Genomic DNA, 65832 nt, shown 5'->3' on the forward strand with positions numbered 1-65832 from the left:
CGACCTCATATTTATAGGAGTACAGAAAGTTTTATCGTAAAAAAATCAACAGTAAAACATTCGCCAAATAAAAAACAGTCCCTTGCCCGTTCAGATGCAGTTGTATTTTGTTCCACTAGTATACTACTAGTCGCGATGCTAGTGAAGATACCATGACTCTGTTTATATGGCCTCGGTATGATAATTGATATAACAATTTTGAGCATGGATCCTTTATTTTAAATTATTTCAAGAAACACAATGTATAGAATAGTTAACTGCTTTGATAAAAGTTACTGTTTTTGCATTTTTATTGCTGTAAAGAAACTTTGCTTTGAACAATTCCCCCATTTACAAAAAAATCCCTCTCCTCAGGGCTGCGGAACCCTTCCCCCAAAGGTTTTCAATTGTCGTGAGCTGAAAAACACAAAAAATGCATGTACAGGAACACAAGTCAAAATAGACATTCTAATGTTTAGCAATATACCCTTTCAGTTATTCGCATTTACTAGTGTATGAGTTGTGTCCCTTAGCGGGATGTGAGGTAATGAAATGATAGGGTCAACCAAATTGCTAGTTTCACTAGTCCTCCCTATTTTTTACTGACCCCGGGTCAATGGACCACCGTTAGTGTCGAGCCCTGATTTGAGCGCTATCCACTTGGGAACATGACCTTTACCATTGAAAATGGGAATTGAAGTGTCAATTCACCTCACCTGCAAAGTTTAGACTCTGCCCACTGGTTGGCAAAAAGAGGTGGAATTCATGTAAGCGCACAAAGGGAAGGCTGACAAAATCATCGTTGTGATGAAAATCATGCAACATATCAAATAAAATTTTACTAGTTATGTCTGAAAAAAACATTTGCATGCAAGGAAATGCATTTTTGAAACGATTATATTGTTGTTATTATTTGTTTTTACTAACAACGAACTCAGGACTAGAACACAATGTAAGAGCTCGGTATGTGGTTATAACAAAAATCTTCATAATTGGCACTTATTCGCGACCATTTTTTGTTAAAAAATTCTTATCAATTGAACGTATTTCAGAATAAATTAAATTTAACGAACCAAAACAAATAATGATGAAAACAAACAACAAATAGGTCGATTTTATGTATGCAACATATTGTACCTGATTTGAAACTTTATTTTCTGAAAAAAACTTACCTTGTTACACATAAAATAAATTCTCTTGAATAATGTTATTGTTTGATTTAATTGTTCACACCAATGTTGACACTCTTTGTTGCAGCATTTTTATCCCGGTGTTTTATTGCACATTTGTTCATCATAACCCGATTATCTCGTTATGATGGGATACTGCCCAGACAATTACAAAGAAAACAAGGTGTCATAAACCCAGGGACCTATACTTGGGGTCCCTGCATAAACCACATGTTGCAGCCTAGTGTCTGGTAATTAAACACAATTTATGATACCCCCATGTCATCCCCCCTTGGCATATTAAGCAGTCGTTTTAGCCAAATTTAAAAGCCAAAATACTGAACATTTGCTTCAATAAAATATTTTAACATTAAAACAAATGTATGATCGGGAATGGATTTACAGGAACAAGTGTATATATATTAGCCAGTTTAATCATAATAATTCAGTGTTTAATAATTATAAATAAATTTAAAATATTGTGCAATTTAACTGCTATGCAACTGAGGTATTTAACAAATGTAAACTCCGCGTGTATAGATTTCAAGTACGTTATTGCAGTGTACGAAACACCATCATGAAAACAAGCAATCACAATAGGGTAAACAATACTTCCGTTAAATAAATTAAATATATAGATTAATTTATCATACAATGCAGCTGAATGCTACCCTTGTCAAAAAATAACCCACTTTCATACCAAAACACACTTAAACCAACATAAAACTGTGTTTTTTCTGAGTTTTTCTCAGCGGAAGTTGGTTTTTGCTATTAAAAGCGAGTTTTATGTGCGCTAAACTGTGCTTAACTGAGTTTAAAGTTGGTTATTTTAAGAAGATGTGTGTTTAAGCGAGTTTTTTTCTGTAAGGAGTCAGTTTTTTTGTGTCAAAAGTGAGCCTTTTTATTTATGAGTTGGTTTATGTGTGTTTAAGTGTGTCTTTTTGTTTTATAAGCGAGTCTTTTACAACAGAAGTTGATCCTTTTTAAACAGAAGTGGGTTTAAGCGAGTTTAAATTGGTCTTTTTGTAAATAATTTGAGAGCTGAAACCAGGCTAAAAGACTCACTTAAACACACTTTTCAATAAGTTGGTCTTTTGTTTATAAATAATACTCATCAATAAAACAAGAATTCTTCAAATAGGTCTTTGTTTCATGTTTATAGCCATTATATAATACAAGTCAATTGTAAAGGGGCTTTTTTACAGCTTGTTTGCCATTGTCCCTATTGTAAATGTGTGTGCTCCCCATAATTTTTTAGTGAATATTGGATGAAAATGGCTCTTTCAGAACATCACAGGTTCACAGATGGACAACAAGTATCACTGCCAAAAACTATAAAAATGATAAAACTTAGTTTTATACCTGAAAATGAAAGAGTTTGTGTTTCGCTTTGATTTTTTTTCTTTATATTTGTTTTTATTATAAACAATATCTTATGATTGTTTTATGTCTTAAAATTATTATTTATTTTTTTTAAACAATCTTATATGATTGTTTATATTTGTTTAAAACAGTATTTACTTGTTAAATCTGCATATTTAAAAAATTATGGTATTGGAAACATTATTTTGGAAAAAATCTATTAATTTGTGTACATAAGTTATGCAAGATTTTGATATTTTCATATGATACCATTGTATCCATTTTCTTAATTTGTAATAAAATAATAAGATGCCAAACATGACCTGTGTTACATAAACAGTCAACAAAATAACAAGACAATACCTAAAAACACCCCTTTTCACACCACTAACAATAAACAGATAACAATCTGTCAGGCATTCAGAGCTAAACAGGGTACTGATTATCAGGGGCAGATAAGGCTACTGATAGGGTTTGCCCAGACATAAGGCTGGAATGAGGTATAAGACTTTTGATTGGTTCAAATTTTTGCACAGGAAATTATTTGAAAACAACAACTTTTGAAAAACAAGCTGGTTTCAGCAATTGAATTGAGCTAAATTAAATTAACATTAAGACTTATAATTGTTCTGTAAAATGTATTGAAATACTGTCAGCATGAAGTATTGTGTGATGAAAACAATGTGTATTTTACTACAATTTGGAAATCAACAATAAGTTTGTTGGAAAAGAAGTTCAACTGTTTTTTTTTGGAATACTGAAGAACAGTTTTAACAGGTTTGTATTGTCATTTCTTCATCCTTTTTTATTTAGTTTACTGAATTAATTATGATCATTATTATATTTATGTATTGTCACTGGGAAATGTAAATTGATAAGTTAATGTATTGCAACTTAAAGGAAAAAAAAACACAATTTGAAGCAAAAATAGATGAACATACACATGACAAAGTGTAAATGTTGGGTACAGTGAATTATTGTGGTTGTGTTTTATGATTATTGTCATCTTTATTGTTATTTATAGATATTTCTGGTTACTACTGAACAGATTTCTTTTCCTCATATTTTAATTTTGAAGGTTAAACTCTTGCCCCAAGAGCAAAAGGGGTAATCATACTACCTGATGTATGGACTTTTACACCAGGCTTTTACCCTGCACGAGCTGGCCAACTTGAGGGGAACTGAAGTTGGCAAACCTCGCCCTGTCGTTGAACAAGAAAGCTGGATTTGTTGAGAGGTAAAACTATACAGGTTATTGAATTTTAAAAGCGTCACAATCCTGACCAATGTGACAAAGATTTTTAGAGTTTGAAATGTGATGAAAGTAAATTACAAGCTTTGGAAAATGACCAATTGTAAATATTTTGTCAAAACTCCTTTTCTTTTTTTGGTTCCAGAGTATCATTTAAGCTGAAATCCAGCATGAAACCAGGGATGTGATGGCCATCGCACAGGCCATGTGCCGACTATTCACTTTCCACCAGCTTGTGACTTGCTCCATGAAGGGAGCAACAACTACAAAGGGGTCACCAAGACCAAGCCTCCCCGCTGCTGAGAGAAATGCAATCATTGGTACTTTTTCTTCATCATAAAAATTTGAAGTACCAATCATCCATATAGAAATTCAATACACATTCTACAAATATTTTTCAGATCACTTACTGTTTACAGTCGCATAAATATCATTTTATTACATCATTTGTGAAAAAGGGGAGTTTTTATAATCCAAGTGACAGTTAACAATAGTTGTTTTTTTTATTCATGAAGACAGGGATTGAAAAACTTTGTCTGTGTCTCTAGTCACTGTCTCCAGGACAATCAGTAATAAACTCATTTGTGTTGACTTCCTTAATATGCAAATATTTAACCTCTTTTTCTGGCTAGAGTATTTTCTATTTAAGAACAGATTTTGTTGTTTTTTTTGCATGTTTTTAAAATGAATAGTCTATCATATTTTTTCAGATGTCATAGCCAAAACCTTTGACAAGCCTTCGGTTGATGTTGAAGAAAAGATGAGAGGTTGTTTAAGGCATCTGCGGCTGATGCACAAGTAGACTGAAGTCTTTGTAAATAAAATGTGCTGTTAAAATGATTATTTAACCATTGTTTTCACTTTGTTATATAGATTTGCACCTGTTTCAACAACATTAACTTATTTTTATGCTCCCGGTAGGGTCTCATATAGCAGTTGAACTGTCCGCCTGCCTGTCTGTCTATCCGTCCGAAAACTTTAGCATTGGTCATAACTTTTGCAATATTGAAGAAAGCAACTTGATATTTAGCATGCATGTGTATCTCATTGAGCTGCACATTTTGAGTGGTGCAAGGTCAAGGTCATCCTTCAAGGTCAGAGGTCAAAATCCAATGGAAGAAATAAGCAAAGAGAGATAATTTCTATACCTGCCAAATGATAAATAGAAATTTTATTTCAAAGCGGTGCAGTAGGGGGCATTGTGTTTCTGACGAACACATCCACATCTCTTGTTTGTATTTATTCCATACAATCTTACTTTTTTCAGTTCTTTCTTTGTGTTCAATGTTATGTTATAACACTATTATATTTTATTATAACAATGCCATGTCTGTCAAAATAGTTTTATCATGCTGTGTATATGGATATATATGTAAAGTTTTATGTTTTATCGTTTAAAAAAAAGTAATTAGAATTTAATTTATGATATTTTTGTTCTTATCATAAAAAAGTTTTTCAGTTTTCAAGTGGGTGAAAAGTGGGTTTTTACTGAGCATTTAACAGGTTTTAAAGCTAGTTTTAACTGCGTTTAATCTGTGAAAAGCACACATTTAGCTCACTTAATGCTCAAATAAAAACCCACTTTTAACTCGCTTAAGAACAGGAAAAACCGACTTGATGTGTAGAAGCGGGTGTAAAAGCCAACATAAAGAAGGAGAACACACTAACTTTTAACCAACTTAAGTTGGTAAAACTCGGATTTAAAGCGTGTTTTAACTGCGTTTAATCTGAGTTAAGCACACATTTAGCTCACTTAACACTCAAACAAAAACCCACTTTTAACTCGCTTAAGAACAGGAAAAACCGACTTGATGTGTAGAAGCGGGTTTAAAAGCCAACATAGAGAAGGAAAACACACTCACTTTTAACCCACTTAAGTGGGTTTAAGTTAGTTTTAGTTGGTTTAAGTTGGTATAAGAAGGTATAAGCGTGTTGGTTTATGTGAGTGAAATCCAGGTTTTACCTACAAAAAACCAAGTCGGTAAGCAAAAAGTGTGTTTAAAAGACACGCTTTAACCCGGTGCCAATACCGCAGGGTTTAACACGGTTTTAACACGGATTAAAACCGGGTTTTGCCCACTTTTTTTACAAGGGTAGATTTTTATCACTCCTTATCATTAGTAAAGAGAGTTCAATATTCATGCAAAGACAGTTCAATTTGCATATTATGCAGAGTTCTTTTCCGTATGTATGCTAACATTTATTAATATTGTCATTCGATGTTAACGAAACGAAAATCCATTCAATGGAAACAATTGGTATGTATTCCAATTTGTTAGGGCTTTGTTTTACAATTGATTAAATGCATCTCTTACATGTTCGATCGCTGATGAACAACAACAATATCCCTACAACTTATAATTGTGATCAAATAAATATATGTTTCATTATTTTTTAAACATCATTTACAAAAAGTTTTACTATAAGAAAGAATACGGCTTATTTAGTTGTTTTGTTTTGTGGGATTTTCAGTATTTAGTCTTCCGATCACGTTCTCTGATGAACAATAACGCTGCTTTATCAGCAGTATAAACCGAATATAAAAATTTCATTAGAAAATAATACATTATTAACAATTTGGTAAGTACAAATCTTTTCGTGCATATGTTCAGTCCATTTACATCGTTGAAAACAACATTTTCTAACAAGATTTTTGTTATCGTTTACAATCGATACACTCGATAATCATCGCATGACGTCACACAAGGGAGATAATTAAAAACCAGCAATAACTGAAAGGGTATATTGCAAGGAATAAATAAGTTTGGCGGGTTCAGTAAATTCAGTTTGAGCCTCTTGCAAATTTTGGTAAGCAGAAGTTTTTCAAGGCAAATTGAATTTAAATATATTAAAATGGTAATTTTGAAATAAACTTGTGCTACAATATACATGTAGCCTTCAGAAGATTATTTTTTATAGAGAATCAGAATATAAGGTTAAGAATTATTTCACCTATTTTTTAAAAATCCTCTTATCTAACTAGATGCAAGCTTTAACATACAGACATATTCTGACGGATTATCTTACAATTTTTATGCCCCCCCCCGCCCCCGAAGGAGGGCATATAGTAATCGCACTGTCCGTCCGTATGTCTGTCACTTTGCGTTTAGGTTTCGAAAAATGCTATGTTGCTTCAGATGTAACATTCATATTTGGTATGCATGTGTATATGGACAAGGCCTTTCCATACGCACAATAAATTTTGACCCCCTTGACCTTGAAGTTAGGGTCCGCGTTTAGGTTTCGAAATATGCGTTTAGGATAACAGGATTCAAAAAATGCTGATAACTTCTATCAAAGCGTTTATCGGGAGCATATATCATCCTGTTGAGACAGCACTTAATGTTTGTAAATGTTTCAACAGACTTTGCAAACAGATGCCATAAGAGCTATCCAGGCCCTTGTGTGCATCTTGTTTTTTGCGATTTGCTAAAAGGAAATTAGTCCTGAGCCACCAAATAGTTTAACTTGCATTTGCATATTTACATTTGTCATTTATGTCACCGAGCTTATGCAATCACAAAAAACTGGACATCGATTAAATACAGTAAAGGATTAAATAAGTATAATCATTTGCATTTGTATTTTTATTGTTTCTGAGATTCAGTTGAAATGGACAATTCATCTGATGAGGAACTTTTGGGTTGATTGAAAAGCTATGAAGACAGCATTAAAGGTAAATATGCTTTTTAAAGAGGCTGTAGGTTTATCAACTGTCCAGGTAAAAACTTTATCATATCTTTATTTTACCTTGACAACAGTATGACCTTCAGAATGCAAAAAATTGAATTGGTCACAAATCCTTTTTTTATGCCCCCGCAGGAGGGCATATAGTGATCAGACCGTCCGTCTGTCTGTTTTTCCGTCACACTTTGCGTTTAGGTTTAGAAAAATGCTTATAACTTCGATGTCCCTTCAGATAGCAACTTGATATTTGGCATGCGTGTCAGGCCTTGAAGAATTTTTCCAGAGCAACTCGCCCTCCTGGGCGAGTAGGTCTGACAATCCACTCGCCCTTCACTTTAATCTACTCGTCCTGCATGAAAAAAATATATATCTATATTTATAGTTATGATCAACCAGAACCTTTTAACCTACGTAACATAGTGACACTAAACTGCAAACAAATTAACTACATTATCTGATGGATTTTATTTGCTTTCCTTACGTTTTCTGCACCTGTTTCCTTTTCTCAATACTTTTTGCTTCTCTTTTTGATGACCTTTCTCTCTGTTCCCTGTCTCCACCACCTTGCAGATATTTTAAAATAGAACCCTTTTCCATGCTGAGTTTTAATATTTCAGACGAACTTTTACTGAAAGACACACTTGATTGACAAATGATTACACTATGGTAAATTTTGGCTAAGGCTTCTGATCACGAATTATTCTGTTTATTAATAATTATTTTTCTGTTTATTTTTAATTAAATATAAGAAGTATTGTAATTAACCAGTTATGTATTTTTTTTTTATTGATATTTACATTAAAATGAAATTTTATTTTTCACGGAATGACCAATATATTAAACTGTTTTTTTCACTTTTAATCAATTAGCTAAGAGCACTGACACCTACGAAAAGAGCGCAGCCGATTACGAGAATTATTTTTAATGTGACCGTGACATCATTTTTCATTGTCAAAACGAAAGTGCAGTTTCTTTGTGTACTAAATCTATTTTTTGTTCGTTTGAAAAATTGTTCGCAATTTGTATCGATGTGGCAGGAGTTCTGGAACTGAATTTATATTTCTCAACTTGAAAAACAGCACTCGCCCGGTCAGTCGAGTATTTAACAAACTTTACTCGCCCGACCGTCAACTTCACTCGCATATGCTAGCGGTCGAGTGGATTCTTCAAGGCCTGCGTGTGTATCTCATGGAGCTGCACATTTTCAGTGGTGAAAGGTCAAGGTCATCCTTCAAGGTCAAAGGTCAAAAAAACAAATCCAAGGGAAGTAATAAGCGTCAAAGGTGTGTTATTTTCCGATTGTCATGAAACTTGGTCAGAAGATTTGTCCCAATGATATCTTGGATGAGTTCGCAAATGGTTTTGGTTTCTTTAAAAACATGGCCACCAGGGGGCGGGGTATTTTTTCCTTATAAGGCTATATATGGCTATAGTAAAACCTTGTTAACACTCTAGAGGCCACATTTATTGTCCAATCTTCATGAAATTTGGTCTCAATGATATCTTGGATGAGGCCGAAAATAATTATGTTTGCTTGCAAAACATGGCTTCCAAGGGGTGGGGCATTTTTCCTTATATGGCTATAGTAAAGTCTTGTTAACAATCTAGAGGCCACATTTACTATCCGATCTTCATGAAACTTTGTCAGAAGATTCATCCCGATAATATCTTGGACAAGTTCAAAAATGATTCCGGTTGGTCGAAAAACATGGCTGCCAGGGGGCGGGGCATTTTTCCTTATATGGCTATAGTAAAATCTTGTTAACACTGTAGAGGCCACATTTATTTTCCGATCTTCATGAAACTTGGTCAGAAGATTTGTCCCAAAAATATCTTGTTATCTCAGGTGGGCGACTTTGGGCCTTTCAGGCCCTCTTGTTATGCCCCCGGTAGGGTGGCATATAGCAGTTGAACTGTCCGTCAGTATGTCAGTCTGTCCGTCCGTCCGAAAAAAACTTTAACATTGGCCATAATTTTTTCACTATTGAAGATAGCAACTTGATACATGTATTTAGCATGCATGTGCATCTCACGGAGCTGCACATTTTGAGTGGTGAAAGGTGAAGGTCAAGGTCATCCTTCAAGGTCAAATGTCTAATATATGGCGTCTGTCCGTCCGTCTGAAAACTTTAAAATTGGCCATAACTTTTTCAATATTGAAGATAGCAACTTGATATTTGGCATGCATGTGTTTCTCATGGAGCTGCACATTTTGAGTGGTGGAAGTTCAAGGTCAAAGTCATCATTCAAGGTCAAGGGTCAAAAAAAAAAAAATCTAAGCGGCATTCTCATGAAGCTGCACATTTTGAGTGGTGGAAGTTCAAGGTCAAGGTCATCCTTCAAGGTAAAAGGTAAAAAAAAAAATATTTTTTTTTCAAAGCGGCGTTCTAATGAAGCTGCACATTTTGAGTAGTGGAAGTTCAAGGTCAAGGTCATACTTCAAGGTCAAAGGTAAAAAACAAAAAACAATTATTTTTTTTCAAGTGGAGCAATAGGGGGCATTGTGTTTCTGAAGAACACATCTCTTGTTTGTTGATATGGTTTCAAAGTCATGCTTAAAATGATTGGACACAGGTATAGGATTAATGCATGTACACTTTGTACTTTGTCATGTTTATGTGTATGTTGTTGCTTCTTTTTCTTTTATTAGCTTTCTCACAAATTGGGCTTCTTCACATATCAAAATAATTTCTTACATTTTATTGATATTATAATATATTGAATACTTAAATAATTGAAATAATATGAAACAATTGAAAGATAAGACCAATATCTGTTAACCATTTCAGAATTTAGAAAAACAATGTTCTTAATAATATTTGTTTTGATACTCTAATATAGGTTATACTATACTTTGATAACCTAATTTTTAGCATTCTTCAGACTTATTCACTTCAGTTTGACAACAGTCTTCAATATGGTTCTTCTTAACTCTTTACCAAACGACACATTGTCCCAAATTGAAAGAGGTTTCAGACGAAAATTAACATTCTAATAGAGAATGAAAATATTTCTTTTGTGAGGTAGAAATTATTTTGATAAAAACAGAAATGGCTAATTTGAGCAATTTCTCCTTTCATCTCGATGATTTATAGAGTCGTCTGCAACAACCTGTAAAATTGTGTTATGGTTTGGTAATGGGTTAAAGCAGATATTTCTTCATTTTTATGTGATTTAATTTATATATCAATCCAACCAGGGATTCTCCATGGCCGAGTGGTTAAGGCGCCTGACTCTTCCCTAGCCTAGTACTGGTTTGCAACCCAGGGACCATGATTAAGTAAATTGTCGCCGCAAAATAACAGAAACATTGGTGAAAACAGCGTAAAACTCCAAACCAAAAAACAAACAAGCCAACCGATTCATCAAAACATAAATAATCTTCTAGATGCCCCAATATGCCTGGTTTGTGGTTTGAGCATAGTTTCACTCTTTGCTTCAGCATCTAGTAATGAAACTCAGAGACAGGATGAAGAAGGCATTCTGGAACCAAAACCAGACCATTCTTCAGTTTCAGACCTTCAGCAGCCAACATCGTCTGGTAAGTGGATAATACGTAATTAATATTACTCGTTACTTTTATTTGCTTCTAAGACTTAATACATCAACAAATTCTAGCAATGACAGCTACTAAGACTGCGGCTATTTAGACTTAGACTACTACTAAGATTACAGCAACTACTTAGACTATTACTAAGACCATTACAACTATTAAGACTATGGTAACTACTGAGACACTGACTATTACTAACATGATGACTACTACTAAGACTACAACAACTACTTAGACTATTACTAAGACCATTACAACTATTAAGACTATGGTAACTACTGAGACACTGACTATTACTAACATGATGACTACTACTAAGACTACAACAACTACTTAGACTATTACTAAGACCATTACAACTATTAAGACTATGGTAACTACTGAGACACTGACTATTACTAACATGATGACTACTACTAAGACTACAACAACTACTATGACTACTACTACTACTATTGGACAGATATCGAAGGACTCCAATATATGCATAATGAACACTGCCTATGCACCACTGTGCCTTCTTAATAACATTACTGCGTTCATGGTATTAAATCACTGTTATGATATTTTTCTTTTGACTTGCAGAGTTTGATGAATTTGGCTATACTGTAACCTTACCAAAATTCTAGTATCATTATGCTATCATTTCCAGTTTTCTGCAGTCTGGTTTGCAGAAAAAACATATTGTGTTACAATTTCTCAGATGCGAGCACCTTTTTGTACATTATTGTAATTTTGTGACACAAATTGGAAATAATGTGTCCGTACTTTTACATATGTGTGACAAGTAAGGCTCAACACATGGTGTATGCTATAAATCGAAGATGCAAATCATATGGCTGACATTAATTTCAATCAAAATGCATGATGAGTTTTGCTGTAGATGTGATGTGGTTAAATAAGTCTAAATAAAAGTAATAATGAATCAATGTTTTTCTTATGATTTCAGTGGACGATATACCATTGACAAAGAAATGGAAAAAGACACTTCCAGCCGTAGACCAAGGCTGGATTTCAAAAACGTTCTTCGTCTATGGAGCCAGAGGTCCCCAGTTTGATTTTGACAGGGTGAAGAAGTTATGGTATGATCCTCCTCAGCCAAGCCTATCAAGAGGTATAACCTTGATCCCTTCTTTTATCCCCCCCCCTCACGAAAGATAAGTTTGGGGGCATATAGTTTTCAGACTATCCATAACTCCAATTTGAATAATTCTGGAGTTATGGCTCTTTATTATTTTTATGTCCCCCACTATAGTAGTGGGGGACATATTGTTTTTGCCCTGTCTGTCTGTTGGTCTGTTGGTCTGTCTGTTGGTCTGTTTGCGCCAACTTTAACATTTTGCAATAACTTTTGCTATATTGAAGATAGCAACTTCATATTTGGCATGCATGTGTATCTCATGAAGCTGCACATTTTGAGTGGTGAAGGGTCAAGGTCAAGGTCATCCTTCAAGGTCAGATGTCAAATATATGTGGCCAAAATCGCTCATTTTATGAATACTTTTGCAATATTGAAGATAGCAACTTGATATTTGGCATGCATGTGTATCTCATGGAGCTGCACATTTTGAGTGGTGAAAGGGCAAGGTCAAGGTCATTCTTCAAGGTCAGAGGTCAAATATATGTGGCCCAAATCGCTTATTTTATAAATACTTTTGCAATATTGAAGATAGCAACTTGATATTTGGCATGCATGTGCATCTCATGGAGCTGCACATTTTGAGTGGTGAAAGGTCAAGGTCAAGGTCATCCTTCAAGGTCAGAGGTCAAATATATGTGGCCAAAATCGCTTATTTTATGAATACTTTTGCAATATTGAAGATAGCAACTTGATATTTGGCATGCATGTGTATCTCATGGAGCTGCACATTTTGAGTGGTGAAAGGTCAAGGTCATCCTTCACAAGGTCAAGGTCATCCTACAAGGTCAAACATCATATAGGGGGACATTGTGTTTCACAAACACATCTTGTTAATACTTTAATTTTGTATGGAGCATAACACAAAAACTATAAGAGATATCAACAACATACTTCTGCATTCCCTTCCCTTTTTACTGCCAATAATTTCTCATGATTAGCAACTTCCCCTTTTCTCACTTTTTTTTTAAATTGGCATCTGCTGCAAGATGCAAAAAATCCTTTTCAGGAGAGGACATAGAGTTAATTTGACAAAAACAAAACTGTCCATAAGTTTTTTCATAATTTAGGACAAATGTCCTGAAAAGATTTGACCATTTCGGGCACCTGTCCTGAGGAAAGTGTGACCAATCTGAATCACTTTCATTGCAAAAATGGCGACTGAGTGTTGGGGGAAATATAACATTAAGTGTAACTGTTATAAAGTGTGGATACATTTCCTTCTTTGATTGCTTTTCAATATGCTCCAAGGGTCGTATTGTGTTTTGGCATGTCTATCCTTCCGTCCATCTGTTGGTTTGCAAATTATTGTACGCGCTAGATCTCATAAACTATACAACTCATTACTGAATTTAACCAAACCTCACAGCTTCCTCACACAAACGATAACCATGATATGTAGTTGTGCTTGAAGTTATGTGCCCTTGGCTACAACATACCATGCACATTAAGTACATAGTTTGTGTCCGCTAGATCTCCCATGCTATACGATGGATTTTAACCAAATCTCACACAAATTATAAACTTGATATGTAGTTGTGCGTAAAATAATCAATATACAGATCGGATTTGACTGAAAATACCATGCATTCTGGCCTTCTGGCGTATATTGTGCGGCTCTACACCACTGTTTTACAATGATGCGATACATCACTTGTTGTGACAAGCAGTTGTGTTAGGTATTAATCATACTCAGTGATTGCTCTAGTGTTTATGACATCAGTACAACAAATGCCATAATTCATCTGGGGATGAAAATTTATGTTGGTGATATATACATGCTATACTTTTATTTTACGGATATTGAACAAACCAGAATGCTTCTTTGGCCATAAACTCTTCCTCTGGATGCCTAGGCACTTGTTTCAATACCAGTTTGTCTGCATCTACGAGGGGTGTCAAGGGGCCTTGACGAACATTGGGGTTCATCAGAAGACCCGAATGGTGTTGGACGTATCTGATTTCTATGTGATGGCTCGAGAAGATTATAATTGCAACAAGTGCAAGAGACATGTACGTAAATTTTGTTAATTATTTTATGAACAGCTTCTCTTTTTCTTGACTTAATTTTAAGGACAATTTAATAGGATGAAAAGTTAGATATGTTTCATAGAGACAAAAACATTGTATATTTCTTAAGCTTTTACCAATCAACAAAAAGATTTTATGAGTTTGTTGCGGACAACATTAGAAATAATTGAGATTAAGAAAAATTGCTCAATTTGAGCACTGTCTTTGAGCATGATGTCTCATTATATCACACTACCCTACAAGTTATATTGTTTTTATGCCCCCGGTAGGGTGGCATATAGCAGTTGGACTGTCCGTCAGTATGTAAGTATGTGTGTATGTGTGCAGTCTGTCCATCCGTCCTAAAAAAACACTTTAACGTTGGCCATAATTTTCGCATTACTGAAGATAGAAACTTGATATTTGGCATGCATGTGTATCTCATGAAGCTTTACATTTTGAGTGGTGGAAGGTCAAGGTCATCCTTCAAGGTCAAAGGTAAAAAAAATAAAAAATTCAAAGGGGCGTTCTCATGAAGCTGCACATTTTGAGTGGTGGAAGTTCAAGGTCAAGGTCATGTGAAATAAAATTTAATTGTAATTATATACACTTAAAATTGAAAAGTGAATAACATTCGCTCCACAATTTGCGATAGGATTGCAAGACTGTACAAATGTAACATAACACTTTTTTTTTCAGGTTATCAGCTGGAGGCAGGGAATCTTACAGCAATTCGATCACAGCGAGCGAAGCAAATTTCCTTGCATTCTAACGAAATGATACGCCTGTGATTTAACAGTTGCAAGATTAATGCGACAGCGAACCCTGAAGAACAGCAGCAGCCTTGCCTGCAAACAGATACATGTATATCCATTAACTTGATACTTATACTTAAGATTTAGTTTGAGGATATTTCATACTGTCAACATTTAGCTTGAGTATACTCCAGAGGCTTCAATTTTACACAATCATCATAAAACTATTTCAATATTTGGCTTGAGTAAATTTAGGACAAGTACAAAGATGAGTCATCTTGGTCTTTAAAGTAGGTTGCTTGGACAATTGTTTTAATGTACCTGATGTGCAATATAGAGGGAACATTTTCAGCTGATTATCATAAATATTATATTTTTTGACATCACATTAGCATCATGTTATTTATATAGTGAGACCTGGCTCATTAGTGACAAATGAAGTCACCATTTACTGAATTGCCAATTACAAAAATATTATTATTATATTATTATGCCCCCCTTCGAAGAAGAGGGGTATATTGCTTTGCTCATGTCGGTCTGTCTGTCGGTCTGTCGGTCCGTCCACCAGGTGGTTGTCAGACGATAACTCAAGAACGCTTGGGCCTAGGATCATGAAACTAAATAGGTACATTGATCATGACTCGCAGATGACCCCTATTGATTTTGGTCACTAGGTCAAAGGTCAAGGTCACGGTGACCCGAAATAGTAAAATGGTTTTTGGATGATTACTCAAGAACGCTTATGCCTAGGATCATGAAACTTGATAGGTATATTTATCATGACTAGCAGATGACCTCTATTGATTTTCAGGTCACTAGGTCAAAGGTCAAGGTCACGGTGACCCGAAATAGTTAAATGGTTTCCTGATGATAACTCAAGAAAGCTTATGGCTAGGATCATGAAACTTAATAGGTACATTGATCATGACTCGCAGATGACCCCTATTGATTTTCAGGTCACTAGGTCAAAGGTCAAGGTCACAGTGACAAAAAACATATTTACAAAATGGCTGTCACTACAACTGAGAGCCCATATGGGGGGCATGCATGTTTTACAAACAGCCCATGTTATAAATTGAATTTCTCATTATACATCAAATTAATATTGTGATAAATGTTGACTGGACATGAATGCTGTTCAGAAAGAAAGGCGTTAATAAACATAATAGTAAACATTCTCAAAAACAGTTAACCATATTTATATTTTAAAAAGCAAGTAAATAGTGCTATATAAAGTAGTTTTGCACAGTCCAGTCAACTCTGGTATAGCCAAGAAGTAACCACAACCACATGTAATGTGTTTTTTTCACAGATTGCTGAGAATCATGGCGAGTCGTATTTGAAGAAATGCCGCCCGTATGCGGATAACTATCTGGCCTTCAAGCAAGCTGCAGCCAGGGGCTTGGTAACCATTCCAGCGTTTGTTGAACCACCAGCGCTTTAGAACTTGCCCATTCATTGCTGGTTTATGAAGGTCTACCAGGTGGATATGATTTCAAGGCTTGACTTTGAGCTCGCAGAGTTAACATCAACTTTTGGGGAGATCCTCAAAATTGATTCAACTAAGAAGATCACTAACAAACTTGCAGGTAGTATTCTACTATGGCTGTCACTTTCTGCCTTAAGGATTCTTATATCAAGTTCATATTTCATTCCAGTCTATTGATTATTTGCGATATTCTGAGCCCTACACATAGACATATTTAAAATTAAAAGTTTCCCAGACTTTTTTCCCAAGTGAAGTCTCTCAGTTTTTAGTGCTTCGTCATGAACCAAATATATAGACATGATACATATACTCTATAGAAGTGGAAGTTATTGCTTGCACATGCATCATACCATTACTTTCATAGTTTTGTGCCCTTGAACAAGGATTTTGTCATAATGCACGAGCATTATGACATTCTGTAATACTCTGTCAATCTCTTTAGGAGATCTTTTTCCTCTTTTGTATATTGATAATCCTTCATTAAAAAGGAGCAAATTGTCCACAGAAAGGTATTGTTTAAGGGTAAAACGATTAATCGCAATGCAAATTGAATTGCAATTTTATGATTCGATCTCATTTTTGATTCGATTATTATTTTATGACATAGTCATTACCTTATTTCTTCAAATGATCAATGGTTGTTCCAAGTAATTTTATGGTTTAACCAAACTCACTTCTGTAAATTCCCAGTGGAATTTGAAAGTTTCTAAAGTTTCACAGTACATCTGTGAAATCTTTGTGAATACTTGATTGCACGTCTGAGTACGTCATTGTTGTTTGATTGTTGTAACTGAATAAAATATAAAATAATCAAATCGTTTCATTAAAAATCAAAATCGTATAAAATAGTTTATTCTAGAATCGTTTCACCCCTAGTATTGTTTAGTTTTGAATTTGCTTGTAGGGTACTTTAAGCAATACTTTCATAATGGTTTTAGAAAATGATATATTCACGCATAATTGCATTCCTAAAATCAAATAAATGGTTATCCTTGGTCATTACCAAACTTGCGACCAAAAAGATATTCAATTTATTTTCAGGTGGAAACTGTTCAAATTGCTTTAAAATATTGTGTTTAATATTAAGAGAGTTCTACTTAAAAAACGTTAAATCACATATGTTTTTTTCAAGTTACTAACATATGCTTAACAAACCAGAAACATTGTTGGAAAAGGATTAATTACATACTGACAAATGTATGTATTGAAACATAACAAAAAAGCCTGATCACACAATATCATAACATCCAGCAGGTATAATTTGCATGTAGTCTGGAAATTGTGTTTAAGTTCCATTCCAATACTTGCAGTTAATTAATCCCTTTATGAAGACTTTATTAAACAGTTACTCTGATGTCCAGGCTTTGTCATAAGGTGTGTCTTGATTGGTATAATTTACCTTTTAGGAAGAAGCAGAGGTACAGCCAACTGGGCAACGAATGTCTGGAATGAACACGGACGGATTCTCATGTCTGTCCTCAAAGAGGGTGAGGGTCAAGGCCTGAAAAAAATGCTGGACGGCATTATTTCCAGATACATTAATGCAGGATTCCCTCCACCTAAAGTGATGTACACTGACAGAGACTGCTGTGGCCGTCAGTCTATAAAGAATTATTTTAATGCCTGTCCGTTCCTTCATGTCAGGTATAATGAGTATATATATATATATTCACATTTGTAAAAACCCTGGAGCAAACTGTAAACACAGGATATGTGAATCTTATTGTCCTTTTATCTGACCCCAACAGTCTTTATGAAATAATTATACAGGATTGGCATAAACCATAGTCAAATTCAGCAAAACATAAGATTGGATTGATAATATTAATTATCATTTATTAACCAGGTTTTCCGAAGGAAAAAAACTGGTTATTAGATTGGCGAATGTCGGCGGGCGGTCTGGCGGGCGGAACAAGCTTGTCCGGGCCATAACTTTGTCGTTCATTGTGAGATTTAAAATCATTTGGCACATTTGTTCACCATCATTAGACGGTGTGTCGCGCGAAAGAATTATGTCGATATCTCCAAGGTCAAGGTCACAATCTGAGTTCAAAGGTCAAAAATGGTTATTAAATGAGCTTGTCCGGGCCATAACTTTGTCGTTCATTGTCAGATTTTAAAATAATTTGGCACATATGTTCACCATCATTATACGATGTGTCGCGCGAAAAAATTTCGTCGGTATTTCCAAGGTCAAGGTCACACATTGAGTTCAAAGGTCAAAAATGGCCATAAATGAGCTTGTTCGGGCCATATCTATGTCATTCATTGTGAGATTTTAAAATCATTTGGCACGTTTGTTCACCATCATGGGACGGTGTGTGGCATGCAAGAATTACGTCAATAATTCCAAGGTCAAGGTCACCACGACTAAAAATATATTTATTTTGATACAAATGGGGTTAATTATAAACAATTATCAGATAAAGGGAGACATCTAAAACTGAACTGATTGAATCAGTTCAGTTTTAGTTGTCTCCCTTTATCTGACTTTTTTCATATTGAAAAACTGGTTTTGTGACAATTTTGTCCCTTGTTTCATTTGAAATGACACTTTTAACAGGTACAATCAAAGGTAGACTGAAGATGAAGTTTGTATTGTTTAACTGACCCTATACAAAACGACAAATTATGGATGGTCGTAACTTAAAAAAGGTTGCATATTACAATAACAACTTTTATTTTATGCTTTCCGGTGGTTTATAGAATAATTTCAAATAATTTCAGTGAAAACTAACAGTGTAAAATATCATTTTTTTTCACTGTTTAACTGTGAAATGAATCATAAATCCAGCGAATTTATCCATTAGACCCTTTTACAATGTAAATAAACGGTGAAAAAAAAGGGAAAAGAAAAAGAAAATTTGTTGTATTCAATGGAACATCGATTTTAATTCACCCTTGAAAATATTATTTTATATGATCACTTGTGAAGTAAAATCGATATTCCATCGAATCCAACACATATCCTCTATCTATGCAATAAGAAGAAACTGCTTTTGTAGAGTATAAATTCTGCTTGTTTAAATGATTAAGTCCACAGTTATGATCAGATTATTTTTCATGTCCCCCACTATAGTAGTGGGGGACATATTGTTTTTGCCCTGTCTGTCTGTTGGTATGTTGGTCTGTTTGCGCCAACTTTAACATTTTGCAATAACTTTTGCTATTTTGAAGATAGCAACTTCATATTTGGCATGCATATGTATCTCATGAAGCTGCACATTTTGAGTGGTGAAAGGTCAAGGTCAAGGTCATCCTTCAAGGTCAGAGGTCAAGTATATGTGGCCAAAATCGCTCATTTTATGAATACTTTTGCAATATTGAAGATAGCAACTTGATATTTGGCATGCATGTGCATCTCATGGAGCTGCACATTTTGAGTGGTGAAAGGTCAAGGTCGTCCTTCAAGGTCAGAGGTCAAATATATGTGGCCCAAATTGCTTATTTTATGATTTTTTTTGCAATGTTGAAGATAGCAACTTGATATTTGGCATGCATGTGTATCTCATGGAGCTGCACATTTTGAGTGGTGAAAGGTCAAGGTCAAGGTCATCCTTCACAAGGTCAAGGTCATCCTTCAAGGTCAAACATCATATAGGGGGACATTGTGTTTCACAAACGCATCTTGTTCAAACTTGCACAGTGACGTTACATCAAGGAGGGAAATGAAGTGTATATCAATTCAGAGCTTCCATATTTTCTTTAATTGGATTTTAAAACTTCAATTTCAGACTAGATTCATGGCATTTCATGCGTCGTTTCCCCATGGATGCACCACAGACAAGCATCAGCTGTTTGTTCCCTTCATGGCTCGTCTCAGTGGATGCATCTTCCAGATTGATCAGGGGGACTACTTTCTTCTGATGAGAGCTAAGCGAGAGGAGCTACTTGAACAAGGCGTACCTGATCCTTCTGATAAAGATGTCCCAAAACACATCACATTTGATGAGGTTGGCCGCCACTGTAAACGAGCTACGAGGGGAATCGAGGAGACAATGAGTCTCATACAGGAGTTGATAGCTTCGCTGGATAGTGAAAGAGGTAAGTAATTAAACTTCTTTATTAAAAACATAGTTTAAGATTTATGAGCATTCTCATACCAACATATGTCTGCAGATACTTTAAGCATGGAAATTTCACAAAATTCAATGCGTTGTTATGGGTCAGGCAGTATGACTGATTGTTTGAAAAAATAAATATAAATAACTTAATTGAAATTTAACAATGAAATTACTTCTACATTTTAAACAGACTTGAAGATATTGGTTTTGAAATGAAAAGGAATATAAGTAATATACATATTTTGAATGGGATATATCAAGCCCAAAATCACAAATGTGCCTTGATAGCGTTCATTCTTAATAGCATGATTCATTTTTTATACGCCCGTTTTTAAAAACGGGACGTATTATGGTTTCACCCTTGGCGGGCGGGTGTCGTCCACAGCAGTGTCCGCTCTCTAATTCAAATAGTTTTCATCCGTTCTTCACCAAACTTGGTCAGAAGTTGTGTCTAGACAATATCTAGGCCAAGTTCGAATATGGGTCATGCCGGATCAAAAACTAGGTCACAGGGTCACTTAGTGCATTTCAAGGATTAAGCATGGTGTACGCTCTCTAATTGAAGTAGTTTTCATCCGATCTTCACTAAATTTGGTCAGAAGTTGTGTCTAGATGATATGTAGGTCAAGTTAAAATATGGGTCATGCCGGGTCAAAAACTAGGTCACGAGGTCATTTAGTGCATTTCAAGCATTTAGCATGGTGTCCGCTCTCTAATTGAAGTAGTTTTCATCCGATCTTCACCTAATTTGGTCAGAAGTTGTGTCTAGATGATATGTAGGTCAAGTTCAAATATGGGTCATGCCGGGTAAAAAACGAAGTCATCAGGTCACTTACTGCATTTCAAGCATTTAGCATGGTGTCCGCTCTCTAATAGAAGTAGTTTTAGTCCGATCTTCACCTAATTTGGTCAGAAGATGTGTCTAGATAACATGTAGGTCAAGTTCAAATATCGGTCATGGTACAGTTATCGAGTTGTCTAAAACCTTCAAACGGGCGTATTTTATGACAGTTTGGCACTCTTGTTTTAAATATTTATAACATTTGTTCATCTTTTTCTAACAGGACTGGACTCAAGTGGAGTATCCCTCATTGACTCAGTGAAAATGGCCGACATATGGGCCAAACAGTCAGCACATTGCCTGCCTTCAGGATCCCCCAGGCGTTCAACTGTATGTCAAAGTTTCCACTGTGAGGAAGGGTGTTATAGAGCTCCCTGTATACAAATGTGCAAGAGGTTCCACATTCCTTGAGAGCTTCCACAACCATCTAGCTAGGTTCATTCAAGGTATAAACCACTTACATATATAGTTGTCTTTTTTTCAGTACTAGTATTTGAAAATTCACATCAGGTTTATATCCATCACAAATGTTGCCCTCTATACACCACATAGGTTCCAAGTTTGATTATTATCCTAGCGTTATTGGAACCCTAATAAAGCATTACTTAAAAAGGCAATTACAGTCATGGAATTTCGGATGCCATCAATTATTAACATAGCGTCACCAAAGGTACAACATTCCATATAATGACTTCATAATTCTGAAGGATGACGTTCTGTCGACTTGACAAATTGATGTCAACTTGTAAATTTTCATATGGGACATATTCTCAAACAGAATGTAAATGTAAATAATCAAATCAATTTCTTTTCAGCTGTGTTTACTGACCCATTTAACACAAACTTAACTTTTTGGCATATTCAGAACAATTTTTGCATCATGCAGCAGGTCACATTTGAAAAAGTAAAAACAAATTGAGAAATTGTTTATTATGAGCAATTTGTCACTAGGTTTTCCAGGGCTAATGTTGTATAACACACTTCCTGTTTGTATAATTGATAGACAGTCCATACTGTTGTTTTGCAGAAATATGTATATTGATCCTTAACAATATATTATTCTACCTTTTCTGTACGGACCCTTGCTAAAGATACCAATTCCAAGTGTGCCTGATGGATGGTATATTCATGTGGAACTCAGACAGAGCTTCAGAGGCTATCACAAACCAGCCTGAAACCCAGGTTGTTCCAGTGACATACAGTGGTCCACTGAAACATCACACCAACATGCTGTGGCAAGAACTTTGTGGAAGACTATTGTTTCCTGACTTCAAACCACCGGGAAAGTATACAGGTATGAGTCTGCGTTGGCCTTACTCAATACAATTGAAATAAATTATTATACCCGCAGAAGGCGGAGGGATATAGATTTTTCTTTGTCTGTCTTTCACAGACCTATCAAGGCTATTTCTCAGAAACTATATAAGATTTAATTATGGAACTTAATGGATTTAATTATCTGAATTACGAGAAATTCAGATTATCTCCAAGAGGTTCTCGTTTATTTCTGTACGTATATACAATACACAATACAGTAAGAAAAAGAGGGCAAACAATAGAACAGTAAACAAAAGATAAAAAAAGTTAACCCTAACCCTTCCTTTCTAGTTTAGAGATATTGCCCTTTGTTATTTTTTATGTTACAAAGGATTTGATGTCTTCTGCAAATAATAATAAGTGCAAAGAATTAAAACTCTTAAAGGGAAAGTTCTTTGAAGAATTTCATTACTGCAGAAGATATTTTGTGTTTTGCAGCCGTTAGCATTGTGAGTAATTTATTATTGCCCACCATAGGCGGGGGGATATAGTTTTGGCCATGTCCGTCCATCCGTCGGTCTGGCACATTTTGTGTCCGGAACCATATCTTGGAATTGCATGGGCCGATTTCATTAAAACTTGGTATGAGTGTATATGGGTAAGAGGATGATGCACCTCAATTTTCGTTCAAATCCATTCGTTAATAACAGAGTTATGACCCTTTTAGACTTAAAATAATCAAATTTTGTGTCTGGAGCCACATCTTGGAACTGCTTGGGCCAATTGCATTGAAACTTTTTATGCCCCCTTTCGAAGTTTTCGCACTATCCGTCAGTCTGTCCATAAGTCTGTCAGTCTGTCACACTTTTCGTGTCTGCTCTCTAATTCAAATAGTTTTCATCTGATCTTTACCAAACTTGGACAGAAGATGTATCTAGACAATATCTAGGTCAAGTTTGAATATGGGTCATCCCGGTCAAAAACTAGGTCACGTGGTCACTTAGTGCATTTCAACGATTAAGCATGGTGTCCGCTCTCTTATTGAAGTAGTTTTCATCTGATCTTTACCAAATTTTGTCAGAAGTTGTATCAAGACAATATCTAGATCAAGTTCGAATATGGGTCATGCCGGGTCAAAAACTAGGTCATGGGGTCACTTAGTGCATTTCAATGATAAATTTTAGTATGGTGTCGGCTCTCTAGTTAAAGTAGTTTTCATTTGATCTTCAACAAATATGGTCAGAAGTTGTATCTAGACAATATCTAGGTCAAGTGCAAATATGGGTCATGCCGGGTCAAAAACTAGGTCATGGGGTCACTAAGTGCATTTTAATATCTTCTATGAAAGCGTTTATTGGGTGCATATGTCATCCTATGGAGACAGCTCTTGTTTGTATGAGTGTAGATACAGATAAGAGGATGCCGCAGGTTAATATTCGTCACAATCCATGAGTTATCTTGTCCTCTTCTAAATGTTATTCTTCATTTACAAGGCGCAGAACAGTTGAGCAATCTCCACAGATGGCTTTTGTTTAGTTCTGCACCCATCCATAAACATGGACTCGGGCATCACTTCTACGCCGATGACTCACAGCTCTACCTTTCCTTTGAACCCACTGATGGAGCAGCCCAAGACGAAACACTAAATCGAGTTGAAAAGTGCCTCCACAATATCATCTTGTGGATGAACACAAATATGCTCAATCTTAACACCGATAAAACCGAGGTCATAGTATTTTCAAGTCAAAACAACGCCAAGTACATAGATGGGTTAACTATTAAAGAAGGGGACTCGACAGTTAAACCATCGCAATACGTTCGAAATCTCAGTGCTTGTTTGATTCAAGAATGAACATGGAACACCACATTAATGCTATAAGTAGATCATGTTTCGGTCAGATTAGGCAAATATGTCACATCAGGCAATATCTTACACCAAATGCCACAAAATCCTTGGTCAATTCACTAGTCACGTCTCGGCTAGACTATTGCAATGCACTGCTGTATGGAACACAAACATCAGCTATCAAGAAACTACAAAATGTTCAAAACACTGCGGCGCGTGTTATCACAAGAACATCCCGCTATAGTCACATAACACCGATCCTAAAAGAACCTACTTGAAGTCTACGAACCAAGGCGAAACTTAAGATTAAAGAACAAAGCGACTTCATTAGTGATTCCAACGAAGATTAAATCCGTATCATACGGGAAGAGATGTTTCATGTACGCTGCTCCCAAACTCTGGAACTCACTTCCATCAAACATTTGAGGTTCTTTTACACTGAATTCATTCAAAAAGGCACTGAAAACTCACCTCTTCCTCCAATCTTATGCAATATAAGCAGTGGTTTATTCAATTCATTATATAAAATCTCATTCATCATGAACTTGAATTAACCCTTTTAAAGGAAGCATAATTATTTCTTTGAGGGTTTGTGGACTCGTGGTAATGGTATCCTGAAGTTACCCTTGTCTCTGTCTCTGGTTTGTCTTGCCGATCTTTCAAATATATGGTTACTGTGCATGTTTTTTGTTGTTTTACGTAGTACTTATTGTTTAAGTTTAAGATTTTATTGTTTCATTATTTGTCTTATAGCTATACACATAGGGTAGTTTTATAGTGTCTTGTTGATCTTTCTAATCTAGGGTTACTGTGCATGTTTTTACGTAGTACATATAGTATAACAGAGTAGTTTTATAGTATAATTGAGTAGTTTTGATCGATTTCTTTTGAAACAGTGTTGCAAAATGTTTTTTTCAAATATTCTTATGTAAAGCGCCTTTGAACGTGCACTCTTGCATGAAAAGGGCGCTATATAAATCCGGTATAATAATAATAATAATAATAATAATAATTTTACTCGGCGGAGGATATAAATTCAACAAATGTGCTTGTTGTTTTCAAAATGTTTTTAAAATGTGTCACAAGTGTAATCGGGTTTCTCTTGTAACAATACTTTTTATTTGTTTCTATAGGCGAGCTGGTTGGTATTCAATACTTGTACGATCAGACTGGCCATGAACTTCCTGGATTGGATCAGACCAGAAACCAGCTAGAAAAGGATGAGGATGAGAATGTGGCAGATGACCTTGAAGATGAAGGGTTTGTTGAACAGCCGGGAATATCTCTGCCAGGGGAAAATGTCGAGTTTACTTTTGTGGCGGGTCATTACCGGAAATAGCCTCAACACCTCAGCAAAATAAAAGGCCAATCATCCACCACCCGAGTAATGCAGAATACCGCCAACTGGCAATGCAAACTGCTGAAGGTTATTTTCCCCTCAAATACATACACTTATTGTTTGTTTAAGTGCTTATACCAATCACAACACAACTTATGTAATCTAAAAAATTGTAGTGGTTACAGTCAGAAACTTTAGTTAACTTGTGTGTGTTTTGCTGAAATGGTTGGAAAGCTTTCAATGGAGCTTTTAAAATGACTGAAACCTGATATTTCTAATATTTGTGCTGTCTAATGAAGGTGTCATGTTTATGCCCCCAGATCAAATGATCGGGGGTATATTGTTTTTGGCCTGTCTGTCTGTCATTGTATGTGTATGTCTGTCATTGTATGTGTGCCCCAAAACTTTAACCTTGCTCATAGCTTTTGCATTATTGAAGATAGCAACTTGATATTTGGCATGCATGTGTATCTCATGGAGCTGCACATTTTGAGTGGTGAAAGGTCAAGGTCATTCTTTAAGGTCAAAGGTCATCCTTCAAGGTCAAATGTCAGATATATGGCTTCAAAGTGGCGCAGTAGGGGGCATTGTGTTTCTGACAAACACATTTCTTGTTAATAACTGATTTCGTTGTTAAAATACTTCAAGGCATTATATACTTTTTAGCGATCATTGAAGCAGCTGTCTCCCTTGAGACTTTACTTTAACGTCTGGAGAAAATGGAAAAGAGCAAAGCAGTGATGTAAGTGTTTTAATATTGCCACCATAATCATAACCTGTCAAAGGTTGTGGGCTATTGTTTTGGTTTGGTCAATCTAACTGTCTAGTCATCTTTAAAACTTCGTATCCAATCTTTACCAAACCTTCTAAAAATGTTAATAGCTATAATAACTAAGCCACGTTAAATTACCAGCAAGATTGACATTGGCACTTAAGAGTTATTGCCCCTGACAGGAGCAGGTGTGAGACAGGTATTTTTCTCATTAACAACCTCTAGTTTTAGTTGATTTATGATAGCCTGTCACCTCTTGAAAGATCCTTAAGCATAATCTTCGTGTGTTTCATTGTTTAAAATATTTCTGCTCCAAGTTGCCAAAACCTGTTAGCATGTCAGGTGTAGTCTTTGACATGATTTATTCAGATATCAAGGTATTTAAAAATATCTTTAGTTGGGGAAAGGAATCAGTAGCTAAGACAGCTTTCAAAAGACATTTAAATGCTGTTTTCAAAGAGCTATCTATCTTCATGTGTTAAAGTTTCATGACTTCATGAATGTGGATGGTTTTATCCAGATACTTTAAACAAATTATAGTGTACAGTGAATTATTTATTGTACTCCTCCATCACAAATTTGCAAAATGACTGAAATACTGCTGTTGCACAGGTATTCAAGAAATTAAAAATTATTTTTTAGATCCTTGGTCCAGACAACATCCCAGGGTATGATAAGGTACTTGAACTTGCTGAGTTCTTAGTTGAGTTGCGGCACAAGAGAGCCTTAAGTTCCAGCATGCTTCAACGACTTATCTACCTGTGGGAACACTTGTCAACTTTCGACAAGAAGCGGACGATATTCCCCAAACGCTTTACACAGAAGCCATGGTCAGGGAAGTTTGGTGGGAGAGGAAAGAAGGTTTTGCAAGGGGTAGAAAGTATAACAAAGTAAGCACAAAAGCATTATGATAAATCTATTAAAATGTTATGTTCAGCATCAATTGATTTGAAGGGAGGATATATTAGAATGAGGTTTATTAAAATAAGTTGCATTGCAAAATTATTATTAAAGCCATACCTCAAACATGACTTAAATAATCGAAATTTAAAGAATTAGCAAATGACAATTACAAAGAGGGCCCCAATGCCTTATGTGTCCTCCTCAGGTATGGGAGGTTGTGGGTTTGATCACTGGCATAGTCTTACCAAGACCATAAAACAATTGAAGTAATAGCTTCCATGCATCATGCTCTAGGATAATAGAATAGCATTATGACTGGATAGCCGGTTCCTGGTTTGAAGAGGGTAGTATGTTATTTTGGCTAGGGAGAAATAATATGTTCACCTTGCTTTGATATAGCAAAAAGGTTGTTATCATTGGATCTAATTCCATCTTGATAAATGATAGTCTTCAATGTATCCTATTTTACAAGCAATTCCTATCCTTAAGTTATCTGCTTCAGTTGCATTAAAGTGATTGATTATGGAGTAATCACCGAAGCTTACATTTTGATTTAATAAAGGTGTTGACAAGTCTGGAAAGCATATTAACACTATAAATTAAAAAGGAAAATGTATATCTTAGTAGTATAATAACTATATGCCTGTATGTAAGTGTGTTGCTATCAGGGCTTTTCATAATAATTTTATAGCCATTATTGGGTCATATTCCCAATGGCAAAAAATTTCTTTCTACATGTACCCCCATCTTAAGATAAACATTTCCAATTGATGCCTAGGGGGAAAAAACTTTGAAATCAAAACAGATTTAATTTCTGATTTTACGCTCTAGATTAATATCAAAAAGGAAAAAAAGATAAAATGACCACATGGAAAACAGATGTAATCTTTATTCTTTTTAACTGTATTAATATTTCAAACAAAATCAATATTATTTCCGCTTTTTCAGAGTCCGCCTTGGACCAAACCAAGGGCCAGGCCAGTGGCCAAATTGTAACAGATACACTGAGGCGACATGTGAGCTTCTATTGAAGGTCTACCCTTGGGATCAAAAGCTGGAGGGACGTTAATGGATGCGATGGCTTCTTGTCCTCCAGGCTTTTCATCATATCAGACAAGTAATCGTCAAATCTACACATGCGATGGAGAAAACAGACATCCAACTTCCCCTTCTAAATAAAAAGACACTACAGCAGTGGTATGTATATACCATGTATTAATTATTTAAAAATGTGTGGTTAGTCCATAATCAAAGTATAAACAGGCAAGGAGGAATTCAAATTGGACAAAAACATGATGGATATAACATTGCTTGTTGCGACCAATCTTTTATCATACTGGTTTCAAATGTCTTCTGTTGCTAATGCAGTTACCTGAAAGATTATGGATTGATAGATTTTTCGCCGTGGTGTAATGGATATGGTGTCCGCCTATCAACCGGGATGTCACGGGTACTATCCCCACCATGGGAGAATTCTTTTGATCTCGCAAGACACCAAGTACTGGTTCTAGACCCAGGAAATGAACGCAAGAGCTTTTATGTTGGCCTAAGGCTTTCAATGCATTTCAGCTAAAATAAATAAGTTTAAACTAAACTGTTTGTCTTGTATGGTATTCTACATAGGCATTGCTGCATATAGCTACTCATTGAATAGAGAATAATCAAGAGTTTTCACAGTTCTTTGTAGGCCGTGAACGACTAGTGAACTTTTCTTAATAATTGTATTAATGAGAATGCAATACTGCTCAAGCAGCTGGAGTTTCACTTCTATATCTTAATAAATTAAGAATGCCAGCAGTTACCAGTAAGGTGCATGTATGACTTCATCATGCAAATGCTGAAAATGATTTTGGTTGAAATAAAAAGGGAATAATTTTAGAACGATAGCGTAAATATACTATCCAATGGTTCAGCTTTGATAAGCGTGGAATAATGCACAAGTGCAACTAGGTTTTCGCGGGAAAAAAAACGAGTAAGCGTAGCAAAGAAACCGTTTGGTAACAGATTAAGTCTTTTTCACCTCACGCTAATTCACACATTTTGTAAAATCTGATGACTGATTCTAACATTTCAGGTACAACAAATATGATAAAGCTCAAGAGCAGCAGGTCCTCTTGCAGGGCCTCAAGATGCCCAAACCGTCAATGATAGGGAATACCTTGCCAGAGGCCTGTCAGAAACCAGCAGTATTGCCTTCACCTAGGGGTCAAAACTTTGAATTTCAAAGTCCAACATGTATTGCTGGCCTGGCACGCAAGAGGACTGGATCAAAGAGGAAAGCAGAAACAGAAAGACCTATTACACTTGTCACAATTTTACCAGCATTCAAACATCCAATTTTTATTCAGTAATCACCAATCATCGCTCTCCCAGACCAGCCATCTTTACCCCCAGCTACAGACACTAAAAAGAAAAATGCCAGAAAATACACAATGGCAGACTTTGTTAAATACAGTAAATGTGGAGAAACCGGAGGAAACAATCGGAAACACACCAGTCGTACATGTTCCACATCTACTGCAAAGCATCGGAAGCAATTTAAAGAATGGCGGAAACAAATAAAAGACAAGAAAGATCAAGACAAAATGACAAAGAAAGAAAAATAATTTATCACTCAAGAAATCATTGTAACTTAAATAATAACATAATGCATAAGAGCTTCATAGCCTTGCAAATGGACTCTCAAAGACCATAATGCAAAGAACATTTGTCTGAAAAGTCATCCAAATAGAAGTAGTCCTTAACATAGTAGTTATAACCTTAAAAATGGACACCCAAACAAATTAATCCAAGGAACATCTGTGTGAAGTGTCAACCAAATAGATTTAATTCTAAGCGTAATGGCTGTGACCTTCTTGATCTTGTAAATCGACCCCAAAGAACTTAATCCAAGGAACATTTGAGTCAAGTGTTTTTTGAATAGATTAAGTGCATAGCGTGGTGGCTGTGACATTCATGACCTTGTAAATCGACCCCAAAGAATTGAATCCAAGGAACATTTGAGTGAAGCGTCTTTCAAATAGATTACCTAAGTGCGTAGCGTGGTGGCTGTGACCTTCATGCCCTTTAAAACCAACTTGGTACAAAGCAGAAGTAATCCAAGGATATATAAACCGAGCGAAATGGATGAAAAGGACTCAACCAAACATTAAATATGGCAGGGAGCCATATATTTCTTGGTTTAAGGTGCACCTTGAAACCTCTTGGTGGCATTTTTTACTGGAGAAATGTGTCTCACCTGTAATACCATCATAGAAGGACAAGCATAATTATGCTTGAGCAGAATCATAATACATATCAACAGGTTCTGAATATCATGAAGGAAAAAAGGATTAACATGGTAGTAAAGGATGTATGGAATGACAGAAAGCAATGTATTTCTTGGATACTTATGGACGGAAAGGACTGAAAGGAATAAGAGAAAGCCATACATTTCTTGGTTATAGGGTACTGATTTATTTCAATTGTTGGTATCTTTTACTGGTGAAAAGTGGTTTATCTCTAACATCATCATGAAAGGACGGAAAAGTTGTTTATCAAACAAAGGAGAAAGGGGTGTGGAGTATTTCAAATTACTTTCTTAACTTAAATAAAAACATTATGTATTTTCTCCTTAGAATTGCATAAATGTGCAAATCTAATGAGTACCAACAACCTTGAATTTAGTGAACATTTATCAAATGATTGACTTGTAAATAATGCATTACAAAGGAAGGATGAGAATGATTGATCAATTACATAGGAAAGCTTCAAAGGAAGGATTACTTTCATGGATATACTTGGATCATTGGATAATGTCATGACCTACATTTTCTGATCACAGTTGCTCCATACAGTTTTGTGTGCTATGGCCTTAGCACAGTCGGTAGAGCACGAGACTGTTAAACACGGGGTCGTGGGTTTTAGTACCACGTTGGGTGATACTTTTTTCCCTATTATTAAATAGATTTACTTAATTCTTGGACAGAACACCCCTTTGTACAAGACCTTTCGGTTGACTTTTTTACCTTGACCCCTGGTTGACATTGACCTTTAGTATGCAATTGCTCAAAAACTAACATTTGCCGTATCTTACTTGATACTGAATGGATTTACTTTATACTTTGACACACACGAAGGCCCGTGTACTTAGGCAAGAACGATCCAGAAACCTTACTGTACTAATTAGAAATTACTGCAATGCTTGTCTTTATCAAATTTATGTCAAGTTTGCAACTGGGTTGACTTTTTTTACCTTGAACCCTCGTTGACATTGACCTTTAGTATCCAATTGCTCAAAAACTAACATTTGCCATATCTTACTTGACACTGAATGGGTTTCCTTTATACTTTGACACACACGGAGGCCCGTGTACTTAGGCAAGAACGATCCAGAAACCTTACTGTACTAATCCGAAATTACTGCAATGCTTGTCTTTATCAACTCTATGTCAAGTTTGGAACTGGGTAAGTGTATTATATCTTCGCAGTTTAGCTTTAAATTGGCAAATACGACAATGACTTGTTTTAAAAAGCAGCATTTACATTGAACCCCAATAGCTAAAGCATACAATGTTGACAGCCTGTCACCCTTCCTTACTTCCATCTGTTTTCTTCAAAAACGTGATTGTTGGCATCACGGAGTAAAGTGTTTGAACGAACACAAACTTTGAGCAAAATCGCCCCACCAGTACTTGGAGTACTTTGATTAATACTAGCATTTACTGAACTGTTTATGCAACAATCAGAGTGTGATTTAGTTCGTCTGAAAATAATGAATTGTTTTGAATGATATCGATTTTATTTCATAAGTTAATTCTCGACACATTTTTATATCACAAATCAAATCAACATGGGCATATGTAAACGAAATCCAATTATTGAAAATGTGTAGCTTTCCTGCGGTTCACAAAATACGATGTTGTCAATCAAATATACTAGATACTAATAAAGAAAATGTACATTATGTTATATTTACAGTACCTCTTACGTCATTAACCTTTCTACCAGAGACGTCCGTTGCGTACCATGTTTTCAATGTCGTATCGAACTTCACATGCACACTTCTGTGAGCAGGCCTTCAGCTAGTATTCAATGGTTCAATGACAACGGTAATATAACACATCTTGCTACATATTTGCACAATGATAACGACGCAAAACGTGTTTTGCAATATACTTCTACCAAAAACGGATACAGTGTTGAACATTTATCCTGCGTTGCGAGTTTCGAGTTCAAATCCGTCATGAACATTCTACATTTTGTAACGGCTAACGTGTGTTCGAGTACATTGTAAGTATGATGTTATGCGCTATGGAAACGCTTTGTATATTGCAGATTGTATATAGTCTTCTTTATGTATTCCAAACTAACTAGACTTATTTCGTGTACAGTCCACGTTTCTGAACCAATAGTTACTGTCATCAATCTAAGTACATCAACAGCGTTCGAAATACGATAAGGTAGACTGGTGCAGTTGAAGTGTTCCTCCTTCGGATATCCAAAAGCCTTCTTATTACTATAGCCATCTTTACCCCCAGCTACAGACACTAAAAAGAAAAATGCCAGAAAATACACAATGGCAGACTTTGTTAAATACAGTAAATGTGGAGAAACCGGAGGAAACAATCGGAAACACACCAGTCGTACATGTTCCACATCTACTGCAAAGCATCGGAAGCAATTTAAAGAATGGCGGAAACAAATAAAAGACAAGAAAGATCAAGACAAAATGACAAAGAAAGAAAAATAATTTATCACTCAAGAAATCATTGTAACTTAAATAATAACATAATGCATAAGAGCTTCATAGCCTTGCAAATGGACTCTCAAAGACCATAATGCAAAGAACATTTGTCTGAAAAGTCATCCAAATAGAAGTAGTCCTTAACATAGTAGTTATAACCTTAAAAATGGACACCCAAACAAATTAATCCAAGGAACATCTGTGTGAAGTGTCAACCAAATAGATTTAATTCTAAGCGTAATGGCTGTGACCTTCTTGATCTTGTAAATCGACCCCAAAGAACTTAATCCAAGGAACATTTGAGTCAAGTGTTTTTTGAATAGATTAAGTGCATAGCGTGGTGGCTGTGACATTCATGACCTTGTAAATCGACCCCAAAGAATTGAATCCAAGGAACATTTGAGTGAAGCGTCTTTCAAATAGATTACCTAAGTGCGTAGCGTGGTGGCTGTGACCTTCATGCCCTTTAAAACCAACTTGGTACAAAGCAGAAGTAATCCAAGGATATATAAACCGAGCGAAATGGATGAAAAGGACTCAACCAAACATTAAATATGGCAGGGAGCCATATATTTCTTGGTTTAAGGTGCACCTTGAAACCTCTTGGTGGCATCTTTTACTGGAGAAATGTGTCTCACCTGTAATACCATCATAGAAGGACAAGCATAATTATGCTTGAGCAGAATCATAATACATATCAACAGGTTCTGAATATCATGAAGGAAAAAAGGATTAACATGGTAGTAAAGGATGTATGGAATGACAGAAAGCAATGTATTTCTTGGATACTTATGGACGGAAAGGACTGAAAGGAATAAGAGAAAGCCATACATTTCTTGGTTATAGGGTACTGATTTATTTCAATTGTTGGTATCTTTTACTGGTGAAAAGTGGTTTATCTCTAACATCATCATGAAAGGACGGAAAAGTTGTTTATCAAACAAAGGAGAAAGGGGTGTGGAGTATTTCAAATTACTTTCTTAACTTAAATAAAAACATTATGTATTTTCTCCTTAGAATTGCATAAATGTGCAAATCTAATGAGTACCAACAACATTGAATTTAGTGAACATTTATCAAATGATTGACTTGTAAATAATGCATTACAAAGGAAGGATGAGAATGATTGATCAATTACATAGGAAAGCTTCAAAGGAAGGATTACTTTCATGGATATACTTGGATCATTGGATAATGTCATGACCTACATTTTCTGATCACAGTTGCTCCATACAGTTTTGTGTGCTATGGCCTTAGCACAGTCGGTAGAGCACGAGACTGTTAAACACGGGGTCGTGGGTTTGAGTACCACGTTGGGTGATACTTTTTTCCCTATTATTAAATAGATTTACTTAATTCTTGGACAGAACACCCCTTTGTACAAGACCTTTCGGTTGACTTTTTTACCTTGACCCCTGGTTGACATTGACCTTTAGTATGCAATTGCTCAAAAACTAACATTTGCCGTATCTTACTTGATACTGAATGGATTTACTTTATACTTTGACACACACGAAGGCCCGTGTACTTAGGCAAGAACGATCCAGAAACCTTACTGTACTAATTAGAAATTACTGCAATGCTTGTCTTTATCAAATTTATGTCAAGTTTGCAACTGGGTTGACTTTTTTTACCTTGAACCCTCGTTGACATTGACCTTTAGTATCCAATTGCTCAAAAACTAACATTTGCCATATCTTACTTGACACTGAATGGGTTTCCTTTATACTTTGACACACACGGAGGCCCGTGTACTTAGGCAAGAACGATCCAGAAACCTTACTGTACTAATCCGAAATTACTGCAATGCTTGTCTTTATCAACTCTATGTCAAGTTTGGAACTGGGTAAGTGTATTATATCTTCGCAGTTTAGCTTTAAATTTGCAAATACGACAATGACTTGTTTTAAAAAGCAGCATTTACATTGAACCCCAATAGCTAAAGCATACAATGTTGACAGCCTGTCACCCTTCCTTACTTCCATCTGTTTTCTTCAAAAACGTGATTGTTGGCATCACGGAGTAAAGTGTTTGAACGAACACAAACTTTGAGCAAAATCGCCCCACCAGTACTTGGAGTACTTTGATTAATACTAGCATTTACTGAACTGTTTATGCAACAATCAGAGTGTGATTTAGTTCGTCTGAAAATAATGAATTGTTTTGAATGATATCGATTTTATTTCATAAGTTAATTCTCGACACATTTTTATATCACAAATCAAATCAACATGGGCATATGTAAACGAAATCCAATTATTGAAAATGTGTAGCTTTCATGCGGTTCACAAAATACGATGTTGTCAATCAAATATACTAGATACTAATAAAGAAAATGTACATTATGTTATATTTACAGTACCTCTTACGTCATTAACCTTTCTACCAGAAACGTCCGTTGCGTACCATGTTTTCAATGTCGTATCGAACTTCACATGCACACTTCTGTGAGCAGGCCTTCAGCTAGTATTCAATGGTTCAATGACAACGGTAATATAACACATCTTGCTACATATTTGCACAATGATAACGACGCAAAACGTGTTTTGCAATATACTTCTACCAAAAACGGATACAGTGTTGAACATTTATCCTGCGTTGCGAGTTTCGAGTTCAAATCCGTCATGAACATTCTACATTTTGTAACGGCTAACGTGTGTTCGAGTACATTGTAAGTATGATGTTATGCGCTATGGAAACGCTTTGTATACTGCAGATTGTATATAGTCTTCTTTATGTATTCCAAACTAACTAGACTTATTTCGTGTACAGTCCACGTTTCTGAACCAATAGTTACTGTCATCAATCTAAGTACATCAACAGCGTTCGAAATACGATAAGGTAGACTGGTGCAGTTGAAGTGTTCCTCCTTCGGATATCCAAAAGCCTTCTTATTACTATACTATCATATATAAATGATGGAATTGAAGTAATATACGGATAAGGTCTGTCAACATTCATTATTTAATGTGAATTTAAATGGCATATACATAACGTTTGTATTACAATGCAGCTTTTGAGATTACTGAACAATTTGAATAGCATTATTATGGCGTCAGGATTTAATAGTGTTTTGTTTGTTGTTAAAAAAAAACACGAACTTAGTACATGTATTTGGAGTTTAAGCACCCATTTCTTCGAAGCAAAATGAACAAAACATAAGATGGTGTGTGTAGAAATCATATAATCAACACAATACACAATCTATTTATAACTGTATACCTTATCCGCACTCGAAATGCGGCGCCTGTCGTGTCCAAACTAATTTCATAATAAACATACAATTACGTAATTCGTTATCGAATTAACTCGTGAAGATGAATTGACCTTAGCTTATACAAAAGGCCGTGAAGCTAAATTAGAAATATGATACAAGAACCAAGGTGGGCACATGGTAATGCAGTACAGTACCTGCCAGACACATATAGCCTTAAAAGCAAAGTAAAATAGTTGCACCTGTTTTTATTATATATATGCCATGGCGTTATTATACAAAACTTAATTTAGATCACACGTTTTTGGAAACAACTAATGTTGACATCGTATTACAGTTATGATAAGGTTTACCAACAGCCTAGCCATTTTCTTCAAGTCACACATTTGCACAGTGCGTTTTAAATAAGATAAAGAATTGATAAATAAAACACTAGACTAATTTTGTATAAGTTGCACAAGAGCATCAGCGATATAAGACTTGAAAATAATGTTCCTTCTACTGTCAAAAACAAGTATACCAATTACAATGTGGGAAATCCCCTAAGGTTCTGCCAATTTGTTCATCCCACACATAGACGCTTTCCTAGGTTCTGCCGCAAATATTAGAAAACGTGTCGGTATCGGCGTTTAACTGTTTGTTTAGAAGTTTATAAAACAAGATTATGTTTTATATGCTGCGCAATTAAAAGTGTTTCACTGTATTATATATCATATGTTTCCTGTATGTTCATATTTTAGCTAAAGATCTCGAGAAACCCATGTTGACATTTTAAATGTCTTATAGATTTTATATATTTTTATGTATTGATCTCCTCATGTCTGACATAATTAAGAGTTGTGTTGACTAAGCCCTTAATACTTTGTGAACAGGAATATAAATCTTATAATATTTTTGATAGCCTTCCCTTGAACACAAACTACATCAAACAGCAACTAAACTATCAACATGATATTTGCACAGCTCCGAACGCATAAACACTGATTTATAGCATGCTTAAAGCGGAAGAAAATTTAAATTGCATTTGATATTTAACACAAACAATGCTCGAACACTTGTTTAAATATATCAGCTGTATTAAACATTTTGCATGACTGAATTTATGTCGGCATTTGCAAATATATATGGTCTACAATTACGATGAGGACATCCTTTGAAAACCCTGTAAACTGCGCAAATCTAACACATCAAACATTGCACGTTTGTTTATACGTACATCCAATATGTACTGTTTTAGCTGTAAACGTTATTTGTTTTGATAGTGTGCTTTGCCTAGTTCAATTAATAATGGAGATGTACATGGTTTAAAATTAACCGTTGCAAACATATATGTGTGTTTTGTTTGTATGCATGCTTGCAGAAAATATTGTAAATTTACACATGTACAGAACATTATTTCTTCGAAACAATTGAATACAATGTGCGCAAAATTTTTGTTTGTATATCAAGCGTATGCAACAGATGATGTAAGTCTACATCATAATATATATTTATAGTTTAAAGGGAGATGTTTACAAACCGACGCAATTGTAACGTTAGATTACGTTATTACATGTTCGAAATATAACAAAAAGGTGTATATACGGGAATGAAATATAAACTCTTTACGCCATGTGCCTTTTTAATCAATGTCTAAATGTACAGTGCTAAACATAACATTTTAGATGTAGATAGTTGCTTTTAAGCGTTTGTCGTTGCATACCAGGATTTTGACATAAACATAATTTTACTACCCTACCGATATACATAACAAAGGTACACATAAACACAATTCAACCTGTAACCTAGAAACTAGGTAATGCAAACTATCAAAGCATGTTTAAATTGCTTGTAAATCGTATTATTGTCTTTATCTTCACTTTTGGAGTTACACAGGGACGTGGTTTGGATACACAATTGAAGGAATCTACACAATGACGCCATTATGAACGAGTTGTATTCTTTGTGTTAGCGACACTGAATAAATACTACGAGAGTATATTTATTTTTGTTCTGATCCAGCCTAATATGGTTTTTATTAAGAACATACATACGTATTGATGTTTATTTTGAAATAGCGTCTTGTACCGTCACTTTGTGATACCACTCTAATAGAATTGAATAGTGTATTGCCGAGTAAATATCATTTGATTATAAGCACTTACAATTATTAAAGGTATACTTGTCCAATTAACAAAATACCTTTAAAACTACAATAAATGTATAAAAACTGATCATACTTCTTTTGTAATTTTAATCGAAAAGAAATGTTGAGACCCCGGAGCTATTTATCTATCTATTAAAATATGATTATTCATTAAGGTAGCGCACCGCTAATGATTTCCCGCGATTTCTTCGAAGGTAGAAGAGCCTAATATTAGGTGCCGTAGCCTAGTAGTTAAGGCGATAGACTAGAAATATTTTGGGATATTCCCGCGCAGGTTCGAATCCTGCCGACGAAGTACACTTTTTTGCGACGCGTTTGATTTCTTTTCTAACGTAATTTGATTTAATATGGCATATAAGCTATGTTTATTGTTAAATATGTTGCAATTTGTATGCACATTCTTCAATTTTTAAAATTAAAGCAACGTTAGGGCTAAATCGGGTGATTAATTGCTGAAAATACGAACCATGCAAGTTGCATTTTTATTTCTATTTCAAAAAGTAAACGGTAAATCTGTCTATTTCTTTGTATTTTTGCTGTATATAGTGTATCTATAAAAACTAAGTTAAAAAAATTACTAAAATGATACTATTTTGAATTTTATGACACTTTGTTTTTAACCAAACCAATTTCTACTTGCCTGAAACGACTTACATTTCATGGCGCTCTTCCATAGATAACAAGTTATAAAAAATAAATGTCTGTAAAATAAACCTTTTTTCATCTTGTTTAAACTTTTAACACCTTTACTGCATCTGTACATATCAACTGCATGCCTATATTTGGAAATCTGGATTAATTATGGAACTTTCATATACCCCAGGGGTGCGTATAAACTTGACAAAAGCCGAGTGTGGGGTGATTTTGAAAAAAATCAATATATTTTTTTTAAAGCATGGACAGACTACCTAAAAATGTGCATGTAGTTCAGTGAAATGATGCTGACCAACAAAATAATATATTAGACAATATTTGGATAGGTGCCCATTACGGGTGCGCTACCTTAAGACGAAAATAATACTCTAGAGTGGGAATGAATATGACTGACACGTCGACCCCTTTGCGTGAAGGGGACATCTTTATTTATAAAGTATTACTATAATAATTATTATTCGTCGCATGGGAATACATTTCTTCTTAAAAGGATTTCGATAGGATATTTTTTCCATATTATTCTAAAATAAAGCGGATAATAGATAGGCATCATCAAAGCATTTTCATTTAAACCATCAAATAATTGTGATAATAGCCTTGACAATATTGTATAATGATCCTGGATTCTAGTTTAAATAAATACATATTTCAAGAAAACACTCAATTTTTTAATTTAGATTTCTGTAAATATGTAAAGATTATTATATTTTAAAAATAGCTATGCAAAAAACAATACTTATATAACAAGCATTTTAGTACAATACCAACTTAGAGAGAGCTGAATATTTAATAACTGATACAATTATAAAATATTTTTATTATGTATTGTTTTGTTACAATATTGTTAAGTTAAAACAATGTTTAAAACAATAAAAGTGTCAAAATATTACAAGTTTAAGTTTTACGTTTAATGAACTTACTTTACGTCTGGCCATTATAAATTATTATTAAAGTTCCCAAAATTAAAGCAGACAAATCTTTTAAATTTCTTGCACTTGAAAACTGGAACAACAAAACATACGATATTTGTGTCAATAAATTCCTTCCATGTTGATGGTATTCCAATGCAAAAATATTGTAACTCCAGTAAAGATACTTTGTCGTGGAAAACCAACCCAAAAATGTCGCCTTATTCCTGCAAAAGTATCGTAACTCAAAAAAAGTTCAAAAAATATAAAATTATGAAAGTTAATTTGTATTTTACTATTCCATATGTACAAGATTGTTAATTTGTACTATATTTAGGAACTTATGTCTTTAACAAAGGTATAAAGAACAATACAACGTTTTTTTGCCTCTCCTGTTAGAAAAATTAAAAGTGAGTTACGATAGTCTTGCGTGGAGCACACGATGTACTCTAAATTGATCATCCACAAAGTATGGCATTTATTTTTTAAGGTCCTCGTGATAATCACCAATATATGTTAGTAGTGTAATTATAATGAAATAACGGAACATTTTATGATTGGTCTCGAAATAATATGTATGATAACTGTACTTTAATAAATAAATACAATATAGAACAACAGTTTCGTTATTCTGTCGAACAGATTTTAAACGTGTTATAGTAAGTGTTTTTGACTTTATACTTAACATTAAAATTCTTACAGTATATGGATCTGCGATAAACACATGTAATCACATGTAAAATTTATATACATATATACCACTATTTATGATCTTAAATGTCACCAACATATCGTTTCATGGTATCTTCTTTCACGCGACACCACTTCCTCTAAAGGAAATTATTAAGTCCTTGTTCGGAACCCACGGTCAATCCTATACGCTTTGCTTACTGATTTACCAAGGTATATTTTGTTAGGAATACTCTGCAGTCATAAATTATTTATTATACATGGAATTGGTGTTCGTAATATATTCAACCATTTAAAAGGCGTTTGAAATTTTCAAGTTGGCCATTGTTTTTCTTACAATAGTTCACACGTGCATTCATAGAATTAACAGTAATATTCCACACTCTCACTCTTGTACGCAGTCTGTTATGGTTGTCGATTACATGTACATCCCATGCAGCATACACAGTACCACTGCTAAGGCCGTCAAAATACCACCGTCTAGTTCGTCGGTTGAATCGTTTGAAGAAGGCTCTTCTGGTGTAGACGGAACACGAGCTGAAAACAAATCCTCAATACCGTTGGCTAAATGTCAGTTTTAAGTATTATATACGAGTAGTCGTTTTAATTGATGCACTCATTCCAAAGAATCACTTATTTAATTTTTATTATTGATTGCTCACCGGTTGTCGAAAGCATCTGTGTCGTAAATGATTCGATATTAGAATATGTACTGTTTCCAAAATCGTTTGTGGCAAATACTCGAACGTTGTATTGGGTAGATGGCTCAAGCATACGGAGGTCGGTGCATATTATTTTTGAGTCAGCCTTATCGATCATTTCTGACTTTTGATGTTGCTTCCACGCATAAATCCAGCTTTTTGATTCCAAGATGAAGTCTGGCTTAATATTGTCTGTGTAACGCCAGCACACAGTTGCATAGTCCACGTCAATCTTGGGAACTTCTAGCGAAACCGGAGTTTCAGGAGGCGCTTTATACAACACAGTTGTAAAGAGAGAAAGCCATTAAGAGCGTGATCTATGTATAGCGAAAGACAACATCTTACAGAGGAATAACTTTTATTTAAACACTATTTTGATGATCGGTTTTAAAGATGTTAAGGGCAAAAACAAACAAAAAACTTGCACGGAATCTTGTACTGAATTCGACGCAATGTCTTTTTCCAAAAATAACTGACCATGTGCGTTTATGCTTGCGCACAAAGTTTATAGTATTTTAAGTTAAGTTCATATGCTACTTACATGATATGCTCAACGTTATTTTTGCCTCTGATGTCAAAACAACTCCAACATTGGTCGCTGTGCAATATATGCTCATGCGATGGTCTTGGCGGACTGCTTTGTACTTTAAGACGCTCCTTACGGATGAATCCACACTTATCGTGGTATTGAAGCTCGACGGAAAAAACGGTATATCATCTGTTATTTTGTCCGGTGTATTATTATCCTTATACCACTGAACAGTTGCCACTGGCTTTCCGGTAGAGGTCTCACACTTAAAATATTTGGTTTCCTGCTCTTTCATCAAAACGACGCCCACGTTTTTACCGACAACCGAAACGTTCGTTATCGGATCTGTAATTACAATAAGTTAGGTAATGTTAGTGTGTAGGGATCTTCATCTTAGCATTTTCTTTGTAATAAAGCATTGTTTTCAGAATGCGTGTTTTAATAATAGGTGTACATGTTTTGATATGATATCAAAGGCTTGCTTAAAACACAAACTATTCTTTTTATAAAAACGGGATTATTAAAAATACAAACATTAAAAATGTTTACCAAGAACAAAAACGTTAACCGCTGATGTGTTATGCTCGGAAATGATTCTACCCGTGGACGATAGGATGGTGTTTTGCGCTGTGCACGTGAATATTCCATCATGGTTAAGTTGAATACTTGGTATTGTTAAAATTGCACCCGTTGCAGAACCACCTGGATAGCGCCATAAATAGGTCGGAGGTGGGTTGCTAATACTCTTACAACTGAGTGTTAGAGACTGACCAGAAGATATGTTTAACGTGCCGGACACGTTCGTTCCTTTGAACAAAATTTCCGGTGTATTTGGTCCGTCTAAAATATAAATCAAAACCAGTGTTTGCATATAATATATAAAATACAATATTCATACCAGTATCTATGGTACCACGGCTTGACAGTTCGTGTAACTGAAACATATGTCATGTAATAGGAGCCATTTTTTGATGTTTTTCAAATTATTGCATTAGTATTTCGCCGTTTAAGAATGTATTTTCATACTAATTTACACATGTTCACTTAGAACATGCTCTTCATTGTAACTTGTGTTAAATAACAGTTGTACATAAATTGGTTCATATTAAACACGTGCTACTGCATTTATTATTAATTTTCGATGGCATCATTTCACCAATCCAATGAATTTATGAACATGTCATGAAACGAAAAACTAAAATGCTATGTGGTATCATGTTGAAGCAATTGCACAAACTGTACTCAGTAGCTTACATAGGACGTTAATCAGTGTTGCTTCTGAGCTGATCGTTAATCCTCCGTTGTTTCCCTTGCACGAAAGTCGCATGTTGTGATCAGATTTAGAAGGGAAGAAATTCAACGTGCTGACGGTAATGTGATTCAAAGGTGTTGCTGACGAAAATCCTGTTATATCTATGTCATAAGTTGTACCGCCTGTAGTCAGATGTTTAAACCAGAATATCGAAGGACTGGGTTTTCCAAAGTCGCTGGTACAGGTTATATTGTGTGGTTGATTTAAAATCAGATACATTATATCGTTTTGCGGGTGAATTGTTAGGGTCTTGATATAAACTGAAACAACATCAGGTTTGCATGTCTGAATTCAAAATGAAGTACATAACACAACATATTGCGTGCTTAGTGCAATACCTATTTTCGTTTGAACTTGCGCTGAGTTTGCTACGCATCGTATGTATTTACTTTGGAAACAAATTTTCTATCACGTAAAATGATATTTTCAAACATTCAAATCATGTTGATATTACTCTTAATATTTATTCGACACATACTATTACAAACATGAACTATTACGTAACAGCGCTATATGTAATATTACATATTTTAAGAATAAAAATGATATATACAAAACGTGTCTTTGTGCTAGGTACCGTTCCATACAACATATATATCCAAATAATATAGCATACATTAGAACCCGAAGTCAAGATTTCACATTGCATATCAGACGCTCGGTCAAAAGGATTCTCTTCATTAACCACTAACTGTTAATATTAAATCAGTGTGGTTTATTATTAAGAGTTCTATAAAATGTCGATTTTGTGTATAACATTTTTAATATTTAGCTTATTTATTATATATATATATATATATATATATATATATATATATATATATATATATATATATATATATATATATATATGTGTGTGTGTGTGTGTGTGTTATCAAATACAAGAAATATGAACCATACCAAGAACACTGAGTGTTATGTTATTGCTTGGCGTCATAGTGCTTCCAATATAATTGACCGCACAGTTCCACGGCTCTCCATCTTGACTCCTGTGTACGTGGATTACAGTCAACGTGTAGACTGTGTTATTTATGCAAGAGAAGCTGAACCCGCTTAGTGACGTTGGCGAGGATTGGCAGGTGTCGCCATCCATCTATGTCCACATTCCAGATGAACTACCGTTACGCCACCATGACACTTGCGTGGGTTTACTGGGTAAAATGCATGTAAGGGTTACCGAGTTGTTTTCAAGGACACTTGGATTGTCCAACTGCAGAAGTGGACTCTGGTCGGTACCTGTAATAATTATGGTTGAATACTCAGCAATGCATTGTCAGATATTTAATCATCTTAAAAAATATTGATCATTCCAAAAACACATGCGTTACAAAATTGTATTAAAGAAACAAAGTACATTATATGGTAAATAGGCGCACCACTATATTCCTTATAGCAATAGCAACAATGTCAACGCAAGAAATGGTATGATAACATAGATTTATCGAGATACAACATGCCTATTCTTACTTTTTGAGACAACATATACCATGTTAGTTTCCCGCAGCGAATCCGAGCAATTACTAGCGAACAAGAGACTGGCTTCGGGAGGTGTCGGAAGAACGTCGAATTCATGAGAATTGTGTCGTTCTTCCGAAGCTGACCGAAGCCAGGTTCGCGTTTGCTCGTAACAGTTCAGGTATCGTAGCCGGAAATGCACATGAACTATATTGCGACACAAATAATTAAAACGAGCATTTTGTATAAGTACACTAATTGTAAGTGTAATTCATCGATGGGTCGAAATGTCCACTCTTTCACTTTGTCCATTCAGCTTTTCTTCTTAAGGCCGCAACGGCACCCTACCTCTTTCGTGCCCTGAATCAAAATCTTGGAAATAGAGTCATGCGTGGTAACGTGTCTAAAACGAACAAGTGTTCGTCTTTTGACGATCGCCAGTGGGGGATCTTGTGGGCCAACAAGTGTTGCATTCATGGTCCGGAAGTTCTCGTTGGTAATGTGCTCCATGTCGGAGATGCAGAACAGTCTTCAAAGAAACTTGTGTTGAAAGGCCTGTATCCTACGTTCGAATTTCGTACAGTTTCGCGCCGTTCATGGTGGTGTCTGCAACGGTTTGGGTCACGCTGTTGACCATGATTTTCGACTTCTCCGTGCTGACAACAATCCTTATTTCTCCTGCTTTTTCATATAGTATGTTGGTGAGATTTTTAAAGCCACTGCTGGTGACACCTATGCGGTCAATGTCATCGGCGAATCTCAAGTTAGGGATTGGTCTTCTACCGATGAAAGTAGGGTTGTCTTTTGAAGGAAAATATTAAAAAGGACGGGAAAGAGCACACATTCCTGACGAAAGTCCACTGATGTCCTGAAAAGGTCCCCCTGTTGTATATTTAGAAGTACTGCGCCGCTGGCGCTAACGTAGAGTTCGTTGATGACTTGCACAAGCCATTTTGTAATGTTGAATCCTCAACGAGCATACAACAGGCCATCATGTAACAAGCAGTCGAAAGTTTTCATATTGGCGATACATTTGAAGAAGAGGTCAGTTTGGTGATTCAGGTTTTTCTCAATGATAACTCTGCATCTTGTCTACTGTGCAGCAGTTCTCGGTCTAACCTTTAAATCGATAGAGGATAATTTGTTGCATGAATTTGCTGGGACGACTGATGAGACTGATGGTGCAGTGATTTCACATAGCTTGAGGTTTGGGATTGCCAGAGACAATGTCTAATCTTTTTGGTCACTTCTTCTTCTTCCATATATTTTGGCATAGTGTCGTCATTGCTGCAGTCGTTGCCTCTCATCCAAGCTTGATCACCATGGTAGGAACGTTGTCATTTCCCGGTGATTTTCCTGTCGTGAGACTACTAACTGAATCGCCCACATCTGCCTTAAGTACTGAAGGACTTTGTTGTCCGCTTCTGGTCTATGATCGCTCTGAAAGAGACTGGGGTCTAATTGATGCGGGTAGATGTAGAGGTTGCTGCAGTAATCTTTACATTTGTTTAGGGCTGCGACACTCTCGGTCAGAAGATTCCCGTCAGCGTCTGCTATAACACTTGCATTGAGCTGGTGGGTCTGTTTGTAGATCGTGAAGATGCTGTATACTTTTTTACTACTGCCTGTGATCATCTGTGTGTCAATCTTGCTACATTGCTCCTCAATCCACTCCTTCTAGGCCTCTTTAAACCTATGTATCACCCTCCTGTTCAGTGTGTGCTATTATGTCAAATCGGATGCGATGGTTCTTGGTGATGGCTTGCTTTTTCACTTCAACTTGATGGTGGGGTGAACTGAGTCATGCTCACTACCAGGGTATGTTATTGTATTGCCTTGTTGATTCTGGACTTGAACCGTTTCGGCGCCAGTATAAAATCGATCTATTTGTGTACATGCCCATTTGCAGCACAGTGTCGCTGGTTGTGTAGGTGCAGCATGTTGACCGGGATGAGTGGCTGGCTTCTAGCAAAATCAAGATGGCTCAACCTATGTTGTTAGTCTCTCTCAGGCAAAATATACGTACTGTTCTTGACCAGTCTTGAAATGCGTCTAGTCCAACCTCGGCGTTCAAGTAAACTTGAACAATGATGACGTCTTTCTTTGGGACCTTTACTATGATGCGCTGTTATCTAATGTTTAATATAATTGGACCATGCTCTCGTCTGTGTGGTCAACTGTTGGTGCGAAGACCTGGATGATGGTGATGCTGTGATGTCTCGCTGATACATGGATGAACATTAGTCAGCTGGGGACTTGGTGGAAATGATTACGCTGAAGGCAACTTCATTCCCATCGATGAAAGCAACCCCGTGGTGATGTATAGAATCCTCACCGCAAAGCCAAATCGTGTTCCCTTCGTCGGTTGATGTGCATCAAAAATCCAGCCACCTGACCTAGTCTAGTCCGAATATTTACCAGTGGTAACTCTTCAGCTCAATTGTTATTTTATGCCGCACGCGTGGAGTGTTCTTACTTTCCATGTTCCTATGGTTGTTCCCTTTGACGGCAACCATGTTGATGGTTGAGCTAAAGTAGCCTTGAGGCTGGCGGCGTAGTGCGTTATCGATGTCATTATAGGGCCCGACTGCTGCTTAGTATCATCCCCAAGCTGTACACTCAATAAACCCTTGATATATATATATAATTATAAAAATTCAAATAACATGAAAAAATAGATAAATACACAAAAATATAGTCAATCAATCAACATCAACATCTTCTCGGTTAGTGGATTCAAGCTTTTTCTGTGTTTACTTACCTTGACGTCTAATGACTGAGAACTTTGTTCAATTTAATAACATTTATTTTTAATAGTCGTTTACAAAACTTGAGATGACCATTTGTGATTGCTTTTGAAAAAATATTTGTGTATCCCTAACTTCGACACACAACATTATCATACACTCCAGTAATAGAAATGATCATCAATTGTTGGATTATTTTTTTAATTAATAAGCTCTACGCATCTTTGCGGATATAAATCCAACAAGCACAACTACAACTTAAGGATGTTGATATGGTTCGAGTAAACTCTTAATATTTAAATAATACAATATTCAGAGCTGTAAAAGAATTTCCCATTTCATGCTCTTGATATAAAACGAATGATCCAGTGTAGTTAAATGGTGCTGATGAATAATCAACACATTTGCCAATTCAGTCCAATCCAAGGCATTATAATCCCATCGATCAGTATTCAATGAACCACGTCTTTTAAAAGAAACGTCAGAAATACTACGAAAAACTTAATTAAAGGCAATTGTTATCATCAGCGTCGATATAAGCACTTGTGTTTACAAGAAAATTATCGAATATACATATATATGTATATGATTTAAATGATAGCTACAATGTCAACCAACGCGTCGTGTTGAAATTTAAACACAAGTTATACACGCTTAGTGTTAACATTTTTACATAAAAAAATAGTTGATAAATACCTGCATAGTTTGCACATCACACGTGTATCGCATTGAAACTTTCGACTGCATTGTGCTATATGTTCAAACATTAGACATGGCACCTTATGTATGCTCAGTTCATATGACAATCCCGATATATACAATATATAGTTGCTTACGTGGGAGTAACCACCTATTCCCAATACGCCGTAAATACTTCAGCTTTAGATGATAAACTTATTTGACAACTCTATTGGTTAGCATAAACGTTAAATTCCACGTAATGATTACACACTCGCATGTATACAAATATATAACCAATCGTTTTTATAATGTGTTGCTTTTGGTGCGACTATATGCATCACGTAAGTTTTTTTTATTAGCCTTTATATTTATTTTGATCTCAATCTAAAATTTGAAAAAATGTGTGTCATGTCGTTATTAAGCAGCTATTGGGAATTACAACTGACGCCGATTCAACCATTTAGTACGTACGGAAACAATTTGATTGCACATATCTATAATGTTTCGGCATCTGAACCATTTCCACGTTCAATAAGACGAAACCATAAATACCCCACGTGAAAGCGTCCAATCTTCACCTATTAATGATTTTATCGCGAGCTTACCTAAAATGTAGTCAAATGATAACATAAAATGAATCAAAATCGCATTTCATAAAAAAGATAATCGAGATTGAACATATCTGAGTTTGAAAAGTCTAGTCAAGTGTATATCCCATTAGAAGTTTAAAAGTTATAATTAGATGATGCAAAAAAATGTCTTAACCGTCAGCTAATGTTCCGATTTGCACATTTATAATACGTCCCGACACTGAATAGGAAAAAAATTGGATTTGCATATGCAGATGACAATATCATAACGTCATAAAACAATAATCGCTAAAAAGATTATTTGTTTTACAGGCATATATACACTATTGTATTTTATTTAAAAACTAAAGTTTTGCAAATGTTTCATGTCCATAAATAAAGAAGCAAATGCCCTACAATTAAGTTTCTGTTCTGTTTACGCAAGTGATGCTTTACTTAGTTTCTATTCGGTAGTTATTAAATAAAGCATATGTGCTGATTTTCAAGTAATTATCTGCGTAGTACAAAAATATGTGCAACCATTTTGTTATCGCATCTCCATGTTTTTTGTTCGTTTAACGCAACGTTTTAACTAATTTGTATATTTAACCAATATGGCTGCCGAATACCCCACTTAACCAATATGGCTGCCGAATACCCCACTTTCGATTTCACTTTTTTCCAAAACAAAAACTTTGCATATCTGGTGTAATTTTTAAATTTACATGTATGTTAGGGCTATAACTAAAAATAAAATGCCGATATGTATTCTACTTTATATTTTTAAGAAGCGCATTTGTAATAAAGATATTTAAGCATTATGCACGCTTCTAACAAAGCAAATAAAAACGCGATCCAGTGTTATGTTATCGAAAAATATATCACACAAACGAAGTATAAGGTAATATTATGCTGCAAATAAATGCCATACATTATAAACATACTCTAACCAAACTTAAAAAAATACGAGACCTTATCCCAACCCAATATTGGATCATTTAATTGCGTTCTTATCTCTACTCATGAAGGTTAAAGCCATATACCTAATTTGGCATAGTAAATTTAAGCATAAATACCAAACTTATTTTATTTATGCCACTTAGAATATATCTGGTGGCTACAAGGTAGAAATCCGTCTTTTCTGCGCTTTAAAACTTAAAAATAATCGAGTTTGTCGAAATGGACGTATACGTCTAAAAATCCTACTTTCGGGTTTAAAAGCGGTACCATTTGAAAAATAATAAATAACTTGCTAACTAGGCTATAGATTTAATTTTATCTATGCAAGGTAGACTATATATGATGGTTACAAGGTAGAAATCCGTCTTTTTGCGCATTAAACTGATTAAAAATAATTGCGTTTGTCGAAATGGACGGATAGGTATATACATCCTACTTTCGGTTTTAAAATTATAAAAAAAAATAAAATTACCTGCTAACTATGCTATAGATTTAATTTTATCTACGCCAATTAAAATATATATGATGGTTACAAGGTAGAAATCCGTTTACTTTGCGCTTTAAAACTTAAAAATAATTGCGTTGGTCAAAAGGGACGTATACGGAGAGAAATCCTACTTTTGGTTTTAACATTTTTAAAAATATAAATTACTTGCTAACTAGGCTATAGATGTAATGACAATTTTGCAAACTTTCAAATTGCATCTATAGGTATGATTAACATGTATTTCATTTCAAGGTGAGTGGCTTTAATAACATGTATGTACCAAAGAAATGATTCAGTGTGATAATGCATGTGTCCGATATAAAAATCAAAGCTTTGCGAATGAGACGACTGTGGCTCAATACGACATGGTCATCACGATCGCATTCCGTAAATAAATACGTTTCAGAACAAGAAGATACGTTATCCTACTTTAAGCATGTTCTTCGTTACAATACGATTGTATTTAAGACATATTTCAAATGTTAATCGATTATATTCACAATTTGATCTACACCTCAACCTGACCGATATAAAATTACTGTGTTTGTTTTATTTGTTATTGAACGCACACAATAACGTTTTTTCTTGCTTAATATCGACTGCGATCTCCAATTCAAATCGATCATACTTATCGCGCATTGTTAAGATGCAATACGATATGATACGATTTGTTTATATGAGCTTGGTTAAAATGTATTGCAGATGATTATATTTATCATATAAAGTGTTCGAACCGTTCACAAATTATCCACGATGAACATAATTGACTGCGATATCAGTTTCCAGTTGACACATCTTATGGTAATGAGATATGATCCAGACAAATATGCACTACATTAATTATCAAACGGCACACCTTTATAAAATCTTTTTACGTGTGCGGTTTGATTTGTATAATTAGCAAAGTTTTCGATATATTACCCCAAAAAAGGTTTACAAAGGAATAAAACTCTTAAATATGGAAAACATGCATGGCGCGTTTGCGTTGCTTTTCATCGCAAAGCTATATTTCAATAGATTAAGATAATAGTCTCAACGATCAATAATAATTGAGACATATATTATATTCCTGACAATGTTTAACTCGAACAAAATAATATAGAGAATTAACTATGATGATTGAATTTTGTATATATCTTGTGCATGGCATTATATTTCAATAAAAAATACGCCTGGTGCGTAATATAATACATGTCTTTGGGGGCAGATGCAGATATTCATTACATGCAAACTCAAAATATAGATAAAGCACTTATTTCCATAGTTTTAGAGTGATTTCCCTACTTCGTCATATGACATTTTGTTCGGAGCGTACCTCGTTAAAATTTGGTTGTATATGTATAAACGGCCGTCATTTAAAAAAATATGAAATCAAGATGTTTTGCTCTTGTGCATTGCTATTTCCCTTAAAGTATGTATCTGAAAGTTCTATGTTGATGCCTCCGACAGTTGTAAGGCTTTGCCGACGATTAACGAATAATGAAGAATTATCCGAAGGGCAAATGAATTAACCTCTTTTGAAATGAAAGTTGATCATTTACTTAAAACAAGTACAATACTATACAAACACTGAATCTATCTCAGCATGTTTTTGACATACCTCAAAGTAAAACTAAATCCTTTGCCCAATAAAGAATATTGCATATTGAATTTTTTGCTTTGACATATCAGCGAAGGAAAAGTATGCGACACATCACCAAAAATGGCTAAAATAAAGAATACAGAATTACGTTAATTTATATATGTTGTGCACCACCAACGATATATTAATGTTACTTAAAACGTGACCGAACATTGTGATGTTACATAGTTAGAATGCGATACAAATTTTGTTTATTGATCAATCATACGTCAGATGAGTCACACATTGCCCTTTTCTCAAAATTCAGACTTTCTCCAATCCATTATGCATTTAATATTCATATTCAGATTTACAAAATCACTGTGAATTGTGAAACAGTAATTAAAAGCAATGTATTAACTGTCTTGAAGTATTTAAAACTTAAGACCACTTAAAAATGACTGGATTTGTGCGGTCACGAAATATGTTAAAGTTACCAGAAGATATTTGGGTGACCAAAATGTTGCAATCTAAATACAATATCACGCATATCTAGCTGAACAACTAAACTTTTTTTAAATCCTTAATAACTCTGAAGGCACATTATATAGAAGAAACTTTATTGAACGCCCTTGACTGCTACGTGAATAATGTCTATGCAAATGTTTGTCTATAATCAAATGACCGTGGATCATATGAATATCCAGTGTTCTCAATCTATTAGAATTTGATGGCATTTTAGATTAATTTACACATCACTGATATAACAAAATACTTTGCTTTGCTTAGTAACAAATAGTTTGCAGAGTTGTTATAAAATATTTATATTAAAGGATCAAGTCAGTACCTTGTTCGGATATATATATATATGCCATCATGAAGTGCAGCCATGCAAACCGCAAACATAGCTAAAATGAGGCCGATAACAAACGTCAGTTGGGGACATCCCTTTTTGCAGACACAAGCTGTTTAATCAAAGAATGGAAAGAACATTACACTAATACCGCATTAATCATATATTAAGTAGTATGTTTATGTCCGTTTAATACATATATAACACATACTTGATTTTTTTTTAAGAACACATAAATTACTTTTTAATTCAAAACACATAAACGAGGTGAAGTTACACTTAATAAGCCCTGCTAGGTTTATAACTTCAGCTACTCAATCACATGTACACTACATAGAGAAGTAATTTGGATTATGTCTTATAATAATCAATAGCGACATTTGTATAAGTAACGTCAGATATGGTGAGGCGCCTGAATGAATGAATGCGGTTCCATCATGTTTCCAATCTTTTATAGCCGATACTCCTCCTATGCCGGAAACTATTATTGTTGTATTTTATTTTTTTACATAAACATATATTCCGAATAAACCACCTATTATTGGAAAGCATTTATAAAAAACGACTGACATTTTCGCTATTTCGATTTTATTGATTTTATTCGACAAAGTAATTGTAATACATTTAGATTATCATGCACTTTATGGATATATTTTTGTGTGTTTTTTCTTTTCGTTAGGAATATTTAAGAACGCATTCTTCATTTTGTGTACAACCATCGCATAAATCTGATGAACATGTTTTTACCACTAGGTGAAAGTCATGCACAACAGGATAATCTTTTAAGTTTTGAAATATTGTTTGTTAACACGAAAACCCCAGGTTTAATAATGATTGAGAAATATTGCCCTCGTAGCATGGTCTTAACAAGACCCAACGAGTTATAAATTTACAGCCAAAAGGCGTATTGAAGCGCTTTTCAAAAGAACAAAAAATGCATTGACATGACTAAATCAGGAAGTTTAGAACTTTGATCACTTACCAAATTTGCTATTTTAAGTCATTTCTATTAAATGTATCTTGTGTGCGTAAATTTGAAACAATACTTTGTATTGTGTGTTATTTAGACAAATTGTCGTATAATGAGTCGGCGCAGTTATTGTCTGAATAGTTATTTATGAAAACGTATTGGCAGTTACGTCTGCATGTATACATTACTATTTCTATAAGGTTAAACACACAGCCAAGTTTAAAAGTAAGCGCCAAAGCAAGTATAAGGACAGAAGTGGATAGAATATTTACATTGAGTTACAATTGTATGAATATTACAACACTATACGTTTTCATATTGAAATGTGCTTTCATTAAAAGAAGACTTTGACAGTATTGCACGTAATCCAGTTTTCATAAAGCGCATAAACCCCTAATTGCCGTTTATAACTATAATAAGTTCCACCAAGATATATTGTCAGTACTTATAGAGATATCGCAGGAACAATTTTTGAGGCAGAATGCATGGACGGACGAACAGACAGACCCATACGTAAGGAGGCTAAACATATAGTCCCTACCTATAAAACCGTTAGGGCGCTCAATAGATAAAGCCGATAACTTTATTACCATTCTTTCAGTTATTAAAATTGTGTTGTGCATACCACTCTTAAATAGTATCATCATTATGACGACATCCGTTATTCCAATCACCAACCCGGTTAATCCGGAGACCATCTCAAAGATGCATATAACGGTCCAACCTGTTTCATATATTGTATCAGATATACGACGACAGGAATGATCAATATAAAAACATGTTCGAGAGACAAACTATCACTATCAGCCGCAAGTCTTATTAAACATAACACCATAAACACACTGATTAAAACCGGCCAAAACTCCTTGACCGGTCAATGCAAACGATTTGTGTTTTAATTATACCTTCAACTAAGCACATAATTAATAAAAAAACATTAATTAATCTTAGGCACAAGTAGTAATTAGTGCTTGAAATATCATATGCTTAATTTGTATAACTTGTGCAATACAAACGTAACATTGTCTACAAATATGCAATATTATAAACATATCATATACATAATAATATTTGTTTCTTTACCGTCATTCAAAATAAGTACATTTAGAGATTTCCAGATAACATCAACTGCGGCTCTTATTATCAATTAATACATGAGTAAATAAAGATAGTTAATGACAGGAAGTAAATTATCAACTTTCTTATTACACCGAGTGGGTTGCCCTGATTAATTGTCATCCAACAAATTTTGGATGACAGATTTTCGCGGCGATAAATTACATTAAGACAATTGTAATTGTTTACAAAAACTAGTGCACGTTGTTTATATATATATAAACTTATTAAATTGCTTTGGTTATTATGCTTGAACATTTAAGGTGTACTGCTAGAATGTTGAATTATTATTTGTTGACTCCAAGCAATATCTAGTAACGCCAATATTAAATTGTTATCAACTTAACATATTAAATTTGTTTCTAAATGATGTGTTACAATCAGAGTTACACTTCAAATTGATTTATTCGAAGACATAAGTCGACTAGAAGTTGTTTAATCAAATGTGTCAGAAAACGCTAGTCGCGTAACGTGGATCAAATTTAATAAATATCTACAAAAGGACTCACTGACAGAATAAATACGTGCTAATTTGCAATCTGCCCCTTGTATGATGAAATAATACAAAAGCTGTTCACTCAACGCACGTCAAACCGGACACTTAAAAAAGCTCAATATATCAAATTGAACTTGGCGTTTTTATTTTAAACATGCATCCATAAGGATCAGATACTCATGCATACGTAGTTTTCTTTGCGGAAATATTTTTTTTTACTTTTAAACATTTTGTTTTTCATATCATCTTTTTCTTTCGACATTATAATGGAAAATAAATGACGTCGATTTGTAATTAGCCAATCAGTCTAGTCGATCATTTAAGCCACCTGACTATCAGCTCGAAGCGCATGTGCAACACATATATTGAGCACGGATAACAACACACATAACGAACTATTGTTCTGCCATCATAATTAGACAATCCAATTATTATTACGCGTTACTATGATGACTTGCGTGGTAAAACACGACCTGCAACCTTGTGTAGCCAAATAGAGCGTGCATCGGACCGTTTTAGGGAATTGATGAACATAATATAAACATTCATCTGATATTGTTGGTCCTCGATGAAATACATGTTTCGACCTGTCTTAAGAATAGTTATATGACATAAATGCATATAAGCAACAACGAACAGGAAATAATTTACTGAAAATTCAAATATTATTAACATTGCACTTATTTTCAAAGAAAGTCATATGCTTAGATTTGGTAATTTTGTGATTTTAATTTGTAGTGATTTTACTCACCTAACAATAATTCATCGATTTATTCTAATACAATTTAATATATAATAAATGTTGATGAAAGATTTGATATCAATTGCGAAAGTATAAAATGCTCATACATGTGATTAAGTGTACATAGATACAATGTCTGTCTTCTGCACAGTACACGAACAAATGCTGTAGTATTAGATATAGGGACAGCTAAACTGTAAAGTAAATACAATGCCCTTATGACAATATACTAATGCTACACAACATACTTCTGTTATGAGGGCAACACATGCCATAACTTAAGTGCCGAAATTCCTTCTTCACACAGGTTTTTATATTAGGGAAGGTATGTGCCAAATTTAAACAAATATAAGATAACGGGCAAAATTAAAACACATTAAATTTCGGATTTAACGGTTATGTTTAACAAGGCTGGAACGAATCTATTGTTGTCGTATCTTTTCTAATCCAATTTACGTATTCGACATTTTAACTTAACAGAGTATGTAAAACAACTAAAACCCACTATACTACTTTGTTGACCGCAACTGTATTTCTAAAAGAGTTAATACAGTCTATTTATAAGTTTATACACTAATTTACATTTCGAGATGACTTTTTTTCTGTTTTGAAATGTCATGTTTTCTTAAATTAAAGTATACTGACATTGACATTGACTAGGACAAATATTTCTTAAGCTCACAAACAAACCGACGTGCAGTTATAAAACGATTTTAGCTTTATATAAGTTTGTCACTGATCATAAAAAACACTTAAACAGAGACTGACTAGAAATAATGATATTCAAAGGCCTGCTAATGTTTACAAATTCATTAAACAACTCTTTATTGTAGTTTTGATAGATTTTAGTCACTGCCTTCCGAAAATAGTACCAACCATTTGACTTCGTGAATATATAATTAAATAACTTATGTTTAATCGAGTGTAGTCCCATTTAACCATTCTAACTCTTAATGATGATATTAGTTTGACCAAATTGCGTATTATTTCGATGAAGACAAAACCAGTCATCAAATGAAGCAAACGGTTTGCTACACCTATGAACAAAGATGAAAACAGTAACAGACAGCTTAGATAAAAACAAAAGAAAGTCGGATCCGACAAAGTTAGGAATGTGTTGGAAGTGGATCCGAATTATCAGATGAATTCGATTTTGTCGGGTTATTTTCGTATCAGTTGTAGCACTGTTATCAATCCGGTTGTTTGGCTAGTTTCTTTCAAGCATATGAATGTGATCATTGAATTGATTCGGGATCAAAACACATCATATGAAACAACCCAGTGCTACCTGTCACATCTTAATACAATATCAAAAAATAATACTAGCGTGTTTGGCTTTTACGTTTCAAAATGAATTGTTTTAAGTCGTTCAAAAGCAATGGGATGTTAGAAATATAACACGTGCTTTGAATCGAACTTTTTTTCTTAAGATATATAAAGAAATATACTATAAAACACACTTTTATTTCAACCTAAAATATGTTAAAAAACCCGCAGCATAACTACATTTTAAACATTACCTTTACTACAGAAATAAGAAGCAAAGGGCATTTGTTGCGTTGTTAAATCCGCCATCGCTTGAATGTTATATATTCTTACTTTTTGCTTTGTGAAGAACATGAAATAAATCAAATTCGGCTTAATCGTTTCATATGAAGCCTTCAACCATTACATTGTACTCTGTCCAAACAACTGCAGATAATTATGAACCCTCAAGCTAATTGTTGACGTCAAATGATACTGGCCACTATTTTTTTTCGAAATATGTCGCCTCGACTGAGCAAACAAAAACATAAGTTTTAGTATAAAAAAAAACTCGGCGGTGTTGGCTTAATATGTATGCTTGTTTCAGTCCGTTAACGACAGTCAAACAGCACGTAGAATGGTGAGAAAGCTATGGAAATCGTTAAGAAATATCCTGCTAACTTTGATCAGTCGAAGTTTGTTTGACTTACTTCTCAACGGATTCCTGCCATTGCGATACATGATCGTTCAGTTGGTAGTCACCATACTGAACAGACGGGAGTTGAAATTGAGCACTTTAGCTGTCGTAAATTCTGTTTCGGTTATGACGAGAGACAACACAAAAAAATCACGGCATAGACACGCCTTTCGCGATATATATCATAAACATACATAGCAAATTACAACATCAATGATTTACCTTCAATTGTTATTGGGTTAATTTGTACAATTTGTTTACTGTTTTCTGCTTCATGCATAGGTCACCGGGTTAATATCGTTACAATTTATTATTATTTTCTCTCTGACGGGCGTTTCCTGTTTAATGTATGTTAAGCACATGAAACAGCTAAGCTATGTTATATGGATCGTTTACACCCAATATTGCTGCTTATTCCTGTTTTGCACGATATATAAACGCTCACCATTAAGATGTAACTATGTTGCTCTGGTATCCTTCCTACCAATGAGTAATTAAATGGTATTTAAATTGACTGCGTTTTAATTCCTTTTATTATTGTTTAATTTAAGTCGCAATGCCATGAGGTTACATTTTATTTACACTTATATATATCATGAATATTGCTGAGACAAGTGTGAGGTTGAGCGCATTTAAATCGGTATAGACCCCCAATACTTTATGTTGACCGTTCCAAGGCGGTGACCCCAGCTTTATTCTTCTGTGTTTATATTTTTTCGTATTGTGCTGTTTTGTACTGTTCTGGAAATTGATCACTTGCCTTAAATAAAGGACCAACTAAATGTTTATAAGGAGAATACAATACTGCTCGAGCAGCTTGAGTTTCACTACTTTATATTGATAATTTAATTTTAATTATTTAATAAATGATACACCGACAAAGCTGTCAACTGTATGTACATACAGAAAAAAATAACCATACTGAGAAGTGTTTAAAAGATTACAAATAATATCGTGTGTTGAACGGATACGTTTTTAGACGTTCTTGAAGAAAGCAGGTAACTTTGTAGCAATTTCGTTGACAATTGTGTAGAGTTGCCCTGCTGCCAGATATTTAGTTAAATTTGCTTTAAAAATCATTGCCTTTACTTCTTATTGATCGTCAAACGCTTGATTTATTGACTGCTCGATGAATTGATCATTTGAATTCCATATATATGCGAGATGGGTCGTGCGTTCTTGTTGGTGTTCGCGTGTTTACGTGCGTGCGTCCCAGTATGTGTTTGTGGTATTGAATGCAGGTGAACGTTTGTTAGCGTTTATGCGCCATGTCATTTAAATGCAGTAAGCAAGCAAAATAATTGAACCATATTATTTTGACAATGTCACATGACAGTTTTAAGTCACAACGTATAGGTAAATGCATAGCATTGTCGATTGCAATCGGAGGAGAAGGGTAACACGCGTACTGTTTTTGAACGTAGAAGTCGACACAATCTGTTCTGATAAAACCAATACAATTGATAGGTGTATTGCTACGTGATTCGTTAATAGCTGCTGTTTTAACGATCAAGTAGACGACATCAATAGACCAACAGAAAAACCTAATTGGTATTGCATGATTATATACAATATATTTACAAGCGGATATTTTATAATAAGAACACATTTCATATTAAAAATATAGCGTATTCAGGTCGCCAATTTCGTACCCTTAACCAGCCTGGTCTGTTTCAGTGTCATTTGTGTGCAATATTCTGCATTATTTTGAAAACAACTATAATTGTATATTTATGTTAGTATAAACAACCACGAATAAAACAACAACAAAATAATCATAAAACAATACCTCCAGGTTTAGGAGTTGTCCTACTTGTTGTAGGTGAAGAAGTTGTTGAAACTTAAACACAAGGAGTTAATTATAGAATACATTTGGTTTCATACACATGTTTCCTTTTTTGACTGTTTAGAAATGTGAATGATCCTTTGAAAAACAAGGTTGTGAATGAATATGTAAAAACAAGATATAGTTCTTATTTGATGTTATTTTGACTCGCTATCTGTGAAATATACGTATGTATGTAACATAATCTTACATTCAAGCGCTTTCATCATTGAATTCTTATAAACAAAATAAATTATTTTTTATAATACGATTTATTACACAAGAAACAAGCAGAAGTACCTGAGTTGTTTACACATTTGGTGATTGTCGTTGTACCAGTGTTTTTGGAACAACTGTAGTTACCCGCCGTTGTGCTATTGAATGCGATTATGGTAACATTCACATCAGTTAAATCTGCATTCGTAGATATTTTGTACACACCCGTCATTTCTGGATCAAGAGCACATGTAAATCTAAATACATCATAGCACTCAGCTATTTTGTTGGATCCGTACAAACAGAGTACGTGTTTTGTTTCAGAAATAGCCCATCCGAAATTAAACTCCAACAAAACATTTTGAATTCCGTAATCAAAAGATTGTTCCGTGCATGTTCCTGATATGTTAACTAAAATTGTTAATCGTGGAACGTTTTAACTTAAATTTAAATGTCGTGTTTAAATTTTAAATATGAACATATAAATTTAATGAAAACATTGAGAACTTAATTAAAACATATAATACCTGATATGGTGTTTTTTTGCAGGATAATTAATACTCCAATAAATCTTATAAACGAAGACGCCATTGTCACCGTTTACTATACGTATTTTCCACAAACGCTCTGCTGCTAGGTGTCGCTATGTATACAAATATTAAATATCTGCATGCGAGTATCGTTCCATTAGATATTGTCGTTATTTTATCTATCTTGTAAAACGGCAATATACATTCAAATGCTTCGTTATCTATAATCGATAAATTTGTATAAAGCACAGCAACGATAAAGTATAGCATATAACATTCCATAAGTAAACACTGTATCGGGGATGGTTAATATTTTTTTGAATACATAAACATTGATTAGGAACTTAAATATCATACACAAAACATACATTAGTGAATGTTCTTAGAACACACTGTTTACTTGTTAATGATAGAATGTATACGATGTACATGTCATTTAATTCATCGTCTGGCGATACATTAATATTAATGATGTTAATTACACTAATGATTTATCTCTTAACTCTGCTGTCGTGAGAAAGAGTTAAATCGCCAAAACATTGAACGATTTACTGTGGTTGCCTGTCTTTTCTTCCACCGCGTTAAAATATATTTACATGTACACATTAGTACACTTGCACATATATATAGACTCGCATTTAATGTCCTACCTGGTTAATATATCATTTTAGGCTTAAAATAACTAATAATGCCGATACATTTTGAGGCGTTTTTTGTATTCATTGGCTTTTGAATAATTGGGCGAAGATCTTTAATGTGGCGGTCTATACAGAATTATATTTTAGTTCTCTTGCAGGAGGGGATATTATTGCATGTGTGCATTGTCATACTAGTTGACCTTACGATTTATATTGAAATACATTTTGTTCAGGTTTACGTTATTTGCTATCGTTATATTTCAAAACCTAAAAGCGATTGATGTTAGTAGGTGTGATGTTTGGCTGGTAATAAGATTCGCACACATGTAATCGTCAATAAAAGACGACGTAAATTGAAACGACGGGAATATTTTGAAAATTCAGTACAAACGTGTGGAGCTTTGGTTTGTTGCTTTCGTATTAGAATATTCTAATTGTGTCGTTATCATTGATTGTTTACATAAGCTAGCTTAAGATGGTTCAAAGCAAGTTAATTATAATGAATAGGTTACACATTTTGACAATGCGGTACCACAGATGTACAACAAGCCCAAATGATTCGGTATTCATGTTCAGGTTTATATTTTCATCGTTTCTATTCCATAACCAACTAATCTGGCACGTCTACATGAAGTGGATTTGCACTGTTTTATTTATAGATAAATACTGTCCGATTTTACTATTCTCACTCAAAAAGATAATTGCTACAATCGGTAAACAAGATTGTAAACTTTTTTATCGAAAAATGTGTACTGTTTGCATCAGATGACAATGGTAAAGAAAATATATTACACATTGCGAAGATTGATGTTAAAATGGGCAATAGTTGTTATGTTTTGTTGGGAGTGATTGTTTGAGAATTATACATTCATGTTTCTGTAAGATCTCTGAATTTGGTAATGCACTTGAGTTAGTCATCATGTAAACCTTCGTTGTTTTTGTACGTCACCCATCTCCCAATAAGATAAACACGAATATACTTCACTAGTATCAATCAGGTGCATTGCGGCGTCTGATAAACGACGTAATTCTATCATATAAAAACAAACGAGGTATGTATATATGTACCGGTATGTTGCTTTTGCAAATGGACACTGTATTTGATTTTGATTATATGCGCTCGTCTTGAGTCTTTTGTGGAGTATAAAATGATAAAATGACCAGTGTAAGCCATAATAAATAGCAGAAACCGTTACATACAGTTTCCTGAAAAAAAGATAAGATATCAACGGTTGAAAACAATGACACCTTAACGTGTTTAAATGGTAGTAAAATCCTACTTTGAAAAACATGAAACATTTTCCCTTTAGTAAAAACACTGCATAATATATTTTATTTATGTGTTTTATTTGTTGTCCGTGTGTGGAGAGATGAAACTACAAGTCCGTTACGGCAAAGTCGTTTTACTTCCAACCAGAATATAACGACAATAGTCTGTTTGCATGGAGGAATGAACTACTTAAAGCGATGAGCTATGAGTTGTGTAGTTGTTAAATGTGTATTTTATATAATTTTTCTATTTGTATTGAAAGGTATATTTTAAAACACATTTCTAAAAGAAATTCAAAGATTGTGCGCTCAACATTGTTATTGTAGTTCGATAATCAAGAAATATGATTTGAAAAGTACACATTAATATGTTTATGTTGATTCATGTTTTAGTACTAATTGTAAACCAGAGACAACACTTACAATCCAATAAAGGTTACAACACATCGCCGACTTTAACTGTGGATGTATATTATGCCTACGTCACCGGCAACATAACTTGTTCAACGTCATCCCCACCGAAAGCTTATGTCAGGGTCAAGACAGAACACGGATTAGAACTAGAATAAAGTGTTCTTGCTAACAAATGGCTAGAAGCTGAATAACTGTGTCGTATTGACAACAATTCTATGGATTATTCCTGTTTTTCATTTTTTTATTCGTGTTGTATAAAGTCGATGAATGCAAGTAATGACGGACAAAGCTGGCGCTACAAAGCTTTAAATGGAAATGTGTATATTGAAAGCAAAAGCTTCACAATCAGATTAATATGTAAGTTATCAAAATGTCAATATTTGTTTTATCAAGCATGCAAGCACTTAAGTGTATTTGCATTTCGCTATAATAGTGCCAATAATAGTATTCATACGTCTGCTACAAATGCCGGATTCATAACTATTAAACATACATGTATGCTGTAGAAGGATTTTTGAACTTCATTTTGGTAAAAGATATTAAAATTACAAACTGAAAAAATACGAGGGGCAAACATGTTTGATTGAACAGACTGGTGAAGGTTGCCTTGTGTATTACTTTGAGTGAAACTATCCGCGAAGCAAAACCAAATCTGCTTTGATAGCTACAAATATTAAACTCTTCTATACAAAGATTCTTGCATTTTTGTTTATCTGTAATTCATAATATACAATCCGTTTAGCCAAGTCTGATCATATCAATATTCAGTACAAATTCCGCCACAAAAACAATATCGCCGTGGTAAGCATTATGAGTGCGGTGTAATCTCGGGGATTTTATCACGATAGAAAAATGCAAGGGGCAAAATTGTCACACAACCAGGTTTTCCATGTGAAAAAATGTCTGATAAAAAGAGACAGCTCAAACTGAACTGATTGTTTATGATTATCCCCCTTTGTTTCAAAATAAATCTATTTTTAGTCTCGGCGACCTTGGCATTGGAGATATTGACGTAATTCTTTCGTGCGACACACCGTCCCATGATGGTGAACAAATGTGCCAAATGATTTAAAAATGTTACAATTAATGACATAGTTATGGCCCGGAAAGCTCATTTATGACCATTTAGACCTTTGAACTCAAAGTGTGAACTTGACCTTGGAGATATCGACGTAATTCTTACGCGCGACACACCGTCTAATGATGGTGAACACATGTGCCAAATGAATTTAAAATCTCACAATGAATGACAAAGTTATGGCCTGGACAAGCTTTTTCCGCACGCCCGCCAGCCCGCCAGTCCGCCCACCGGCACGCCCGTCCTTCCGCCGACATTCGCCAATCTAATAACCAGGTTTTTCCTTCGAAACGCCTTCGGTACAGAATCATGTACAACTTGATGATTTATTGTCTCTACGTCCGATATCAGATTTATATGACTGCGTAAATAAACTGTATCGTTCAGAAAACAAGTAACGAATAAAGGTATATTTTTTAAACATGTTTGACAGCTTTACAATTGTAATGTGTACATTAGAAACAGTGTCAAGTAGCTAGTTAAACGTCATTATTAATTTAAGGCTATACATGTTAAGTTGTCAAAATATACATGTCAAAATGCCACGTCTTATTTTGTGGGTGGGCGTTAGCACAATTGCTCCTATTACTGACTCATTAGGTATATTCCACGAAATTAAGAAGAGTCTATTTTCGCGTAAAACAAACACATAACATAGGAGTTATGATAAAATATATCAGTTCATCGCATTATGGTTTAAAAACTATAAAATAAAATGTAAAAACATTATTTATATATTCCAGAATGCCATTATTTTAATTATCTGATACAACATTGTTAATGAACAAATGAATGTTAGAGCAATCATGTTCACCGGCATTTGTACATATACAGTATTTGTTGTCGTAACAAAATTGTATTCCATCGTTCAATCCAAAGTATTTGTTTAATACAATTAATACCAAATTGCGTTTTAAAAAGATGTGTTCTACATTGTAATATCATATTATATAATGTAAGGTTAAGTCAACCTTTAATGATGTGACGAATCTTATTTTGAATGCTTGAAACAAACGGAACGTGTCATTTTCTTATCAATACCTTGCATGTACATTCCTTGTTTATAACCATGTGCATTATATAGTGCATTTAAATTTAAGTTTTCATGACCAGTAAACTTAATATCATCGTGTTGATTCACCGCTACAATCACCGCCGAGTGCAGGGGTTTAACGCATCGTGTTTTATTTTCTATGAAATATTCTCAGTGGTGACTTAGCACAAAGGTCGTTTCGCAATCAAGAATTGCATAATGGGTACCAGGTGTACTGAAGCAGTACATGAACTTGATCCATGCGATCCATATGCGTGCAACAAATCAAATAAGATGGAAATATTCAATAGTTTGCAAATGGATAGCTAATGTGTTTCGGTTGACAATTTAAAGGTTGTCAAATTTAAATACTGATCAATAAATGAACGAGTTCTAATTGGTAAAGTTCCAGTTCCTCTTACGTCCGTGACCATTCTACCAGAGACGTCGATTGCATACCCTGTGTTCAATGTCGTATCGACCTGCACATGCATCAATTCATTGAGCCGGCCTGTGGCTAGTATTCAGTGGTTCAATGATAGCAGTATCATGTCAAGCCTTGCTAACTATTCACATAATGATAACGTCGCCATATACATACATTACAATTATCAGAAAAGCAAGAAGCAAACATCGCGATTAAGGCATGCGCTTCTAAATATTCACAGGACTGTAATACATGAAATACTTTAACGTTACCCAAAGTGAGACAGTATACTCAAATGTTTTCTCATCAATAACATAAAACGTAAAGATATCTTACCTTACAGCTCCAAAGGTCATAACGAAATTATCAAGCATGGACACGAATGCAGAAATTAGTGATAACACTATCAGAATACTGAGAGTTTACACGACAAATATTGCCTGTGCTAGTAATTCCAATCCGCCGCCAATTGTACCCTGTCATGGACAACTGATTATGTAGCCTACACTAAGTGCACAGCAGGACAAT

At 34.7% G+C, this 65832-nt stretch overlaps 4 protein-coding genes and 1 long non-coding RNA gene across 6 annotated transcripts; 3 read left to right on the top strand and 2 right to left on the bottom strand.

The window, feature by feature from the left end:
- Positions 1-3053: 3053 nt before the first annotated feature.
- Positions 3054-4701, top strand: LOC127835177 (uncharacterized). The gene is made up of 4 exons (XR_008028400.1): positions 3054-3287; positions 3589-3747; positions 3908-4082; positions 4473-4701. It is a non-coding gene; the product is annotated as an uncharacterized LOC127835177 (long non-coding RNA).
- A 17670-nt stretch (positions 4702-22371) lies between these two features.
- LOC127835179 (uncharacterized) lies at positions 22372-25741 on the top strand. Its single transcript, XM_052361483.1, has 2 exons — positions 22372-22593; positions 25536-25741. The coding sequence occupies exons 1-2, from the start codon at positions 22413-22415 to the stop codon at positions 25739-25741; spliced, it is 387 nt and encodes a 128-aa protein (XP_052217443.1). The 5' UTR covers positions 22372-22412.
- Positions 25697-30547, top strand: LOC127835178 (uncharacterized). Its single transcript, XM_052361482.1, has 4 exons — positions 25697-25828; positions 27156-27403; positions 28365-28613; positions 29491-30547. The coding sequence occupies exons 1-3, from the start codon at positions 25790-25792 to the stop codon at positions 28483-28485; spliced, it is 408 nt and encodes a 135-aa protein (XP_052217442.1). The 5' UTR covers positions 25697-25789; the 3' UTR covers positions 28486-28613; positions 29491-30547.
- A 7417-nt stretch (positions 30548-37964) lies between these two features.
- On the bottom strand, positions 37965-44398 carry LOC127834863 (carcinoembryonic antigen-related cell adhesion molecule 5-like). Its single transcript, XM_052360980.1, has 6 exons — positions 44196-44398; positions 43238-43555; positions 42533-42823; positions 41996-42328; positions 41416-41724; positions 37965-41290 (listed from the first exon to the last, which is right to left on the bottom strand). The coding sequence occupies exons 1-6, from the start codon at positions 44386-44388 to the stop codon at positions 41172-41174; spliced, it is 1563 nt and encodes a 520-aa protein (XP_052216940.1). The 5' UTR covers positions 44389-44398; the 3' UTR covers positions 37965-41171.
- Positions 44383-60641, bottom strand: LOC127834868 (uncharacterized). Of its 2 annotated transcripts, XM_052360985.1 has the most exons (4): positions 60443-60638; positions 60000-60149; positions 59664-59714; positions 44383-44531 (listed from the first exon to the last, which is right to left on the bottom strand). In XM_052360985.1, exons 1-4 carry the CDS (start codon positions 60504-60506, stop codon positions 44389-44391), a joined length of 408 nt encoding a protein of 135 aa, XP_052216945.1. In that variant the 5' UTR covers positions 60507-60638; the 3' UTR covers positions 44383-44388. The 2 variants fall into 2 exon arrangements, with proteins under 2 accessions (XP_052216945.1, XP_052216946.1); XM_052360986.1 differs by lacking the exon at positions 59664-59714 and having other exon boundaries at positions 44389-44531; positions 60443-60641.
- Positions 60642-65832: the final 5191 nt, after the last annotated feature.

This window comes from Dreissena polymorpha, chromosome 6 (genome assembly GCF_020536995.1).
Source record: "Dreissena polymorpha isolate Duluth1 chromosome 6, UMN_Dpol_1.0, whole genome shotgun sequence".
Taxonomy (NCBI): Eukaryota; Metazoa; Mollusca; class Bivalvia; order Myida; family Dreissenidae; genus Dreissena; species Dreissena polymorpha.

What these genes read in the sequence shown, in the direction of transcription:
- LOC127835179 (XM_052361483.1), top strand. Translation starts at nt 22,413, where the DNA reads ATGGATGGTATATTCATGTGGAACTCAGACAGAGCTTCAGAGGCTATC. An exon ending in ACCACCGGGAAAGTATACAG is followed by an intron (nt 22,594 to 25,535) that starts GTATGAGTCTGC and finishes TTGTTTCTATAG; the next exon opens with GCGAGCTGGTTGGTATTCAA.
- LOC127835178 (XM_052361482.1), top strand. Translation starts at nt 25,790, where the DNA reads ATGCAGAATACCGCCAACTGGCAATGCAAACTGCTGAAG. An exon ending in GGCAATGCAAACTGCTGAAG is followed by an intron (nt 25,829 to 27,155) that starts GTTATTTTCCCC and finishes ATTATTTTTTAG; the next exon opens with ATCCTTGGTCCAGACAACAT. An exon ending in GGGGTAGAAAGTATAACAAA is followed by an intron (nt 27,404 to 28,364) that starts GTAAGCACAAAA and finishes CCGCTTTTTCAG; the next exon opens with AGTCCGCCTTGGACCAAACC.
- LOC127834863 (XM_052360980.1), bottom strand. Translation starts at nt 44,388, where the DNA reads ATGGATGGCGACACCTGCCAATCCTCGCCAACGTCACTAAGCGGGTTC. An exon ending in AACACTGATTAACGTCCTAT is followed by an intron (nt 42,824 to 43,237) that starts GTAAGCTACTGA and finishes TTTATATTTTAG; the next exon opens with ACGGACCAAATACACCGGAA. An exon ending in GGTTAACGTTTTTGTTCTTG is followed by an intron (nt 42,329 to 42,532) that starts GTAAACATTTTT and finishes TTGTAATTACAG; the next exon opens with ATCCGATAACGAACGTTTCG.
- LOC127834868 (XM_052360985.1), bottom strand. Translation starts at nt 60,506, where the DNA reads ATGGCGTCTTCGTTTATAAGATTTATTGGAGTATTAATTATCCTGCAA. An exon ending in GCAAAAAAACACCATATCAG is followed by an intron (nt 60,150 to 60,442) that starts GTATTATATGTT and finishes CTCTTGATCCAG; the next exon opens with AAATGACGGGTGTGTACAAA. An exon ending in GACAACTCCTAAACCTGGAG is followed by an intron (nt 44,532 to 59,663) that starts GTATTGTTTTAT and finishes TAATTATTACAG; the next exon opens with GTACCGACCAGAGTCCACTT.